This window comes from Sesamum indicum, linkage group LG4 (assembly GCF_026168435.1).
Source record: "Sesamum indicum cultivar Baizhima isolate 11 linkage group LG4, ASM2616843v1, whole genome shotgun sequence".
NCBI classification, from domain to species: Eukaryota; Viridiplantae; Streptophyta; class Magnoliopsida; order Lamiales; family Pedaliaceae; genus Sesamum; species Sesamum indicum.
In genome coordinates this window covers 842,051-911,299 of record NC_142660.1, presented here as the reverse complement: position 1 = coordinate 911,299, position 69,249 = coordinate 842,051, and the positions used below count along the sequence as shown (strand labels likewise).

The window sequence follows — 69,249 nt, the reverse complement described above, 5'->3', positions numbered from 1 at the left end:
TATGAAGTTAAGGTTAGACATTAGAGTATTGGACAGTTGGGAAATCTTATGTCATTTGTTAACTAATGTACAACAACAACACAACATTACATGCAACAACTGCTACCACTATGCTACTCTTTTCTCTAAATGCTTACTAATTAAAACAATATATCTACTTCTTTTTCGACGAATAATAATTTATAGTAAACTCTCTCGATAAAGCAATCTACAGTAGGTGGAGCAGAAGAATTTTCCATGGTCAGAGTCGAGATGTCAGAAAAGGGATTTTCACATTTACTTTTAGGTAACAAGACTACTGATTCAGCGTGGAAATACTAGGTTGATCATTGACAAATTATTACATGGTTAATTTAGGTAATTCGAGAATCACCAGATGTGTGGTATTTCTCTATTTCTTAATATTTTTAAATAATTATATCAGTATCAATTAGGGTTTGGATTTGGATTGAAGCCCTACGTAGTCCGACTAGCCCGTAAAATAATTGTGGAGGCCCAATATAGAGAAAGGGCTCTTCTTTTGGGTTTGGGAAAAGGCCCAAATTTAGTGAATCCATATTCTAAATGGGCTAGTAGATGAATAGGCCCAATAAATTTCTCTATATATGTTCTTATTTGGGTCCTAATTCAAGTCATTAAAAATTATGATCTCTGAAACCAAATTGAAAATTTAATATGAACTAAAACCAAATTAAAAAAAATCGACTATAATTGGTAGTAGTGATTAGAAGAAGAAAGTGTAACTATCCCTATAAATTATACATCAACACAATTTAGCCATCATTAAATTGAGAGTCGTCATTTATTATCAATTGAGTCAACAGATATTAGTCATAATAAAACGTGCCAATAAATTCTTGTATTTTCTTTTTTTAATTAAAATTATTCATTAAATTTCGGCACAAGTCCAAGTTTGGTATACATAAAAAAATAAAAAATAAAAAAACCATTTTATCCTACTATCATAGACATCTAACCAAATATTTATTGCTTCTTCATTTTTTTTTTTCCAAATTTTGAATCTAATTATAATTGACTATTGCCATTTTATGTAGCTACATGTACAAATTCCATGTTGCTCTCCAGCTATATTTTGGATTCTAGCCGCACTTAAAAGTCGAGTACTCTACCGTTGAGTTAACAACCCGGAGAAAAAAAGTAAAAAATAGATAAGAGTTAAATTGGGTAGTGATTGAAAAAAAAAATTACTTTCGAAATAAACTTTATTGATTAAAGATTATTTTATCCCCATTTGTTAAAAAGATAATATTTTTGCTTATATTTTCATTTGTTCTTTTGTCAATAATAATTAATTTTTTTCTTAAAAAGTAATAAATTTTATTTCAATTAGTATATTTTATATTTATTTTTTTTGAAATATTAATAGAAAAAGTGAATGTTTAATTTAATAGTGCTCCCGCCAATTAAGTAAATATAATTATTGATTCATATACAATAATTAAACTTGCACAAATAAAAAAAAAATGTTATTAATGAATCATAGCCAGTTAATTTATATTTTCTAATGATAAAAGAATAATATAATTAGATAATACAACAAATAAAATATTTAATATGTGAAAGTATAAATTAGATTATTGTTAAATTATTCGAATTATTTAAAAGTTTCAATATCAAAATTTAATATGAAATTTAAAAATAGATTAAAAATGATAAACTTGGATTAAGATTATTGTAATGACGGTAAAATAATAAAAAATAAAGTTGAATTTATTTACAAAAAAACTAAAACAGTTAGAAGCACTCCTTAAGATGCTTCTAACTTTTGTCCTAAAACCATTTTTTCAATAGTTTTAGAAGTAGAAGCTAATATCCCAAATACTTTAAAAATACTTTTTTTAAACTAGAAATTGAAAAGTACTTTTTTGAAGCTCGTACAAATACTCCCATTAATTTATTCGAGATTATTCTTCATATACATAAAAAAATAAAATGAATTATCATTAAAGACAAATAATTTAATGACTATTTGACAATAATTTTAAAATAATGGTGAGGTTTAGAAGGTTGATTTGAGATACGAGTTTTTGTAATATTTATAATTTTTTTAGTAATAATCTCTGTTATCTTATTTTATACAGTAGAATCTTTATAAATTAATAATTTTTTAAAATTATAATTTTTCTCGATTCCGACTTAAGCCCAAGTTCTGAATTAATAATTTTGATAATTAATAAGATAATATTTTTTTTTTCGAAAAAACCCTTATATAAATCTATAGTTCCTTCAATATTATAAATTAATAATTTTATAGAATTACAAATATAACTATTGTTGTCTTAAAATTAAAATCTAGTCGTATTTCATCTCTAATTTTTTTTATTGCATCCAAAAGCTCCGATGATCGTTCTCATACTGCAACAAAGAGATGTAAAGAGTTGTTGCCGTTATGAGTGCATAATTGGTAGCAAAAGCACTGTAGAGGATTTTCACCCTAATATATGTTTTATTCATGAAAAAATTTATAAGTTCGTTGAATCAGAAAAAAATATCTTTAAATTGATAATTTATTAATTTATCAATTACTTTTCAAATTAATAAAATTATATGGTCCGATATTATTAATTTATAGAGATTTTACTATATAATTAAACTTAATTCAACTGATCATGGAAATTAGTAATTAAATATCTTATACAGACAAGACCCATAAAAATTTAATAAAATAATTCTAATTTTTTCTCCTAAGAAATTAAAAATAATATTTGGAATATTACATCATTATTTAATTTTCGTAATAATATTTATTTAAATTTTTGGGGATGACAATAATCGTAAAAAAGTATTTTTGCAATAATCTAATTGGCTCAACCGTATTTTCTCTTTTCCCTTTCGATTTGACTCTGGACGTTTAACCAGAATACACTTCTTCCTCAAGTCCGCCACGCTCATTCGCGGAACTCAAACCCACATTTCAATACACTTTAATCTCCCACTCCTCCACCTGCCTACCGACTCCACCGGTTGCCTTTGCCGTCCCTTCCTGTTATTTTTTATATAGCCTTTTCGCCTTCTCGGCCGGTTGCCTTTAAGATCACCATTCTACATCTGTGAGGGGTATTTTAATCTACACCACTGCCCCATCCCTGCTTCATACGTGTCATTACAGCACTAGTTTTCTGACGCAGGGAGATGGACGTCATTTTCCAGCAATTGTAGGCCTTTTTTTGTCAATTCTTGAAGTTATAGGTTTATTGGTGGGCCAATGAATAATATGTCATCAAGTTTCTTAATCATATATTTTTATTTTACCATATTTTTCAAAAAGGTTTGTTAAATTTCTTATTATTTTTTTATAATTAAAATTTTGAATCTAAACTGTATTATTTAAAGTTCATCCACACTATTATAAAGAAAAGTTGTGTTATCGATACAAAGTGACGATTTTGACACTGCTGCACTAATTTTTTGTGATTCCACAAATACCCTTCAATCATAAGATAATAAATTTATTCAACTTTCTAAATTTTATATTAAATTAACTACTCAATTAATATACTTTAAAGCGTGAAATATTACTTCGTGTATGCATGTAGAGACGATTTGCCATATGATTAATAAAAATAAAAAATAATATTTGAATAATGATAAGATATATATAACAAATTATAAAATCAATAATTTCATGTAATTGGTGGAGATTGGGACAAAGTAATTTAGTCAAAAGCAATTATTCAACTTACATAGTTTCTTGTAAAGGAAAATTAGCCCAGTAATTTGATTGGTGCAGTCCCATGACAGTGAGTACACAAGGATGCAGGTGATTATCACTTCAAATCACAAACATTTACTCCACTAAAAGAAAAAAGAAGTAGGAAAAAAGGATGGTGACTACAAAAAATATTATTAAATTATTTCCAATTTCTGACAATATTAATTACTTTTTATGTGACACAAAAAAATAATAATATTTTAGAAAAATATATTTCTGGATTTATTACATAGAGAGAGAGAGAGAGAGAAGAGAGAGAGAGAGAGTAAACAAAAAACATAGCATAGGAAATGGCGAAGAAAAAAGAGGGAAGAAGAAGAAGAAGCTGCTCTCCGCTTCTTGTTGTCTCACAACTTTCTCATTCTCTCTCACTCACTTTCTCTCTCTAGATCTGTAAATACACCTGCCCGTATGAAATTGAACGCCTCCCTCCACCTACGTATTCGATTAACTGCAAGTGAGTGTTTGTGTGTGTATATATATATTCATAATCAAGAATGAAGCTATTGCTGCTGGTGCTGGAGGGCTAACTATTTTTTTTCATCTTGATATAAGCTGGTGAGAAAGACTGCGTTTTTCTACTTGGGTTTTGCTTGTGTATGTCAGAACCCTCTGTGCCTGTGTGTGTGTCTATATCTATACATGAATATCTGTATCTATGTATGTTGTATGTACTGTTGCGTATATATGTACAATGCTTTCTAGAGTTTCTTGATTGTTTCTTTGCTTGTTTACATGTGTAAGAATATGATTGAAGTATAAGATATTTGAGTTTGAGATTGTGGGCATGCATGGTACAAGGCTAACAGGGTATTGTCTTTTTTGCTATTTATTCATTTTTCATTTTCTGTTTTGGGTTTGGGGAAGATTTGGGTATTTGCTTTTCTTTTTCTAGTTTTAGTGTATGGATAATTACTGTTGATCGCATAGCTATATATTTGGAGTTCTTTCTTGATTTCCTATCCTATGGTGAGATTGAGTTTTGAAAGAGAGTTGTTCTGGTTATTCATTTACCTGTTATTATCTTTTCCCTGTCCTGATTGTCAAACTATAAATACTTGAGTTTCCAAATTGACAGTAAGATCACTGCTAAATTTACCATTTTAGTTCCTATACTTGTAACAATGTTTTTGTCATTGCTAGATTTTAAGGTTATTTGTTGTCCAAGTTTGGCCCTATCTAAAATTAATCTTTCAGTCACTCAGTAGACTTCATTTTTCTTTCTAATTCTGAAAAGAATGATCTTTCTTTTACATGTATTTATGGTTTGGGCACTCATAATCAGTTTTGTTGCATCGACCAGTGGATTTTACTTATGATGACAACTTTTTTTGTCATTTTTCATTATGTCTTTGAAGTTTTCTCCCCCCTTTCTGATTCTAATATTGGACTTGCTTGTTTTGTTTTGTTTCATCCAGTTAGATTCCAGAATGGAAGCATTTCCAAGTTTGATTTGTTAGAGCCTGGAAATAATCCGTGTATATGATTTCCCGATTCATTTGACTGGTAGAAGAACTGCAATCATGAATGTTAGTCTTTTGAATGTTGAAACTGAAGATGCTTTTTGGGGCTTGCTTGAATTTGCTGCCAATAATGATCTAGAAGGCTTTAAAAAGTATGTCGATCATGAACCGTCCAGTGTTGACGAGGTTGGGCTATGGTATGGACGACAAAAAGGGTCAAATAAAATGATTGTACAGCAAATGACTCCTTTGATGGTTGCTGCCACTTATGGTAGCACTGATGTTCTGAAACTGATTGTCTCTTTACCTGAAGTTGACGTGAACCGGAACTGTGGTATCGACAAGAGTACCGCTCTTCACTGTGCTGCATCCGGTGGATCAGTAAATGCTATTGACATCGTGCAACTACTCTTGGCAGCAGGCGCGGACCCAAATCTAGTTGATGCCAATGGCCGTCGCCCTCTTGATGTGCTTTTTGTGTCACCAAAGTTGCAGGGCATGAAATATTCCCTTCAGGTGCTGCTCGCAACAGACACTTCATTTGAGGAGGAGCACAATCTGAGAATATCAATAGCCCCTTCAAATTCAAATTCTCCACCACTTTCGCCATCTCATTTGAATGGATTGCCATGTTCTCCGGAGTTGGTGCCTTCTCCAAAGGGTGGAAAGTCCAATGATGTTCCAGCATCATCTGTACCAGAAAAGAAAGAATACCCTATTGACCCATCTTTACCAGACATCAAGAACAGCATCTACTCTACGGATGAATTTAGGATGTTTTCATTTAAGGTCCGACCCTGCTCTCGTGCCTACTCACATGATTGGACTGAGTGCCCCTTTGTACACCCGGGTGAAAATGCTCGAAGAAGGGATCCAAGGAAGTACCACTATAGCTGTGTACCGTGTCCAGATTTTCGTAAGGGGGCATGCCGAAGAGGGGACATGTGTGAATATGCTCATGGGGTTTTTGAGTGCTGGCTCCATCCTGCTCAATATAGGACTCGGCTGTGCAAAGATGGTACGAGTTGCAATAGAAGAGTTTGCTTCTTTGCCCACACAACAGAGGAACTGCGGCCCTTGTATGTCTCTACTGGTTCTGCTGTTCCATCTCCGCGTTCAAGCAACTCTGCTGCTAATGCCATGGATTTTGCGGCAGCAATGAGTCTTTTACCCGGTTCACCTTCTTCAGTCCCTCTGATGTCTCCATCTCCGTTCACTCCACCAATGTCTCCATCTACAAATGGCATTTCAAACACAGGCTGGCCATCTCAACCGAATGTTCCAGCATTGCATTTACCTGGAAGCAACTTCCAGTCCAGTCGGTTGCGTTCGTCTCTGAATGCTAGAGATATCCCCCACGAAGACTTGAGTTTATTTGCAGATATTGATGTCCAGCAGCAGCAGATCTTAGCTGAGCTATCCCTTATGTCTCAACCAAGCATTAATACCAATTTGTTGAATCGTTCCGTTCGTTCAAAAACACTTACTCCTTCAAATCTAGACGATATTTTTTCTGCAGAGAGCTCTTCTCCTAGATATTCTGAACAAGCATTGGCTTCAGCTGTTTTCTCGCCTACACACAAATCAGCAATACTTAATCAATTCCAGCAGCAGCAACAGACCATGCTATCTCCAATTAAAACGTCATTTTCACCGAGAAACGGTGATCACCCCATAATGCAGGCTCCTTATGGGGTTCCAACTTCTGGGAGAATGTCACCTCGCACAGTGGAGCCTATCTCGCCAATGAGTGCCCGGATCTCAATGCTAGCTCGACAAGAGAAGCAGCACCATCAATTTCGGAGCCTCAGCTCCCGTGACCTTGGCTCTAATGCTGCAGCTGCTGTTGCCTCATTGGAAGAGAATTGGTCAAAATGGGGATCACCTAATGGGCCAGCGGAATGGGCTGTTGGTGCTGATGACTTTGGTAAGCTCAAGAGATCATCGTCGTTTGAACTTCTCAACAATGGGGAGGAGCCTGATTTATCTTGGGTTCAGTCACTTGTCAAAGAATCTGCACAGGATGCAAAGGATAACTCAGCTCCCCATGTTGCTGGCGCTGTGAACACCGGCCCATCATCTGGTTAAGGTGCAAATATGAATGTTCAGATTGAACAAGTTGTCCAATCTGTTTTAGCTGCATTCCTCGAACAAATGCAGCTCGATCAGCTGATGGCTCAGTAAATCGGACTACTTCTAGTTCCAGTAAACAAGAGATTTTGGTAAAGTTACCAGCTTTAAATTTTGGGGTTTTTTTGTTCGAATGCTATAGAAAAGAAGGCTGCCTGGCGCCAGAAAAGGATGAGTTTCAAAAGATATGAAGAAAACACTAGTTTTTTGCTATTCTCCTTCATTCTTTAAACTAGATATTGCAGAGAATATTGGCTAGTCACTGGGATGATTGAAAAATAGGCCCAGTTTAGGAAACTACTCTCAATTACTGAAATACATATTGCTCTAGTCTCTAGGTCTTTATCTCTAGTTATTTCCCTTATCCAGTGAGTATAAATTTTCAAAACAAGGTAGTAACTTCTGTCCCTATACGAAAATTCATGCCATCAGGGTTGTAGTGGTATACCATTGGTGTATCTGTAATTTGAGCGGGGAAAATAGGTGGAGGAAGAAGGTCCTCTTTGTTGTAACGTGGAATAACATTCCGTTCCAGGATAAGGGAAAGAAAGACTAGAGAACATATTTGATCACTGATGTAACATGAAGATAAGTGCGATTCGCTTTCGCTATCCCTTTTTTTATTATAATCTTGGTGGGATTTCCTTCTTTTTGCTAAATTCTTGATTTTGCCTACTCGTTGTGTTGCTTTCTTGTTTGCCCTTTACGTTTCCTGTTGTTTCTAGTGCTGTTTTTGTGTGTGTTGGTTTTGGTAAGTGGATTGTCAACAAGGCATGGGAACCTCAGCAGTGGAATTCCATGTCCAAAAAGTTGGAGCTGAGAGTCCATGCATGATGTGGATGTGGATGTGGATGTAGATGGAAAGAAGCCTTTGCCTTTTGTATTCTCTTTTGGCTTTGGGAGATCAGATACCATGGCCAAAATCTACAGTACCTGAGGAATTATGAAAGCTTTCTTTGCAAGTGATGATGATGATGGAATTTGTATGGCATGAATGTTGATGATCATTTGATGCTGCCTACTTTATTTCACATGTGTATCTCAGTGGGAATAATTATACAAAATCTCATATTCTTTTGTCCTATATTAAAGTATTTAATTTCGAGTTTTAGATGAGAATTGAAAAAATTAGATAATTATCTAACTTTTTTATCATCTCCCTTTGAAATACTGGTCTGGAGTCAGTGGTATTAAACAATCTATACTATTATAAATAAAAGAGGTATTATAGACGCAAAGCAACGGTTTTGCTACCGGTCACCAATTTTTTGTGATCCAAAAAAGTATAATTTAACTGATAAGATAACTAATTTATTCAATTTTTTAAATTTTATATTATTTTTCTCATAAGTTAGTTTTTATTTGTTTATTTATCTAATTTTTAATATAAGGTGTTGGTTTATATATTTTTGATTATTTGTTTTAAATGAGAAGGTATTTTTCAAAAAAAAAAAAATTGATTTAGTAGTAACTAAAATATCATTTTGGGACGTCTTAAAAGATTTTCTTTTTGTCATTTCCGGGGAGGGTGACTTTGATTTTATATATTTTGTATTTTATTATTTTAATATTTCTATTGGTAGTGGTGTTTTTTTTTTTTTTGGTAGTGGTGGGTTGTGAGTGGGGATTATGAACAAGGTATTGGAACCTCAACTTCAGCATAATCTAATTGGAATCCCTAATCTTGGATTAGGGTTCAAAGAGGATGAGGACATACATGGGTTTTGGATTGGAATAAAGAATAATTAAAACAAAAAGGTACACATATATTCCCTAAACTTAGATCTATTTATATAAATATTTTTTAAAGAGATGTCGATATAATTTATTTCAGTGGATCACATTTGTGTAAGTGGTTTTTTTTCCGAGATGGGGTAATGTAAAATACAATTATAATTTTAAAAAGTGTATTTCTAATTTTGTAAAAGATGTAAATATTTGTGTAATTAGATCTCGAACCTCATAATTCATCCACATAGTTTCTCAATTTTTTTTTAAAAAAGGCCTATTATTTCTTTGAAAATTTACGAAGATCAGATGTCAATCGATAATTTTTAAGATTCTAGTGGGAGTTTATTATTTTCAGTGTCTCTCTATATAGGTATAACTATTATTAATTAAATCCAAAAAAAAAATTTTAAGTACAAAAATTAAGGTCAAATTGCATATTACCACCTGTTTTTAAAATCCAGTTAAAAGTTTCTCTGTATTTTAAAAATAGGCAAAATTATTCCTCTGTTTTCTTAACTATAGCGAACTTCCTCTCACCCGTTAGTTGAAGTTAACGGCGCTAAATGTTGTTAAAAGACCGTTATACCTTATTTATTTATATTATTTCTTATTTTCATGATCTTTGAATTTTTTTTTTTTGATTGCATGATAGGCATAGGCTTTAATCAATACATCTCAACAGTTAAATCTAAATTATTAAGGGTCAAAACTTAATCAATTTTGATATGTTTAATTATATGATATAAAATATAAATTATTATTTATAAAAATAAAAAATAACAAAATTAACCCCACCCCCCTCAACCCATCTGCCCTCCCCACCCCAACCCCCTTGTGCCGTCCAATGCCGTCCAAAACTATCATGCCCACTCTCACCACCTGCGAATGCACTCCACCTTCCGTTAATTTCTAACGAAAAATAGGTCTTGTTTTGGGTTTTAGAAATCTGAGGTAATTTTTCATTTATTTTTAAAATCGAGGAGTGTTTTTAATTATTTGTACAAAACATGGGAATAAAATGCAACTTGGCCAAAAATTAAATAATAAAACCTAGAGATTGAATGTATAAAAGGACAAGAGATGGGCATATGATGGCTTGTCTTTTCAGTGCTTAATTAGGTACCTTTTTCTCTTTGTCCAATCAATAACAATGCATGAGAAAAGGACTTCAACATTACAACCTTTTCATTTTCAAATTTTATTATAATTTCCCTTTCCAAAACATACAAGTAAGATAAAATAAAATAATTATTCACTGATGCTTTCATTGTTTAATGTTGTTAATATGATGTTGATCTTTTCTTTTTTTTTTTTAAGCTTTTGTTTTTCTTTTTGTTCTTTTTCTTGAAAAATTTTAACCTAAAATTATGATTATTATAATTTTAATAAATCCCACATAGGTATTTGGATTAATATCATTATTATTTATATTAGATTTTTTTTCTCCAAATTTTATATAGGGTTTTATTAAATTAAATAAATAGATAATTTGGTGTTTGTATATAACCTTGTATGTTTTTGATTTTAAAGCTCGACATTAGTATCTAATTTTAAATGAATTCTTGTTTATGTTCCTATATATTGGTTCTTGACTCTACAATTAATTCAAACATTATATTAGAGTTTAAAATATTGCTTAATTATTGAGTATCTATTGAGTCCAAGACACTAATTAAAGCTAAGTCAACCTAAATTAATTAAGAAGAATAAAATTAATACATATTGAGTGATGATGACATAAATTGAATATATATCTTATGCCTAAGTTTATTTTATTTTTCTTATTTAATAGTGATGCGTGTGGAAGCAGCACAGATCCAACAAGTTTGGATCTTTGTTTTCAGTTTGGGCCAAGAGATAAAAAAATTTGAGAAACGGAACCTGCAAAACAATACGTTAGCACTCCAATGCTCAAGTTAGTATTGAATTTAAGAGAAAATAAATAGAAGAAATAAATTACAATTAGGAATTATGATATGGTGATTAGTTGCAGGAGAGAAATTGTGTTAATAATGCAATTAGAGTGCAAGAGAAGAGTGTGATAGCAATATTCCAGTGTCTGAAAGGTGTCCCTCGCCTGGGGCCAAACTTGTATTTATAGGAGGTGTCCCCTTTAGGCAGGATTTTGCATGATTTCTTTAATCTCGAGATGAGTGGATAGAAGTTGTTAAGATAAGCCATTATCCGATCTTATCTTCTGCTAATTTAGTTGAGAGAAGTATGTTTTCGAGTTGAGGGAGATTCTTCGTTGTTAAGGACTCCTGAGGAGTCCTTCTGTTCTAGGAGTCTAGGGTTGTGAAGGGACCTTTCTTGACACGCGTCTCCCATGTTGGTTAAATGTCATGCGTGACAATATAGGTGGACGCCATGTGTTTAAGACTGGGTGCAAGCCTCAATTGATCATCATTATTGGGCCATGAATTTAGGCTAGATCCGTGAGTAGCTTGGGCCCTTCTCCTCGTATGGATTGTGGGCCTGATGGGGGAGGTTTGGAACCTCTCTTTCTCCCCCTAATGCCATAAATCCTATTGGGCTGTTAGAGAATTCTTTTTTTATTGGGCCATACACATCAAGTAGATTATAAAAAACTAATATTAAACATTATCATCTAGACATGACATATTATATATATATATATTATTTAATTTATTTTAATAAATATCATATAAATTAAAAAAGAGAGTTGTTGATAGGGTAGGGTCTAATAAGAAAAGTATCTAAATAACAAAATTACTCCCCATAGGATTAGGACAAAAAATTCACACTTTTGTTTTATGAGGATCCGATCTGACTGCACTCAATGATCGAGAATCACCACTGCTGATCATTTCAAATTCAGAGGATGGTGATTTTAACACTTAGATTTGTATTTGTACGGATATTTAACTTTATAAATAGTCCAAAGCCATTTGGAGTAAAAGAATATTTTTAACTTTTTCTTCGATCTCCATATAAACTAACTTAAGTATCAGAGGGTTTAATTGGGAATCTCCCGAGAAACCTAACATTTACTTGTGTTCTCATATGCTAACACTTATTCGAATTGGACTGCCCTCGAGGTCGTACCGATCTCGAACTCATATTAGTAGTTATATTTTTGTACATTCAATTTCGACATTATATTAATTGCAAACAAACTTTAGGTTTTAACATTAGTTACATGTAACAATCAAATAATTAGACTACTAAAATTTACCTAACATCAGCAAACAGAGTACAATAAAATCAAAAGGACACATAATTTAGCCTACACATAAAGTATTTGGAAGTTAGGAATCAAACAAAGTTGAATCACACTTTAGGTTAAGATATTGACCATAACAATGATATATTGGTCCTAAGTTTAGCCTTCATCTGCCACCATCATATTTCAATTTCATACATATATGTGGTTTAAAGAATTCTTATCCCAATAAAAATTTGATCCAACTCAAATTAATTATATTTTGATGATCTAAATTTTATTAAAATTTTCTTTTTTATTTAATATGTACATGCAAATTTTTTCTTAAATAAAATAAATTATATAATCTTTGGTCGGAATAAAAAAATACTAACATACCGACTCATTATGTTATCGTTCATAGTTCAAGAAAACTCGTTTGTCAAATTTAGGCTCCTAAACTTCTGAAATAATATTTTTACATAGAGATTTTTATGCACACAGCTACATACAAGTGAATGAAAATGAAACAAATAGGCCTGTGAAGTATTCAGGGGGAGTGATCAACCACGAAGGAAGCTCCACGGTCCTGTTCTTGTTCCTATCCTGCATGTACAGGTTGATCCAATGTTGAGAAAATGTCCAAACTATGTTTGGGACTCTCCGAATTTTGATATGTTACAATGGAGATGTGTAAAGGAATGCAATTGGAGAAATACAGGCCAACAACGTACCTCAAGAATCCAGCGACTGCTCGGAGACTCATAAAGATAGATAATGCAAGCCATATACCGACAAAAGCATTGCTCGAGTATAGCAGGAATAGGCATATGATCGTGAATACAGCGATCAAAACCTGCAACAAGATGATAAAATAGAGAAACTTATTGCCTGTGTGCCTCAAGATTCTATGATCTTGTAATATTTTACAGACGTTTGAGTTTATGTGTTCTTGTATTTGAATTTTTTTCGAGTTTTCTTCACGCATTCACAATCTGTCTAACAACTTTCAGCCTATCCTGAGTAGAAGACAATGAGAACATAAAACAATTGAAGGATGGTTCATATATAGACTTGCCATTGAGTAAGCAGAATATGTGAAATCAGATGCTCCATAGTTCAATCCATCAAAAACAAAAGCCAGCGAATTGATCGGTTGAGTCACTGCCACAAACTAACATGGTAAAATGAATCAGCAAACATATACCAAATGCAGGCAACAAAGATATTAAAACGGACGTCATTTTTCTCATAAATAAGTTACCGGGATGCCCAACTGTAGAAGGCGAAGGACATTTATATCATCTGTAAAGAGTCGCGATGAAAATTGTAGTATAATGGCAACAACAATACACAGAATCAGCCCAAGAGCCAAACTCAACTGCAGAGTAGATATACTATCAGTGCTGTATGTCAATACGTATAAAAGGCATGAGAAACAAAATAGAGAATAAGTAGAAATGCTTGAGTAAATTGGCCTGGAAAGATATGCATAACCTGTAAAACACGAGAAGCAGTAGCCATGACCTTCTCATAGTCATTTCTTGCAAATGCATTGGCCAGGATGGCCTGCACAAAGATTTAAGTTCTTTAGGACATTTTATAAGAATTTTATTGAAGTGACGACGAAATATGTTATTTAGTAATTGCAAATGACCCTTACTTGTCCGGCCACAGCCAAACCATCAGCAAGCAAGGAGGTCGCCAGCCAAACCTGCAAGCAGATTTGGAAAGCAGCCATGGACGTTGATCCAAGTTTTGCAGCCAAAGAAGCTGCCAGCGTCACACAGAAAGTTGCAGCTATCACTCTGAATAATAGCAGAAGTCCTGGCCCGTAGGTGCATGAGAAGTTATTACTACGTGAAAAATAGAAGAAATTCTTGCTGCAGTTTAGTGAAAGACAAAAAGGCTCGTTTTCAATATCGCAGAATCAAATATCAGGCTGAAGATATTAACTGATAAACTTGGATTTCTACAGAGTGAAGGAAAACCTGAGGTTGAAGTATTCATCTATTAACACTTTTCCATAATTTTCAAACTATAATGAAGTTCAGAATATTAAAGGTTTCAAGAACTGTGTTCCGACTGCTCATGTTTGCTACTTAGCTATTCCAATAATTTCCAAGTTTGCCGTTGTTTCTTTACGCGTTAGTGAGATCATGGGAAATCTATCTTTGCTTAGCTCCATATTTCAGAAAGATTTACCATTCCTGAGAAACCGAGACAGTTGAAGGTCTTCGATTGTCGGAGGTAAGAGATTGACTTGTTCCATCAATCTCCACATGAGTATCAATGAAATCAAGTACCTACAAAGCCAAATATTAAAGCATCTCCAAATGACTGAAGAAATCACAATATGTGAAATGTGGGTTCTTCCAGTAACAGAAGGAAAATACAATGTGTCTTATATGATGTTGTGAGCTTACTGAGATAAGACGTGGGCGATAGCAGCACCGCTTACTCCCAAACCGAACAAGAAGATGAAAATTGGATCCAATATGATATTTGCCACATCTCCAACCACTGTATTAAAGATTACATGTCAACAGAACATCGTATAATGCAGAATTTAAGTGAATCATCCTTCTATATGTTTTGCTGCTTCTGGAAAAAGAGTGTAAACTCCTCCAACGAAGTACGGTAACATGCATAAACAAACAACTAATGACGGTACGGAGAAGAAAAAAAAGATGACGAATTACCAAGAAAATTTGGAAAAACTCGAATATACTAAAAATGAAAGGTTTGCTTACTGGTAGCGTATAGAGGAGTTTTCGTGTCCTTAAAACCTCGAAAAACTCCTTGCATTGCCAATGAGAGAAGAACAGCTGGAGCTCCAAGCGACCTCACTGTTAAGTACCTCACTGCTGGTTTCAGCATAGGAGAATCCTACAAATATTTGAATAGTTATTATGGTGTTGCACCTCATGATAGTGGCCAATATGAGCCATGCAATGAGCAATATTTGGCATTTACCAGAGAACACCATTTGCATCGACAAGATATTTGACCATAGTGCCAAAATGTAACCCATCGAAGTAGGATAAAGAGAAACCAAGAGAACACTTACTGATTTCACACCCATGTAACTCAACAGTGGTTTTGCTGTACAAATGAGGATTACAGCTTGGATGAGGCCAAGAGCGCCACCAATAATCAATGCTGATGAAGCTGATGATATATGTCTTTTAGTAGCCATGCCACCTGTCATTTCTATATGATCCATAGCGAAAGACAGAAACTATTAGTTCAAACGCAAAATTAACAAAGTATTGTGTGTTAGAGCCAACATTATGTCTTGGACGAATATTTATGACACAATCACTTGCTTATTAACTTCAATAACATAAGAAAGGGCTCGTGAATACCCATTTTTGGCATCAACTGTTCCTTTTCATTATCTGATGCAGATTGTTTCTCTGCCATTTCAGTCTCCCGATATTCAGCTCTTGAACTTCCTTTAGCATCTTCTTCAGCAACAAAAGAAGTTGTCACACTAACAAGCGGAAATATTGCAACTTTTGATGCTTGATTAATAATAGCAATGGCAACTCCAACAGCAGCAAGCTCCACAGGACCTAGACAGGTAAATAAGCAATACTAAAACTGTTGAGACCACAGAACATTTTCCAACTTTTCAGTTATATCTTCTTAAATAATGTAGAAACATTTTGATAAAAACATGGTAAATTCATCTAATGCCATAAGTAAATCCAGTGTAAAGAATAAATATTTCCACGATAAGATGCATCCTACCCTCCTCGCGTATCATTAACAAATACTCCAGCAGAGTTGCCTGAATATTCTGGTGCAAGACTTTAATGGATTATACAATTATCACTTCTTGACCCTATCCAAAGGTCGGAAAAAAGTCTAGCCCACTGGCCCAAACATAATGGATAACCATTTTAAGCTCAGTTTGGGCATATTGAAGCGCTACTCCATTTATTTCTTCAACTTCTTGCTACTCTTAGCTCCAGCATAGCAATCTTTTGCAATTTTGATCATATTGTCCGTCCCAAACTAGAGGGAAATGTTTGTAATACGAAGACATAATAAAATCTTAAAAGAAGGGGTCCAATGGGCAGAGGAAAGGGTAAATCATTTTTCATCTGTATCCCAGTCAAGAAAAAGGAGAAAGTTCTCTGTTTATCACGATTTTAGTGAAAGAACAAAGTGAAGATTGTACATTTAGAGCAACATTGTAATATGCAAACCGAACTAAAACATTTGGAGAATCATCATTAACAAAACAAGTAGATTTAGATGAACAATAAAAACTAAAAACACATGCAAATATACATTATGAAAGGCATACCTATATGGCCGATAAATGCAGTATCAACAAGAGAAGCAATGGGGTCAGCAGTTAGAGCCAGCGCTGCTGGCAACGCAATCTGACCTATCTCAAGGCCTAATTCATCTTTCTTGAAAATTCCCCTACTCGAGCAAATGCACAAAATTTCAGGGATGAAGATGAGGAATGACAATAAATAAAATCTTTCAGCCGAACTAGTATATATCAGACAACTTCGAATGTTTGTGTACATAAGGTTTCTTCATTTCAATATTTCTAGCCCACTAATTGAACGATAAAAACATGATAAATAGCAAGTATGGCTGGGAAATGAATCGGAAACTAAACTCAAGCATATGAGTATAAAAATAAACATTTCACTAAATCAACGTTAAGATTTTGACTATAATAAGACTATACCTTGGGCTCTTGAATAAACCCCATATAGGACTGTTGCCCATATTCTTCCACAGAGGCAGAACACCACTTCTTATCATTGTTGAAGAAAGTTCCTTCCCCATGCAACAGCTAATTCCCAAAGTTCACTGCTTGATTTCCACCCCTTCAACTAAAATGATTGACCAGGGAAAATACACTAAAACATGAGGAATATCAGAAATCAAGAACAAAGAACAATGGAATGATCACTCTGATAGGATCAAGGAAAGGTAAAGAATATCGGAAAAACAAAGAAGACAAAATGAACCCAGAAAAAAACTTGTAAATAGAACCTTTATCTACCCTGAATGTGAGATCCCCAGAGCCAAGAATCTTAACAATCAAGAAAAATGGTATTTTGTGCTAGAAACTTGTATGTTAGAAGAAAAAAAAAAGTCTGATTGGGTGTACATGTCATCGACCATTTTGACCACTACGGTCACATAAGCCTCCCTCAGTTGTTTATACCCAGAATGATAAGTAAGCAAGTTGCGAACAGCACTTGATAAAACAACATTTAAAGGAAAACAGCCAAGAAGTGTCATAAGTTCCAGTTTCAAAAGATAACATAAGGTTTGATCAAGAAAAGAAAAGAGATAACATAAGGGAATGTGACTTGAATTAATTTTATTTAGAACTCTTGTAGCAGATGGATTTTGATGACTGATTTCAAGAATTGGCTGAAGCATTATAATGGGGTTTGTTTGTGTAATCCGGTATCAAGATTCATGCAACAGCTATATTAAATAATGAAACTGAATTTTGCATTAATGCCAAAGTAGTTCAAACTTCAACGCTTGTGGTTGGCCAATTCTCTCAGATTTGTCAGTTTTGCGATTCTTTCTCATAAATTAATATATTGAATGATTATTTTGTGTTTACGACGTAAGAATGTTTCTCACGATGAATGTTTTTAATAGCACTTATGCGTTAGTATTGTCATATTAATTTGAAAAGATTGCCATTCTAGAGATATGATATTATTTGAACTTAAAGACGTTTTGCTCATACATAAAGATAAAATGATTTGTTCTCATAAAATATTAGTTATCATTTCGAATTCTTATGATACTATGTTTCAATATTACATAGTTTTTGTTCACACATTGTGCATGTTTATATCACTGGAAACGGAAACGTTTACCAATATCTATTCTACCAACCTCTCCCATTTGCCATCAACCCACAAATTATAAACTGTGCTTGGTAGACTCTTTTGTTGTTGAATTGAAGAGAAAACAAAAGAAAAAGGTGGTATTCATGTCCCTTTCTTATGTGATCACTTGATGTCACAAGAAAGAAATCCTAATTACACTCAATTATGCAATCAGATTACTTAAATAACCGCTTATCTAATGGAGTATGGCTTTTGCAAGCGCAGAAGAAAGGGCTCCTCCGCTCCAGTGTGCACTAAAATCTTACACTTCCCATCCCTGGATCCATTTTACGATTTACAGACTGTAGCAGGCAGAAATGTAACAAGTGACCCCAATGACTGGACATTGACATGAAAGATCTGTGTTAATTTTCAGCAGAGAGATGACAAAGATCGGTCTTTCCCTTGATTCTTGTGTGTTTCCCCTTCTTCTCAGTTTAAATTGGCAAGTGGAGATGAGGGATAACGTTTGCAATCTTGTTTATCTGCTTGGCAATGTTACTCTTACCCACAAACTCTCCGAACATTGTCAAGGAGGTTACAGAAAATCGTACTGACGCTTGAGCGCACCAGTTCTGAGCTTCTTGATTTGTTCATGTGATTTAGCAGCAACATTAAGATACACTTTCTGAAGCAAGTTGATCAAAGCATACTTGGTGCTCTGGAAGAACATTTTCCATCTCTTCCTCAGGTCAAGCAGGAGTGCTTCTACAGGGAATAAGAAATTACAAAGCTTAAACCAGTTGAGCATTTGACATTTTACAGCAAATGTCAACCTGATGCCATATCATGTGAGCATTTCCCGCAGACTCTAGAAACCTTCCAGAGGAGCCATTAGGGGTCCAATCATTTTCTTGTGAATAAATCAAGCAAAGATCAAGTATTTGCTTTGCGGATATAAAGTTAGGCATGCCTCCATTCTTACAGCTCAATCACCAGTAATCACCACAAGAGCACTTCCCCTTCTCAAAGCGATGAAATCGATTGTTATCTCTCACGATGATAATCCTTCCAGTGCACTTAGACATAAACTTTATGGCCACATGACAATCACCACACACACGCAAGTTTTTCATAACTCTAATGGGTCGTTCGGGTGGAAATGTAATGAGTGCAAAAGCTATGGCTAACCTCTCACTGTGATACTTAATGGTCTGGCTCTTCTCTTCAGCACCAACTTCTTTCAGTACACAAGTTGTGTCTGCAACATAACCATCTCGCTCCATGTCCTCTCCTAACTCATCCAGCTTTCTATAAATCTCCTCAGAGAATTCATGTGTCCTATCCTCTGCAGCAAATGTGTGTATCCTATTACCTTCCTCCACCCAGCTCAAACCTGTTTCCTTTTTCTGTCCACTATCCCTGAGCATCTTCCTTGCTTTTGCAGCCTCTTGATATCTGCCAGCAGCTGCATAAGCATTGGATAGCAGCACATGTAGGCCTGGGCTTACAGGTCCCAATTCAAAGACCCTATCAGCCACAGAACTTGCCAACTCGGTATTTCCATGAATTCGACAGCCAGTCAATAAAGCTCCCCAGACAGACTCAGTTGGTTGCATTGGCATTTCCTCAATTAATTTCATGGCCTCCTGCAATTTACCCGCGCGGCCAAGCAAGTCCACCATTGAAGCATAATGCTGACTTCCTGGCTCTATCCCATATTCCTTCATCGTACCAAAATAATGTTTTCCTTCCTTCACTAAGCCTGCATGGCTACATGCATAGAGGATACACAAAAATGTGATAAAATTTGGTTTCATCCCTGTATTTTCCATTTTCTTGAATAACTCAAACACACTCTTAGTGTCCGCATGCTGAGCACAAGCAATCAGCATTGCATTCCACATTCCCAAATTTTTATCTGAAACCTCATTAAACACTCTATAAGCACCTTCAATCATTCCACTCTTCGAGTACATAGAGATCAAAGCACTCCCCACAAAGCTGGTTTCATCATAACTCAATTTCAAACACAAACCATGCATTTGCTTACCTAATTCAAACAGAGTAGAATACCCACAAACCCGAATTACACTCGAGAATGTAAAATCATTCACTTCCAAACCTTCCCACAAAGCATTCTTAAAAAGCTTCAACGCCTCTTCGTCCTCACCCATTTGTGCGTAACCGTATATCATCCCACTCCAGGTCACCACATTTTTTTCAGGCATCTCATCAAACACCTTTCTTGCATCCAATAAATTCCCACATTTTGCATACATATCCACGACAGAGCTCCCCACAAACACATTCACTTCAAACCCAATTTTCACCGCTAGACAATGCACCGATTGCCCGAAACAGTAATCATTAATCATCGCACACGCTTTGGTCGCACATGGAAAAATATAATCATCAGGAAACATTCCATCATTCCGCAGCAGTAACTTAAAATATTCAAGCCCACGAAGCGGGAGTTCATTCTGAACGAAACTTGATACGATAGAACTCCACGTGGTGGAAGATATGAACTGGGACTCGTGGAAAATCTGCTCCGAGCAATACGGGAGCTCAAGCTTAGCGTAGAAGTTCATCAGATGGTGGCAAATAAGCGGAACTATTTGCATCCCCGATTTGACAACATGGGCATGGAAAGATTGGCCTTTTAGAAGATTCTTTTCGCGGGTAAAGTCGACTAAGTGATTGCATATGATTCGATAGTTTAACTCAAAGCTTTGTTGATTGAGTGAATTTTGAGGTAATGCTGAAAGAATTGTGGGTTGTCTGCGGAACGGTAATGGCGTCTGCCGGAAGGGTTCTTTCAGTAGACGTTGAAGCATTTATGACGGTTTTGCGAATACTTCTCAGAGGGTGGCTAGGCGAGAATCCATACGGCGGCGGGACGGCGGTCGGGTGGGTTTAAATTGGCGGGTCTTGGGACCCTGTTCCAATTTCTTTTTGAGGAAAATTGTACGTCTAGTCCTATAAAATAAGATATATTGCACTTATTATCCTAAAGTTTATGATTAGTTCTAAGCGATAAATATTGTAGCATGTTTGATTTTATAAAACAAAATTATGTAATTTTCCTTTCTTTTAAATGTTGTAATTCTGCCATTTCATAAACTACAAATACGACGCCGTAATATTCTACGCCGATTTTCGGGAAACGACCAGGAGTTTCCGAGTGACCACCTTCTCGCTCTTGCACACAGAAGATGGCACAAGAAGAAGAGCTCCAACTACTCGGGCACGGTCTGGGCTCGGGTTCGGGTCCAATGGTTTCGGCGACCGTCGGCCGGGTCATGACTACGCTACTCCAAGCGAAGCCCAAGAAACTCCAGGACGCCATTTCTCGGCTCCAATCACCTCCCAAAATGGCACCCCTCACTGGTACAATTGCAGAGACGCTGTGTATATCAGATATGTCAGCTCTGTTTTAGTTCTTCCCAACAATTTGATTTTTATTTAGTTTCTCTTTGTTTCGTGTATGTCAAGTTTCTCTGGAACAGTCTCTGTGGTTTCTGCACAAGTACATAGGCGAAGCTGCGGAAAGAGGCGATCACTTGGATCAAGTTCTCGTTCCCATTATTCAACATGTATGCTGTTTTTCTCTTTTTGGTTGTCCTCCATTCTTATTTTTCTATTTTAAGTTTGTACGTGCATAGGCAGTTTATGTAAAGGATTTGCTGAATAAATAGACGACAGTTACACAGGGTTTTCAAGAACATAGGTCAAAGTAGAGGTGGGATGCAAGTTGATTCTGCGATCTTTTTTGCTTGATTTCTAGTTCATTCTTTTTGTATGTATAGGATAAGGGAAGGTGTTTATGTACAGCTTTAGCTGAAAGATGGGCTTTATGTACAGGATTTGCTAAGATATGAGCAATTAGGGCATAGGATTTGCTATATAGGCAGTTTTGCTTGTGGTTAAGTAGTATTTTGGAAAAAAGGCAGGCTTACCCTCAGGGTTTGGTGAAAATAGGCAGTTCATAAAGTGTTATTCAAAATCAATACAAAAAAGTGGTTGATAATCTGAAAAAACGTAGGCTATTTATATATGATTTGTTTACATATTGCTTGCTTATTCAAAAATTAGTGCTATTCTTATGGAGAAGGAATTAATTGCATTTTTATAATTCCTTGAAACTTTTGTTGATCATGGTCTTTGTTGTCAGTCATTGAAAATGAGAGTACAGAAACAAGGAAACCAGGCGATGATAATTCTGAACTGGCTGTTTCAAGATGAGATTTTGTTCCAATACATTGTGAGAAATTTGGCGGGCATTATATCCAGAAGGGATGATCACTATGTGGCTCTTGGATGGTGTATTCTGGGACGCAGTCTTATTGAATATGAGAATGTTATGAACAATGTACCAACCTATGGTATTTACTTGAATATTTCCTCTTCTTGTTTGGTTGTAAAATGACCTTTTCCTCTTCTGATTTGCTTCCTTCATATGATGTTATTGTTGTTACAGTTTCTTGTTTTCTCCTTGTCATAAACTAATAAGGTTGAAAATTAGATTAAGGATTTATGTAGCAGACATGTTGGATATTTGTTGTGAACATTAATTTTTGTTGCTCGGTTGTTTTAACAGTATGAGGTTGATTGAACTATTCCTCATATATTGGATGGTGCTCCCAGCTGCTATAGAACATTTTTAGAAAAAGTTGAACATGTTAAATTTTTCATTCAATATTCTGTTAGTTTTGTTTGTGTCCTTTTCTTGTTCTGCACTTTGGAGGTTAATTCTTGATGGAGATTCTTAATACTGGTGACGACCTGCCTTTGCTTTTCTGATAACATAAAGATTAGTCAGAAGTTGTTAACAACTCAACTTTTTGGTACTTATGCAGCTGTAAGGGAGAAGTATGATGCGATACTGAAGATATTTTGTTCTTGTGTCACCCATCTCTTATCTATAATGTGCAACAGAAGGTACATTAGCCTTGTACTTATTTTATGATAACGAATTTTACTTGTCAGCAAACCTTTGTTTCGTGGAAGAAAGTGCAAAAACTTGGCTTCTGAATTCAACATTATGCTGAAGAAAATCTGCCCAGGCTCTATCTCATATCTTGTCTTTAGATTCTTTAGTATTCTGTTCTTCCACTGTGCCCAGATTAATAAGACTGTTGCCCTGTAGGTAGACGGCATCTGAATTTCATAAGCTATAACCTTGCATTTGTTCATATTGATTCTGGTGGCTGCATTTATAGTTGCCTGCACTGGTTTAAAGAGTTTTATTTATGTCTCCTTCCTTCAGATGACACTTGTGAGACTAGCTGATTTGCTTAACTTTTCCTGATAGTTAACTAGTCTGTAATTAGGAGATTGTGCTAATCAACTATTTCAGGGCTTGATATTATGAATGATTCAGTGGTGGCCTGAAATACTTGCATAGATATATTTGGGCATTTGACTGGATGTTTGATCATTTGAAAATGTAGCAATATGCAGGAGGGATTTGAGTTGCCAACTCGCCTTGCAGTAGCTGCTGCTGATTTCATTTTATCTCTTACAGTATCATTGACCAGAAAGGATCTAGCTTCCGATAATATGACTAAAAAGCAAAAATCATCTTCTGTTGTTGCCAAAAGTCAGCCTATCAGTTTACTGCCAGGTGGTACTAATGATAGAGGCAATGATACATCAAGGAAAACATCAGAATTGCCGTCCAGCTTGGAATTGAAGTTGCTTCTCTGGGATAATCTGAATCAGCTTATACCTCTTGTGGAGAAACTCACAGCTGTATAATCTTAAACTTTAACTTTATTTCAGCTTGTTGGTGCAGATTTTGTTTGGATTTGCTGTTCTATTCACCATAAGGCTTTCATTATATTATGTTGCTGCACATCTGGATTATATTCTATTTCGTTTTGTTTTCCTTTATTCACGTTGGTTTCTATTAACCAAATTGTATCTTTTGGTAATCTTTTGATATTTTTGCAACTGAATCTTGAAAATATAGTTTGCAGAAAAATGGTTTTGCTATGCTTGAACTGCAATTTATTATGTTCTTCTTGGATGTTGCTTCTGATGGATGTTCGTCTCTTGCATAACAAACATGGCTGGCAAATGTTTGCGGTACATGAATTCTCTGAGCAAAATTGCAGTCTTGTTTGCTGCATGGAGTTAATTATTAGTTAAAACTGAGTTTGGTTTACTGTGCTCTTTGGTTTCATTTATGTGAAATAGAATAGAACTAATTATCCAAAAAAAAAAAAAGAGGAAATAGTATAGAACCCTTTCTCCTCCTTTCATCCACTACCCTAAACTTTGAGAACTCTTATGATGTCAGTTACTCTCCTAGATTCCTTTAATTGTACGGAAGCATGAATTGGTACAGTAGTTAAAAGACCGTCCCGTCTAAAGGAGAGAGAGTTAGTTATTTCTGTTCTATGGTTGCGTAAGAGGATTTTTAAGTTTTAAAGGGCAAAGTTGCTTGTTTCGTATATCAAGCAGAGAGTTGCCTTTGAGTTTCTTTTCCCTCCTGAAATCTCAAGTATGAGAAGAAAATAGCAAAGCCTCGTAAGAAGTTCCCTCCATTTACGTTCTTGATCATTTTTATCGCTAACATTGATGGGATTATTCTGTTGGTTCCCTCTCTTCACTCAGCTTGGGTATCTTATCAATGGTTGGACTAGGCTTCTCACTCAAGACCCTTTGTAGTGATAAAATTCTTGATTCAGTTTCTTGAAAGTTTATGATGTTGTTTATGGAGAGCTAGCTAAACTCTTTGATGTGGTTTTGATTCATCAAAAGGAGAATTTATACCCTAAAGTCATTGAACTAAATATTATTTCTTTTTTAAATTGCAAGTCAAAATTTATTTTCATATTAAGTGATGCTTGATCGGATAATTCTAGACAAGTATTGGTTATATAATTCCCGTCTTACAGAATCTAGAAAAATATCATACCTTATAAAATGTTTTTTACTTTTCTGAACTTATTTTGACTTTTTCCTTCAAACTGTTAAGAAGTTGGTTTATTTGCTTGACTTTTATTTTCATTTTTCAATTTCTATAAACATGCAGTGGAGCAGGAAAAGCCGTTCTTTGCATGCTAAAGGACTGGAGAGGGTATTTAAGTGGCTCCAGGAAGTCAAACAGCTTTATGGATGCTTTCAAGATGAGGCAGGTCTTACTGATACTGAATGCTTGTCAAATGTTGCCCCTTTTTGTGTGTTCTGCTCAACTTTCAAGTTCTTATGTTCTTATCTTGGTTACTGAAAGACAGAAATCCAATTGCTGAAGAATGGTTCTTTGCTTCTTTCTTCTTGTTGGAAACATTACGGCATGCTCATGCACTTAGAAGACCACAAATTCTCTCAGCAATATAAAGAACTGCTGGACCAATATTTGTCTGGTATTCAGGTATCACTATTGCTTAGAACTGTGCTTACATTGTTAATGTCGAGAGTGCGGTGTCCGAAATTTGTGCTAATCCTAACACTCCCTCAGTTGTAGTACATGCTTGGTCAGACGATTAGCACCAAGTTGTTGCATAGGTTTTTTGGAGTTGATCTGCCTCATATTTTGTGCTGAAGACTGAAACATTCATCTTTTTTACAGAACAGCATGTTCTGGGAGATGGAAATTTGCATGTGGTTTCTTTTCATAAAAAGCGGGAAAGTGTTTATACAAGAAAATAATCCATATGAAGATTCCGAACTTATATTGGCGAGTTGGACGTTTGACCTCTTGATCTCGCTATTACCTTTAGATTTAAAGTTGAGTTCATAAGACATATATGTGAACTTGTGTGCATTTGAATGTGTTGCAATGCAGCCTGTTGCTTTTTATTCTTCCTGTCTTTTCAGACTCTTATAAGAAAATTTGCAGTTTTATGCAGACAACCAATCTGAAGAACCTAACATGAGCAAAGACAGCCAATCAGATACCATAAACTTTTTCCTGAACTGCCTTTTGCTTTTATTGGGTCGACTAGATAATCAGCAATTTGGAAATGCCATAATAGAATTTGGATCGCAAATTTCTCAAGTTCTCATGGCTCAGGTATTATTATGAACATCTAAAGTCTCAGCTATTTATGTGTTTTACTTGTGGGTTTTTTTTTTGTTATCTTTCTTGAATTCTAATCCTTCTTTTTTTTGGTTTTAATAATTTCTGGATGTAATGGTACTTCACATCAGCAGTTACTTATGAAGTAATATGCAAGTTAGTGGATATCTAACATATTCTCTGCGTACTCACAGAAAGAACTTTTTATCTGGGTTTTGTTGTCTAAGTATATTTGAGCTTGATTGCCTGTTCGTTTTTCTAGTTTTTGTTGATAGCTTGGGCTTGAAACATAAAAATGGAAATGAGCATCTGCTTTTCTGTTTTAAGTAGGTGATTTCATCCATTGTGGGTGTACTGCATTTTGAGTTCGGATGAGTCAGGTTCAATTTGAATCGTCTACTTTATTAAGTGCTAATGATGTTTCTACAGCTACGATGTGCTGATGAAGAAGTGATTGATGGAGCTATTAACATATTTAAAGCTGTCATCTTGAGAACGAATCACGCATCATCCAAACGAAGTGTTGCTGACCCTAGACAAATGGATGCTTTACTGGCAACACTGCTAGATCTTTTGGATGAGCGAGATGCAGCAGCAAAAGCTATTGTTAAGCTTGTAGCAGAATATTGCTCGATGTATGATCAACTAATGACATGTTAGGTTGTTTTGTGGCTTAAGCTCATTTTTGTATTCATCAGTAAAATGTTTGTTTATGTGACAGATGCTCAGATAGTAAGTGTCTTTATGAAGTTCTAAACCGCATTGACTCTAAAAGTGTAGCACAGAGGAGGAATGCTGTTGATATTGTAGCTGATCTTATCCGTATATCTTCTGGGTCGGTTAACGCACTTTCACAAGCGGCATGGTATATGACTACGTTTGTGGCATTACATCTTATGATTATTCCCCACTTTTTGTGATTTTGCATTTTTCTGAATCTCAGGCAAGATGTTGCAAACCACTTGTTAAAATTTCTTGGAGATGAAGATCAAGACATTCACAATCAGGCAGCAAATTCAATTCCCATGATTGGTTAGTTTGCAATTTGGCTAAGTGATTCATTGCTTGTCAGGATATACTTTATGCAAGATCTGGCAGAAATGTTTGACAATTGACTTCAGAAACATTGCACTATAGTTCGATAATCATTTCTTCCGTTGGATAAACAGCACATGTCAAAGTCTTCTTGGTCACAAACGCAATCAGGTTTCTAGAAATGAAAAAAGCTTTTATGTCTATCAATGTGCCCTGGTCTGTGTGGTTGTGTGATGTGATGTCCCAGTAAGTTACTATAATGTGTTTAGTTCCAATCCTCTTTTTCGATGAACTGGCCAAATAATGGGATCACATATCATCTCTCTCTCTCCCACCATTAATTGTGCAAGCACACAGCTACATGCTCCATTCAAGCAGAAGAATGGTTTCCTTTTCACTCTTACAATGGACATCATTTGCATGTGAAAAGTCTTCTTTGCACCTAGTGTGTTTAGAAATTGATCCTAATTGAACACTTGGATTTACTATTGCAGACCCAGCATTTGTTTTGCCTGAGCTTGTTGGCCTAATTTATTCAGCAAATGAAAGAGCACAGATGTCAGCGAGCCATGCACTCATAGCCTTGCTGGTCAATCATAAACAAAAACCTGAAATTTTATGCATGCTTCTGGACTGTCTCAGGTACTCAGACAAATGGATTTTTTATTTTCCATATCTTATACTTGTGAGATCAAGGATTTTGTGCAAAATGTGGCTCAACTCCTTTCTAGACTTTGAAAGACATGAAAGAATGAAAATAATGTCTTTTCTTTCAACTACAACTCCTTGTCTCTGCTTTAATATTGTGGCTCGTATTTGTAACTTAATAACGTCTGTATTGTGTTTCTGCAGCAAACTCTCTCAAAATCTAGATTCAGGTGCTGCCGCTCATGGCAAAGAAGGTATGCCTGAGAAATCTGAAGCTCATAATCTAATCATTATGCAAATGTCACTGGGTTCTGTCTTCATTCTTTCTTCAAAATGGACATAGAGTTTTTTCCGCTGAAAGTTGCTTCCTCTGTGGACTCTTCACCAAAAATAGAAAGAGCAAAGAAATGAAGAACTGCCTTTTCCAAATATCAAATATTACCTGTTTAACATGGTTCACTTTTAACCTTTCTATTGCAGGATCAACATTGGACGCTGATAGGCTCCTGAAGTTGCTTCCAGAGTGGGCAAAACATGTAAGCTAAAGTGTATTACATTACACCCTAACTGTGTCCATATTAAAATAAATATCTATTCTTGTGGCCCACTCCAATGTGTCATGTGCATCAACACTGCGACTTTATAGACTAAACTATTCTGCAATCTGATACCTCGGTGCTGTAGCCCACTGACTTGCTTGGATTGTATTTGATTTTTTAATGTCCATACTTCATCAGCTCTTTCTACAGTAAATAACATCCATCTTTCTTGTCTTCTTTGCTAGATTGCCCTATGTAATCGGCATCTTTTCTTAATCAATCAGCGGAAAAACTGTTCTTTTGTTTCTTCTTTTGGTTACACTAACAAGATTTGCAATATGAGAACAAAGGAGTGAGTAAATTCTGAGACTGATTTCTTCCAGACAGCGGCCTACCTCTGCTTGGCTGTAAACAGAGAAAAGACATTCTACAGAATGCTTCCAATTCTCTCTGTCATTAATTTATTCATCATATTTATGAAACAGATTTGAATGGTCAATCATATTTTGCTATCTTCTATGTGTATGGAAAAACATGTAAGAAGTTTCAGTGTGAGAAATCTTGATTAGCCGAAGATCACTTTCTAAATTTTGGCTACATTACATTCAGTACAAAGTGATAATGAATCCCGAATTGCTTTATATGATTTGGCTATATTTGGTAAACAATGATGCTGTTTCAGTTGGTTGTGTTTCTGTTTGATTTGACTACAGTGGTTGCATGGAACTTTCAGGTTGAAGATTGGCGCGTTATGGTTGGTCCCTTCATAGACAAGATGTTAGCTGAACCATCAAATGCTGTTATTGTCAGGTTCCTTAGTCATATAAGTGACTACTTGGCTGAAGCTGTGGATTTAGTCTTCCATCGACTTATATTGTATATGAGAGAACAAAAAGAGTGAGTAACCTTGGCCTCTGATATAACCATATTCTTTGATTTGGTCTCAATTTTACCTGTGTCAATTACTGTCACATCCAATGTGTCAGTTACCTATTCTCCCAGTTGGAAATAGCTTATGAATCTGACTTTTCCGCACTGCATAGAAGTTACTTTAATGCTGTTTTTCGTGTATATTTCAGCCTGGTTAAGTCTCTTCCTTGAACCTATTTGAATAAAGGGTGAGACAGGAGGTATTTTGGCTGAGTTGAGAAGTTAGATAAATTAATATAACCTTTTCATTTTTCACCCTGAAGTTAATAGCAAAAAGTTTAATTGATTTTTAAGTACTTATTGTGCTCCAAGTAAGACATGTCCAAACTACTGTTTTAGGAAGGAAAATTATTTACTTGGCATCGCAAAGGGGAAAATGAGCACTCAGTCAGAAGTCTGAAGTATAATACATAGGTATTTTGTTTATTGACTGATAAGAAAAGTGTGCACCTCAGTCTGATTCCTTCCAATTGCTGCGTGTGTTGGCTTTTATAATATTTAGCCTTAACAAATGTATGTTTCTGATCAGTTTGGTAGTACCAGGAAATTAAATTTTCTTGGAATGATATTATATCTTATATATATTTCTGAATCTGTCTTTTCTTTTCCCCTACATTTTATTTGTTTTGATCCTGAGCAGGACCAATGAGTATTTTTATAAATCGAGGGAAAGAAAAGAATCAGAGAGTGAGGCTATGGAATATGAGAATTGTCTCTTTACTCGCCTTTGCCCATTGCTTGTGATCAGACTACTTCCTTTGAGAGTTTTTGATGACCTTGATTCTCCTCTAGTATATGGTGAATTTCCGAGAAATTCTGCTGTGCATGGTATGCTTCTTGTATTTGTTTTGGTACCCTGAATTTTATTCTTACTGATTTTGATCAATATGAGTATCATGTTCTGATATTTTTATTGCTTCAGCAGATGGACATTTCAGCATTGAGGGCACTGGTTGCGTAGCTGCCTTGATGATTAACAGGTTTGCTAGGAAAAATGGGACACTTTCAGGTCTCTGTGTTTCGGAGAATTCATATTTTTATTTTAATATCTTATTAGGGCGTTGAATAAGTCTGAATTTGAAGATGTCCGGAAGCTTGCTTCAGAGCTCTGTGGGAGAATTCATCCCAAGGTAGTGACAAGTTAGATAAACAGCCTGATCATGAGCTTTTTCAATTTCATGATAGGTTTACTGATCAAGTTCCCCGACTCTTTAGATCTTCCTTCACATACTAACATGTTGATGCAAAGTGATATACTTCAGTAAGAAAATAATTGATTCAGTATTGAAAAGATAAGTTCATATGATCAACTCTTGTGGCGTAAACGTTTTATCTAACTTAAACTAGTGTCTGTTTAGCATGCACATAACAAGACTAGTAATTTTATGATCATTAGGACCACACCTCTGTGGGATATAATGATATCCAAAAGGATTTTCCTTAGCATGCTTGTAAGCATAAGATCCACTTTGTGCTGCTTGGAGGGCGGAATTTTTTTATTGATTTCTTGGTCATTATCTCAGATATTGTTTGATTAGTTGACACGGCATGCTAATTCTTTTTGTCCATTGTGAGAGTTGCTTTTTATGAAAGGATAATTTCTTAAAACGCCTACAAACGAAATAGATCTTACTGCCTTAGACAACTTAGAAGGAGGATTGTGTTAATTAATGGATCCAAACTTTGTATGTTGATTGGAAAAAGGTGTACTATACAAGGAGAGGCAGATTGAACTCTTTTCCATTATTCTTGTCTGGTTTCTGCATCTTCTAATTGAGTTGTATTAGCCAGCGTGATCTTCGTGATTATGCAGGTTCTCGTGCCTGTTTTGTCCTCTCAGTTGGAATCTGCTGCTAATGCTAAGGATACATTGAAGATTAGAGTTTGCCTGTTTTCCCTGTGTACTTCTCTTATGGTAAGATCATCAGGGCATCCACCTTGATATGTTACTGCAAGTATTCAACTTGACAGAAATGTGCTTGGTATCTACTAATCCGAATTTCTCACTCCCTTTTCGAGGTTAGATTAGAGGCAATAATGCTTATAGGCATCCTGATTTGTTCAGAATAAGGAAAACGATACAGAAAGTTCTGTCATGGACATCATCTGACAGAGATGAAAGTAAGTAATCATTTGCCTATGCTGCTGAGTTCATTCCTCATTCTGATTATGGCTGCACTATTTGTTTTCAGTTTCCAAAGCACAACATGGATGCATAGACTGTCTGGCTTTGATTTTGTGCACAGAACTACAAGCTCCGGAATCCTTGAAAGGTCTGAGAATGGGAAATGGACATTAGGACCTAGAATTTACATTGTCCAAGTTTTTCGTAGTTCCATCTGAAAATTAAAGGTCCTGTTGTAAAAAATTACAGGTGGAGCTATTTCAGAAGATTCTGTACTTGCGCATGTGATCAATCAGTTGACAGATGACGAGAAGGATGTTTCTGTTGAATCTGATGAAGATGATTGTACGGCTGAGACAACCGCACACCTCTCATTTCGAATCTGCATGGCTAACGTCCTTATAAGTGCCTGTCAGAAGATACCAGACACCGGAAAGAAATCATTTGTCCGGAAAATTCTTCCACGTGTTATCTGTTCTGTTGGGGTATGTTATTTTGTTATACTTGTAGTCCGGTTGTGTCGTACGATTAAAAGAAAAAGATTATTTGCTGCTCCTTTTCCTGCATTTTACGCTATCATCCATCTTCAGGTGACGGTGTATCCACAGATTAGGGCTGCTTGCATCCACGTTCTCTTTGCAGTAGCATACCATTTGAAGTCGTCAATATTTCCATATTCAAATGACCTTCTAACCGTTGCTCTAAAATCACTTAGAGAAGGATCCCACAAGGTACTTTTAATTGGGAATAATTTTCATTGTACTTGTTGAAGTATTCCTCGCAAGTTGCTGACAGTTTAAGATGGACCACAGACTTGTTGCTCACTTTGTAGCTTGATCGTTGTTGACAGGAGAAAATGGGGGGTGCCAAATTGCTCGCATGCCTAATGGCAAGTGAAGAAGAGGTGGTAGAAAGCATATCGGGCGGACTAATAGAAGCAAGATCATTGCTCCACCACCTATCCTCAACAGATCCTTCGCCAGATGTTAGGCAAATGTGCCAGCAACTCCTCCTATGTCTGACTTCTTATTAGTTCTCTTCTTGTCAAGTAGTAATTACAAACAGCTTATATGTCAAACATGATATGATAACCTAACTGTATTTTTGTATATACATATATGAAATTTGCAAGAATGAGGCAGCAGCAGCAGATTGGTCCTAAAATGTCTGCTCATCCATTTGAATGGGGCAAACTTTGAAGTTAAGATTGTTGCTCGCCCATAATTTGTTTGTTATGATTGTGTTGTAATAGTGGTTGGATGATGCTGACAAGCAAATATTCAAAAATAAAATGTGAAAAGGGCAATTTTGTTGTTTTCTTGATTTTTGTCCCCGTGGCCGTGTTAAAATTAGAGTAGAAGTTAAAAGAAGAGGGGGTGTGGTTTTGATGGCAAAATTTTAAGGAGCAATACTACCTTGTTGTTTTGCAAACACTTTCTCCACATGTTTGTTGGGGTTTTGCATGTGAATGAAACCAACTTCCATTTCCCTGTTCTTTCTTCTTTTAATTGTCACCATCCCCCCCACCCTCTTTCTCTACCACTAATGTCTATATCCCCCACCCCACCCTTATCCCCTCTCCAATTTAATGTTTGTTTTTTTTTTTTTTTATAAGATTTAAATTCAGAATTTATTGTCTTTGTTAGTCCAATTAAGTAGACATACATGAATCATCTACCTTTCAGATTATTTATAAATTATAATATATATTGCATTTTTTTATTATATTTTTCTTATATATATACCCCCATTCTAAAGAATAAAAGTCAACTATACCCTCCGTAGCGCCCACTATATAAAGCCGACTCTCCATGTTCCGCATCCTCAATTCCTGTCCTGTTTGCTTTAACTACGGCAGCAACAGCCTCCTTAAACCCCATCGCCATCCCGATGCTGCCGCTGCTGGTAACCCTGGCTTTCTCGGCCGCCCCTCTCATGCTCTACATTCCCCCCGTCCGCACTCTCAATCACTTCCTCCAGGCTACCCGCTTTCTCCTTCGCGGTGCCGTTTCCTACGCCTGCATCTTCTTCCCCGACCTCCGCCTCGACATTTCCCGTTTCCTCTCCCTCCGCCTCACCCCTGCCACAAGGTAGACATTTTCAATCCCCTTCCTACGCACCGCTTTGCTTCCGTTTCCATTATAGATTCTCTATCTGTTTTTTTTTGTATCTCTTTTCTTTTAATTTTCCGGTTTTGGTATATGGAGGGCGGGGAAACACAAGTTTCGTTCGTGGATGTGGTTTTGATGCTTGTACTCTGACCATAGACTGATTGTACATGGAGGAATATTACAGAAATTTTATTAGTGTACTATTGTTATTATTTTTGGTTTGTTTCTTTTGTTTCCGGCTGGAAATTACTTACTCAGAATTGGTTTGAGTTGATAGCTGAACTGAGACGCGTCGTTTTCCTCGTTTTGTCGTCTCCGTTGTATTTTGACGGCTTTTCAACAAACTCGCTCGCTGGCATATCACATATGCAGTTCATATATGAGCTGTCCTACTCCACTTATCACGTGACTCTTACCAATCATTTCTTTATTCACTCTCCTTCCATCGTTTAAGCTTTTTTCTTAAATTATTATTTATATTTAATGAGATTCAAACTTATAGTATAATAATAATTCATATCTATTTTCTGAAAATTGAAGACTAAGTGCAAACTGGAAACAAGATGCCCATACTTTATGCATCCATATTCAGATATGCCGTTAAGGGTAATAGCTATCATCGTCAACAAGTTTGTAAGAATTTTAGCAATATAAGCATCACAACTTTGACGTTAAAATTCCTATATGCTTAGCATGTAGCCACTTTTTTGTGAAAAGTTCTATTAAAAAGTGGCTTGAGATGGTTACATGCAAAATTGTTTAATTTGGATGGTAAATTGTAATAATAATAATTAAAAAAAAAAAAGTTCAAGAGATGATTATGTAAAAAATCATGTAGTTTGAATAGTAAAGTGTAGCAAAGAAAAAAAAAATAGAGACGGTTTTGTGAAATAGTCGTGTACTTTGAATAGCAAAGTGAAGCAAAAAAAAAAAAAATTAAGTGATAAATTACAAAAACTGTTATAGTTCAAATGATAAAATATAATTTGTTCGAAAAAGATAAAAAAAAAAAAAACAAAATTGGACGAATTAATTTTCTTCTTTGTGATTAAAGATAATTTCCTTTTGTAGTTTGCGAGTCTAATTTCTAATTGAAGCGATAATTATATCACTAGTTGTATACAAATTCAATACTTTCCATAATAATTAAAATATTAGTATGAAGTAGTTGTCGATAAATTTAGGACCTCAATCTTTGAATGCTAAGCTAAAAAAAGAACACGTACAATGATATTAGTGGTGTTTATGGTGCGGTTTCAATTTTTTTAAATTGAAGTGTCATTGGTGGTTGTATAAAATAATTTTTTAAATTATCACTTTTAAAATCAAAATCAAAGGTGCAGTTGCGGGCAGTTTGGCGATTTTAATACTTATAACAAAAATAAGATATTGAAACTAACAAAAATCAATAAATAAAACAAGTGTTTGTATGTAGCATAAAATAAAAACCAACATTATGCACTATATACTACCAACACTCTCCACAACTTTAAGTAGATAAAATAGAAGATCATATATATTAATCCAACAAAGGCTAATAGTCGATTTTAAAGAAAAACTAAGATAAAAGAAAAAAATATAGAAAAAAGAAAGTGGTAAGAGAGAAAAAAGGGGAGAAAATTGAATGAAAAATTGAGACAATCATTAGATGGGTTCAATACTGCATGTGCTTAAAGAATTAAATATTAAGTCCAAATATAAATTTTATAAAAATAAGCTTTCTAATGTGCATTCTTTATAACATATGAATTTTGAAATTATATAATTCGAATATGATATTCTTTTAAAAAACTAATTATTTTATCAAATTATTATATATATATATATAATATTTAAAAAATTAATTATAGATTTAGCGTGCGGTTTGATTTTTGACGAATTTTTTAAGTTCTAAATTAAAACTAAATCAACAGTGCAATATGATTTTACTCTAAATTTAAAATTGTGATTTAAAAAATAAATTATAAAAAAAATAAAGGTTTTAAAATTTATTGATCACCCACTCAACTCAAAATTAGAACCACAAAACCCACACCCACTACACAATAGTTATTAGTTATTATGAATAAATGTGATGTCCTCTTTTTAAGTTTTCAATCGTTTTCAAGCATTTAAAGCTTTCTTCACTTTTTCTTCATTTCTTGAATTTATGGCTAAACAACAAAACATTTGGTAAAATTAGTGTTAGATTGATTGGGTGTCAGTCAATAATCAGTAGTGTGACTCAACATTTTCTGTCCCCCGAAACTGTGGCATAATAATGCATTATTATTATTATTATTTTTCCGAATGCCTATATTTAATATTCACAATGTTTGTTTTCGTTTAAAAATAAATTTCTTAATTAATCAAACTGCACTGTATTTGTTGATATCATTAAACTTATTGAATCAAAATTCGTATTTACTCTAAATTGACGTATTATTGACTTATTACAGATTAAATAAACCTTATTTTAATCAAACTATCCTTATATATATTAGTCATAGTTCAGATTCCTGAAAAGTTATTGAATTATACTAAAATTACTAATTTGCCTAAAGCCACTAATCCCATTAGTTTACTTTTATATAATTGGTTATTAATGTTGCACGTCGTTCATAAGATTTTTTTATTTTTTTTAATTTTATTGATCTCCTCATTGGTCCTAAAGTCCAAGAGGATCTTTAGGTGGTATCCTTTGGGAGATCTTACAAACTATTTTATTTTGCATGAGATCAATATGGAGCACTAGTTCATATTGATCGGTCCATGATGTCTTAATCTATTAATTTAAATTAAGATTGAGATATTATGATTTGGGATTCGGGATTATGAATTCTCTAAAACGTATGAGTATTTATCTCATTTATATGAGTTATTATAATTTATCTATAGTTATATTAATATACTAATTAAGTCAAGAATTATCTAATTTATTGTTTACTATTTTTAATATATTAATGTATTGATTAAATCGATGTAATGCTGATCCGTCTTGAACAAGGCTTGATATTTATTTGGAATTAGTTAACACTTCACATCAAAATGTTGATGTAATAGAAAATTCAATTTCATCAAATCTTATGATACAAATTTGATTTGCAATGGTGAGTCATTGTTTGAAGTAGTCAACTGAGTTTTATATTTGGCACGAGGGAACTTGTCATGGATCCCACTTTATTTAAATTTTAAATTAAATGATAGAACAGGAATTCAAACTCTTAATTAAAAACAGTTTAGTAGTTGGGAAGTGAGATTTTTCTGCATGAAAATCGAGGTTTGTAGAAAAGTAGGACATATCGGGGATATAATTAACAAAAGAATCCTTATAGAAATTAAAGTTAATATTTATATTATAAACTGCTTAACGTCAAAAATAATGCTCTATTTTATTCAACGTAATTTATTCATAGTGTATAGTTTGTGTCATGTTGAATGTACAGAATTAATCGCATTTTTGGACGTTCCAAAAAAATAAATAAATAAAAGCATTCAACCAAGAATGTCGGAATTATGAAATAATCATACAAGTTGGTATAAAAAAATTCTGACCCAGATCGGGTTTGACAGGATCTGATCCAATTATATGATAAATGTAATATACTTGTCGTATGATTAGCTTTATGATTGATCTGATTCGGCCGTACTTGATTTGTATACAATGCAGAAAAGGGAACAGTTTCAAGATCATAACATGATCTGCGTGAATATATATTGACAGGCAAATCTTGATCATACCTGTAAAATCTTGCATTTAAAGAGTTGGGAAATAGCTAAAGGGAAGCAGAAAGAATGTATGAAGCAAGGGTCAGGGTCCATCATCACCATCTCCAATCAAGTTACAGATATCAGAACACTCTGACAAACTGTACAACAAAATTGGGACGGAATTGTTGACTACAATATAATCCAAAACATAACCAAATTTAGATTTCAGTGAACTGTCAATTAGGAAAAAGGAAAGGGATTTACCAATATTTACGGCTCCGAAACCCATCCTTGAAGACAACTAGAGGCCTGTAGGTAAGGAAAACGATACGAATTACTACTGAAAACAAGGTAATAACCAGGAAACTGATGTGCATTTAGCATGGCTCGTTTCAGATAAACAATGAAAGCCATTTCAGGAAGAAGTTTTAGCTCAGCAGATGACATGAGTGTAATACCATGATAGAGGAGTTGATCCCCTAACTTCAGAGAAAGATAAGAAGCAAAATCAATCAGTATCTGTGGAGTTGATCTCCTAGTATGATGAAACTGAGCAACCATCTACCAGATTAGATTTTCTATTCCAAACCCTGTTGCATCTTTTTATTTTATTTAACATATACATATCACGTGTATAAAATCTTTCCTAAATAAAATAAATGAGGATAATCTTTATACATGTGGTGTGGCATGTATATATTAATTGGAATAGAAGATGCAACAGGGCTGCGAATAGAAAATACAATCTGGTCTTCTACGGCCGAGAAAACAAATATTCATCAGCCGCTAACACAGGTGTGAAGCACGATACTAGAATGCAAGAGCCAAGAATAAAATCAAGCATAGACTCGACGGTGTCCTTGCAAGCATAGCTTGCCATAGTCCATTCGGTTCAAATATAATAATCTTTTATTAGTTTGAATGGCTATCCACGATGAAAGTCGAAACTGTAACCTCGCACGCAAGGCTAAATTTCTTCCCCTTTAATGGTTAACTTAGGGTTGGTGAAGGTAAAAAGCAGCCTGACAAACATTAAGCAGCATGAATATTGATCAATATGCCAACAACCTCCCTAAGCCTTACTAATAGGAGCATTAGTTTTGGGCATTGGCATCCCTCGCATTCCTCTGCCACGTAAACCATTCTTGCTGTCTGCAATGAGACATTAGCAATAAATTGCCACAGTACCTCCCTTTCTAAATGCAGATGCACCATGGATATCAGAATAAAACCATCTCTACAGATTTTTCGATGCTACTCAAGGAATAATACCCACATTCAAAGATCCTTAACAGAATGTACGTTAATAGCATCGAAGAATAGGGGGCGAATGTTGCATGTTTTAGGATGTGAATAAGTATTATGAATACGGGAAATTCTAGCCCAAATGCAGCATACATATATATATATATATATATATATATATATAACAACCTCTCACTTCTGTAATGATTGTTAAATAAAAATATGAGTACTAATCTTGGAGAATATCATATTCTCCATTACCTTCTCATACTGAAAGGGCCGTCGCCGGGAGAACCGAAGCCACCCTGCATGCAAGTGGCTGTGCATTTACTGGTACATCCCTCAGCTTTTCTCGATTTGGGCCGCTGGATTTTGTACCTTTTCTTGCAGTCCTGCTGTCCGGGAGCGCACACACTCGATAACGACTGCGGTATGTTTGAGAGAGTCTCCTCCGGCTCTTGTGGGGCTGCCACCTCAATGGCGGCTGCAGACAACACCAATGCAGTGGCTCCGGCTGCCGCTAGCACAGCAGCGAATTTCGGGCCTGCAGTAAGTCGAGTGGAAGAAAGAGTAACAGCCCTTTTTGTCAGCAATTGAGTTTGGGCATCGTTGAGGCATATCGTCGAGCAGGGTGTGGGAGTTGTTCCATGGAATAGCAGCATCCTCTGTTTCAGTTGTTCCGGTTAACTGTTTTATCCTAAAGTTTTGTTTGCTTCAATTTCAGCCCCACATTTTTGGCAAAATATTTGTTAGAAAGTACTCTTCTAACATTCAATTTCATTTACTCATAACATTTTCTTTTAATGAATTAACTCTTGCAATAATTTTCTATTAATGCCTATGTAACATTAATTTATTTTATTATTTGTAACTTTCTTTTTAATTTATAACGAGCTCCTATGAGGTTTGGTATAAATTACAAATATTTTTTTTATTTGAAAAATTATAAATGTTTCTCTTATTTCTTATGAAATTATATGATCCTTGAATGAAGATTTGAAATTATCAACTTTGTTATTACTGTAAGGTAAATTAAAAAATTTTAAAAAAAATTATCCACTTAGTCCATAGAAATAAGTAAAAAAATTATAATTCACACAAAAAAATAAATGCAAGTCTAACGGATTGAGCTACTGTCTAAACAACTAGAGATATTTATAATTATGCTAAACTTTAAGGGGCTCATTGCAATTTATCTTTTATTTTATCTTCAAATATCTAAATTAAAAAATATTATAAAACTTTCAATTATGCACACATCTAATGAACTTCAACTGCTGGTATTATTCTATTGTTAATTTCAAAATTAAATTTGAGTAAATTTCACTTTACCCCCTCAAGTGATGCTTGTTGTAACTTTATCCCTCAAATTTTGAAAAATAATTTATTGTTCCCTTTTTTGGTAGCACACTTATGATTATCAAAAACGAAATTCCTTCATCATCGGGAGCACAATGCATCCAATAGTATGGTGCTTAAACAAATCCTATCACACGAACCAATTGAGTACTTACAGTCAAATCTGGTATCCTTACCAGATTAGCTTGTAAGACATGTTGTAGTGACAGCAAGAGGTACCATGGCTGGAACCTGCCGAAACCTGCCTAACCAGTCGGAAAACAGTGTCTTATAAAGGAACGATCCACCTACATCACTGATGGTGACAAACAAGAAATTCGATGCTCGACTTTCTTTGTTTGTGACAGTGTGGAGAATCCTTTGAACTTGACTTGTGTAACAAAAAGTTTCTTGCATAATGTATAGGCTATCACAACAAGAACAGAGTTTGTTAACCATCCAATGTGTATATGCATCACAGGGGGCATATCTGATCGAATTAAAGCACAAAGATTTTATGCATTTCGGCTATACATAAAACATAGTAGCTTTTTCAACAAAATTTAGAGCAAACATATAGCAAATTGCATGAAGATTCAGCATATTTAGTCATTATAGCGGTTTCTAGTCACTTCCAGTAAATGCTACGAATTTCAGCAGAAACCTGAGGCTTACCACCAAATACTGTACCTTTCAGATAATCCAGAGCAATGTATTATGTATAGAATATTCAGGTACTTGCACAAAATTCCAGATTTGAACCTGGATTTACAGTAACTTCGAGTATTTTCAGTTAATATCAGCATATTACAGAAAAAGGAGAAAAAGGAGGAGGATAGAAAAGTGAAAAAACTAACTTGCATTTCCTTTAATCAACAGAAATACCACTGATCCACGCCTCCGTTTACCTTGCTAATAAACTATACTTTCTGGAGGAGTGATACCAGTTGAATTGTTGATGACACTTTATCGGTTAGGGAGTGTTAAGTTCCTGGCCTTCGTTACAGACCGAAATGCGCTGCCCTGCTAATTGCTGACTTAGCGACCATCACATAATATATGCATTTTTACAGCATAGAGTAAATATGCCAAATGAAAGTTACCAAGCAAGTTAGCTCTACAATTTATATTGAGAATTTTAAACACGAGATGAAAACATATCAAAAAAATTCAAGATGTGGACGATCACCTGCCAAGCTTGTAAGGTGGTGGCTGTGCTATCAACTGCAATAACCTCTATTTTATCGTTCATAAGGATTGCAGTTGATGTAGTTTCCGCTCCCAGGGGCTACAGACATGTCTTAATAAATCCAAGTATATTTCTCTATGAGTGCCAATGCTGAGTAACATCATTCTACATTTAACATATCAGATAAACGCCAGAAATTCCATTGGAAGTTATCCGAATGGCTCTTGTTAGAACTACTTTAACTCGAACGAAGCTTCAATTTTCTTACTCCATCATTTAGAGCTCCGCATGCATGATAACATTTGATAATCAATGTGGGGTTTAAGGTACTTGTCCTGAAATTGCCCCGCAACAATGACTAATTTCAATTCTCACTTCCTGTTCATAGCAGATATACATTGAGGAGCATTTGAGAGATAGCAATAATCATTACAAATATTATCATTATTGGTTCTGCCAGGCTATTTTATGTGTTATCCCTTCATACATACAGATTTATGGGGAATCCAGTTAAGGATATATCGATTATCTTGTTTCATATGAGTACCTACCACATTACAAAGCCTGCTCAGGGGTAACATTAAGAACATAAGAGGGACTAAAAGTACATACAAAGAGTAACGGTTATATGTTTAGGATTATGGAATTGGTAACAAAGCAAAATCTTTTATTTCTTACAGCATAAGTGCGAAAGAATAATGAATCTTCTCTATTGCATAAAGAAAGTGAAAATTGTAATGGCATCTAATCTTTATGATCAGATATTACGTCTAGATTGAAGCTCCATACATGTTGGCAAAAGTCAGACATAGCTTATGGTCTCTGATATCTCCCCAGCCTCCCCAACCCTTAAAGCCAGCTCTATAACCTTCTTGGCGCTTGTGTTGATATACTTTCCATACTGATTTAACATTGGGAACTCTATCAATGTCTTCCAATTCTAAACTCAGACCACCCTCATCGATACATGCCTCCTCCTCATCCTGACCTTGATGCAAACCACACTTGCCAAAGTGAACAGCACTTGTTCTAGGTGCTCGTAATGTGTAAACAGGTTCCCCAAATGAAGGATAAACTGTGGCCCACATTGTTATGTCCCAGTTGTAATCATCAAACAAACAAAATTGTCTAGCATTCCTATGTATCATTCTCCACACAGTACGATTAAACGCATATCCCACATTTCCTATCCTCTCCGCTACCAGAGCCTCCCACCCTTCTCCCTTTGATTTCACATCAGATGGTGCCAGGTTTGCAGCATAGCATTCTGGACATTTTTCAGGCTTCAGCTCCGTAAGTGACTGCAGGTTACGATATGCATTAGGATAGATGAAGTGGTCCTCTTCTATGAAGAGAATATGACCAGAGTGCTGCCTCGTCTCCTTCAACCCATCCCACACCGTATTCATCATCCACCACCAATGATGCTTCAACGACGCAATCTTTGGCGACCGGTTGTTCCCATACTGATCTCGAGTTCCTTCACATTTCACCTTAGTAGGATCATCTTTATCCTTGCAATCAAATGGTGAAATTCCAGGAAAGCTATTACTAAATATATGAGGGGAATAAGGTGCAAATATTTGTTTCACTTGGCAGAACTTGATGCTCTCTACAATCTTATTCATCCGTTCAAAGTAACCATCATGACTAACGATAAGTAGAGTTTCGTTTATTCCAGCTACAAGGGAAAGGCTATCCAAAGCCACTCGAAGGTACTGGGGCCGGTTATGAACATACAACACAATGACTATATGATCCTCTGCTAGATTGGGATACAAATCTAAGTTCCTTGGAGACATCCTATTACGTTTCTCTAACCAAACCGAAAGCTCATTCTGTTTGGGAAGCTTCAAGTTCTTGACATCAAAACTGTAGTTATAATGTCTAACTCCAGGCCTTTCACCAGTCTCACTTGAAATACTGGTAAGTGATTCTATGAGGGCATTTATACTCAGCAGTAACACCAATAAAACAACTCCCAACGCAACACTCAGAATTAAACGGCGTAAAGCCGCATCTTTTCCTCGGGCTTTCCTGTAAGAAGCCGCCATATGCTACTGATGCTACCACCAGTTAAATTCAAAGCGGAAAAAGATTGATTCTTTTCCCCCAACCTCTTGGACAAGAATAGGAAATGATGAACCAAATATAAGAAGTGAGCTTCAAGAACCTTAAAAAATGGATCTTTTCCCGAATGACGATAAGGCAATGAAGCAATACCAACAGCTGACTTCTTCTGAGAATCCGAGGAATTCAACAATGGGGTGATCAGTAGGGAAAACCCGTCAAGAGATCGGCTCCAAATTGTGAAATAGTGAAGAAAAAGAGATCAAAAGAGAGCCCCACAGTGCGGGACAAACTTGGGATTCCAAGAATTACAAGCAATACATCTAGATTTTGGAACTGAAACACGGCGTTCAGTGTTGTACAGATTGTGGCATCCGAATAATCGACTGTCAGTTGGAGAAAAACTCAAGATTCATAAGGGATGAGACAAAATTTTCGAATTTGGTAAAAAGACGCTTCTATTATAAATACAGTCTCCACCAAGAGATGCTCAAGAAATATCAAATGGTTGATATAAACCAAAAATTTGAAGTCCTAGCTAGAAAGACAATTATACATTTTTTAGTTTATTTCAAGCTTTATAATTATTTTGGGGTGGGTCAATATAGTATAAGTAGGCAAAATATATCTTGTCACGTCTTAGGCCTTGGGCTAACTAGCCTCTTGGTCGCAAGAATTAACTCCAAACTTGATCCCAAGGCCGGAAGCCATCAAATACGAGAATTGCCTCCAATCTCATCCAATGTATCTTAAAGTTCGACTATAAACAAGTTTTCAAAAAAAATATCTAATGATGTATTTGTAATTTTTAATTAAAATTTACACGATACTTATATAATTACCATATTGGTTATTGATCGACATAGGATGGAGTATCGTATATTTAATTTGAGTGTGAAAAGAAATTAATAAAAAAAATTGGTAGGCATGCATACAAGTTTTGAAAGGGATATATAACTAGTCTAGATTAATAAGTAATGATTACCATCACATGCATGCATGGTGGTGAATATTAGTTTAAGATTTGCATGGTTTACGTACTAAGTGCATGAGATATAAATATACGTACTAAGGATAGTTTGTAGCAGTGGAAATATATATATATATATATATATATATGTTAGAGAGAGAGAAAGAGAGAGAGGGAGAGATGTGTAATTGTGTAGATGGATATATGCATGGGATAAAGGTGAGGGGGGGCGCGTGAAATTCTTGTGTAGAAAAACATGTGAATATTGACTCGTGAACACTCACTACTACTTGAAGAATTATTGTGAGAGAGGTGATGCTCATGTTCATGTTCATGTTCATGTTCATGTTCATGTTCTCTCTAGTACTACAGTACTACTACTGGAGAGTGGAGACATACATATATTTTGTATTTCATTTTCACCACCACTGCAAACAGATAAAAAAGAAAAAAACTCCTCGGATTCTTACACTACACATCCGAATTCTTCTATCACTCAATTGTTGCACTCCTCCAAATTCATACTTGTCTCGTGCTTTCATGCCTGCATATATTTTGTGCTCCCTTATCGCCATATTTCCTCCCATATAAGACAAAACAACCCTATATATATATATGTATATATATATCCCCCAATCCCAATTAAATTCTAAATTCAAATCAAGAGAATGATTTCACTTGTTATGTGATTAGTTTGGTTCAATCTAATTTTCCACATATCTTTTATCATCCAAGAGATAGAGAGAGCAAATAAAACGTCAAGAAAGTACCGGACCATAAAAACATTCCTTATGTACCAATTAAGACCAAAAATTTCTAAATAATTTCTCTTTTCCAAATAAAAAAGAAGGAAAGAAAAGATGAGAAATGGGCAAAATTTAGAGTGTGAAATTAGAAATATTCCACTGGAAAATATAGAAACATGTGACTTCTTGCAACCAGAGTGCATATATCACTACTACATCATAGTAGCAGTAGTAGTAGTATAACTTAACGGTCACATGGAGGCTTCAAAAACTAATTTTGTCCAAACGTGAACACATTTAAACCAAACAAGACTCACACACACACACTCCTCTTATACATATCCCGCGCCATTCTTTACCATGACCCCTACAAAACTTCTACCCCCACCCTAGCAAACCTGATCCCCACATCTTTCCCTCATGGAAAACTGCAGGAGATCTCCCCTCAAGCCCTGGAAAAAAGGACCCGCTAGGGGCAAAGGCGGCCCCCAGAATGCCATGTGCGAGTACCGTGGCGTTCGCCAAAGAACGTGGGGCAAGTGGGTGGCTGAGATCAGAGAACCCAACAAGAGGACCAGACTCTGGCTCGGCTCCTTTGCCACTGCGGAAGAGGCTGCCATGGCCTACGACGAAGCAGCAAGAAGATTATACGGCCCAGAGGCTTACCTCAATCTGCCTCATCTCAGGTCCACATTCAACCCTTTGAACAAATCACACAAGTTCAAGTGGTTCCCCTCGAACAATGTGGTTTCCATGTTTCCCAGCACTGGGCTGCTGAATTTGAATGCTCAGCCTAGTGTGCGTGTGATTCACCAGAGGCTGCAAGAACTCAAGAAAACAGGGGTTCTTGGCCAGGATTCTTCGTCTAGCTCATCGTCTAGTGATCCCAAAACTGACATGCACAATGTCAGGGAGCAACCCCAACTAGAAATTCCTGAAGCTAATGAAAAAGAGAGCACTGAATTCTCATCTGAAAATAAAGTAATTACCTCTGAAGAGAAGCCGCAGCTTGATCTGAATGAATTCCTCCAGCAGATGGGGGTACTGAAAAGAGATGATAAGCCTTCTTCTAGTCATGATATGTCTAAAAGTTTCACGGAGATAGAATCATTATCATTCAAGGATGATGAAGATGGATTTGGCAACTTGGCAGAGAAAAACTTTAACTGGGACACATTGAGTGAAATAGCTGGGGCAGATATGACTCTAGGAGCAGAAGCCAGTACCTTCAATGCACATGACAGCAATGAAGAGCTGATATTTCCTCCATCCATCTGGAATTTTTAGAAGAGTAGGGAAATTTTTGTAATCACAGGGGTCAATACCATAGGAATATATCACCCTATAATATATACTAGTTAAGTCATCCTTTTTGATGTACTATAGTGTTAAACACTGAGCCAATAAACAAACAAGAATCATTACCTGGGAGCGAGGAATCTTAGCAGCTAAGTATTAGATTTATAACAACTTAAAGGGACTACGATAAAGATTGCAGAGAACCAAGACTAAACTGGACAGAATTTAAACAACCCTTCACTTTTTTTTTCCTTCTAGTTTCTGTTATTTGTTTGTTTTAAATCTAGTTTCCTGTCGACGACAGGAAAACACTTCATATTAAACAACAGCTTTACATGTCAAAAGGGAACTTCCAAATCCGCATTCATCTGGAGAAGAAAAACTTAAACTGATATATTCCCTCCTCCTGAGGTAACAATTCCACTTGTTTTCCCATGTTCACAAACTAAGAAAAAGACTTAACTGCAGCCATTGCTGGCTGGTTAGGTAAAACCAGCTATTATAAATAGAAGGTAAGATATAGCAATCCCTCTGAATTAATTTGAAGTACATAAATGATTATAGATGTTACAGTTACAAATGAATGTTATCTTCAGTAATAGAACATCTATTACATTTGCACCAAATATTAGGGACTGTCAAATCACAGTATCTACTCATGGCATGAGCATCCTCAAGAAGATCCTTCAGTTCACAGAATATGATCTTCTTGCAGGGAATTTTTCTGATTCATTCAGTACCATACTCTGAAGCGCTCAAATATTCACCATGTTCCTCAAAGTACTCAATTAAACGCTTCAAGAATTTATCGCCGCTGACAGTCTCAGTGTCACAAATAATGCAACATTGTCTCCTAGCTCGTGTCACTGCAACATTCATTCTCCTCCGATCACTTAAAAAGCCAACCTGAAAACAGACCACTCCCAACATTAGAACCTCTATCACAAGAGGAAGTTTCCTTATCATTTGGCAGTATTAGTACCTCTTTCTTTGAGTTTGACCGGACCATTGAAATGATAATTGCTTCCTTCTCGCGACCTTGGAAACCATCAACTGTAGATATTTCCATATCTTTTAGCTTGTCTTCTTTGCTTTTCAACATCTTGAGTTGCACCACCTGAAAGAGCATAGACATCTTGAATCGACATCCCCTTAAATCCTTAAGTAGACACAGTTTTACAATTTCTCCATACCTGTGCTGCGTAAGGTGTAATAATTCCTATGTTGGCAGCTTGAACTCCACTTTCCACTAGTCTCCTGGCATGTGCTATAGCGACAGCAGCTTCCCCCTCATTGAGGGTACTGTCTTCTTCATCCTTCTTCTCTTCCATGTCACAACTGGAGAGAGTCTTACAACATTAATAAAAGGGGACCAACTTACAGCAGAACAGCACAAGTAAGAATTTATCAAATGTTCATAAGCTTCTTGAACTCCTCAGCTATACATTTAGCTATAGGGCCAAATACATGCCAGAGCACATAATAAATGGGAATAAAATAGCATACCCAGCTATGTCTACGAGAAGAAGGGTTGGTTCCGCTGAAGATGACTTCTTGACATCTTCAAGCTCGTATAAAGTATGGGCAGCAACACTTGAATGGGCTTTAATCTGTTATGCAAGTTTCACAGTCAACAAGAAAGTGCATAATCCAGATGTCTGAATTAACTAAGTGTTTGGTGACAGTCTTTCAGGAGCATAAAAATAATATTTACTAGGTCTTCAGCAAGGATCTTGGCAGAATTCATGGATCTCAGAAGAAATTCTCTTGAAAGTAAGAAGTGACCATCGAACAGCTCTGGAAGCCCATCCACAAAGATTACTTACTTGTGGGTGTCGATCTTAGAATTAAAATTAGTTCTTCTTAGAGTTCCAAAGACCATTTGCTCCACAAAGAACTCATGTTCGGATCAACTAAAATTAAGAACAGAGAGAAAGAGAGAGTGCACTTAGCTGCAATAGGAACAATACGAGTGCAATTTCTATCATCAACCTATTTCAGTGACAAGCTAGTCGTAAATTTAGGCATAAGGAAGACTCAAGCTAGCCTAGGTGCATACACCCTACAACATAGACAAGGAAAAGATAGAAATCAATTACAAAGAAGAAGAGGAAGAAGAAGATAATAGGTTAACAAATCTGGGCACCTTGCCATCATAGAGCTCTTCGGATGACCAGTTCATTATAAGTTCATGCATGCGGTACTGAACTGTGAGCATAGATGTGACATCATCTCCATATAAATCTGTGAGGCGTTCAAAGAGGGTTCTTCCTAATCCTTTCTTCTCAGCTTCAACACTTTGAATAGTTGGGGGAAGCTGGAGATGGTCACCTGCCAATATACATCTTGGACCCTAGTAAAGCAAAATCAGATATTTCACTGGTGGTCTCAGAGGAAAAAATGTTTTGATGACATACAGGAAGTTAAAACTTGTGTATTCAGCTTACAGCCTCTTTCATTTCATCCCAATTATGAATAAGAAAGAAAAAGAAAGATGCAATTTCTCTGCCGGCAAATTGCTTACTAGACATGAACAGTTAAGATGTCCTTTCCACTATTTTTGTCATGGTTAGTCTCGCTATATGACACATGGGTTGCCAGCTCTCAGGCTGCAACCAGGGCTTATTCAAAACTAATGTCATAGAAATCTCAGGGTGTCAAAGCGATTCTTGCTGAGAGAATACTGGATCTTCTAGAGTTACTTCAATAAGAAATTAAGAATGCTGAACGGCTAATCTCATTAATGAGAATTGCATTAGCTATATATGGTAGACACTCCCATCTCCTCTCACCCGACAACCAGAAAAGAAGAGAAATGAAAAATATAGTCAAACTTTCTTTACCCTTGAAATATACGGGGTCCTTCCTTCATGAAGTCACCACAGATTAACTTGACTGTTCTTAGAGGTGTATTGCCAAAAGATATCTTAGTATAACCCCCACCCCAAAAACAAAAAAAATAACAATTTGGCCAGTACAATTCAGGACCTCCAGTTCTATAATTACCTTCAGCAGAGCAATCCAGCATGCTATTTCTAATGCCTGGGCAGCTTCATCAATAATAACCAAATCGAATGAAAATCCATCCAACTTCTTGGAAAGCGCACCGGTCAAGGTTGTTAATACCACATCTGCATTCTTAATCACATCGGTCACTGCCAGCTGCTGCCTTTTCCGCTCTTCTTTGGATAGAGTCTTCAGCTCCCTTCTAATATCTCTCTTAGTATTTTTATCTTTGGCTTTTAAAAGCTTGCCATTCAAAGCCTGCAGAAATTCATCAGAAATATGAAAAAGCACCATGAAATTGTGTTCAATAATATAAAATATTACTTGGGTTTTATATTGGGTGAAGATGAAATGTGTCAAAATTTAGACTCACCAAACAGAGTAGTTCTGCACATAAATGGGAATGACGCTAAAGCATGAGTGTTCAGTATAAAGTCTTTCATTTCCGATCGACCAATATAACCAACCAAAAAGTTCCCAATATTACATTGCTTGCAAACAAATTGTTCCAACAATAAATTTCCCAAAAACACTGTAGGCAGCTGAAAGTTTATTACAAAAGAGTAAGTAGAAGTTCATCAGAGGGTATGTTACTATGGAAAGTGCTCCGACCAGGGTTACAATTTATATAACCAGCTTCACAAATTTTAGGAAAATAATTTGAGCTCTCAGACTTTATGGACTCACCTTCATTTTCCTTATTCTCTTTTGATCATTTTACTGAAATTGATTCAACAAAATACTAAATAAAGCTTAAACAAGCTTTGGTAAATGTTAAACTGATCTTCATGGGGGTGCAAAACTTAAATCGAACATCATATGCGTCTACTGGAAATTAGTATATACTTTAAGCGGAAGTATTCCTGATAATAAAAAAATTTAAGCCCCAATGATTTCTGAATGTAGGGGTAGTATATGTCAAAAATGTTTCTATATTCAGAGGTAGTATTAAAAAGGGGCAACTTGAAGTGAGAAATGTTTTTTCTGACAATAAATATAGAGGAAAAAAAATGCTTAAAATTGTCATATCAACACTTTCCACAACAGCTGAAAGTCTACTCTCCAGGTCAAAGCAATAAATGGTACCAATACCATTAACCTGATGTCTTGTACGTCAATTTTAGAACTTTCAAGAGAATTTTGGTTACTTGAGGAAAGAGCCTGTATGTGCAGTCGGACTTTGAACAAAGACAGGGAATATAAGTGAACAAAAATTATGGTAACATGACATGCCAGAGAGAGTTAATATTCCATTCCCAGGGGTTGCCACTTTATTCTTTGATTCTTTTCATTTCTGAATTAGCTCTCATCTCAAAATAATATTGAATCTGCAGTTAATTGAAAGTCCAATTACCATTATGACCTTGTCTTCAGCCACAAGGATAATATTTTTATATGGCCCTTATATAAAGCATATCAACAAATTAATACAACAGTTGGAAATAAAATCTAGATCAATGCGAGGCTCTGTCAATAGGGCAAGATGATTTTAGAAGTTGTTTGTATCATGTACCTTCATCTCCTTGCGAATGTCATTTGCAAGCGCACTATTATCTCCACGTAGAACCTGCAGGAAACTAAAGTAATTGTAACTGGGAATCTTCAACTCAATAAAATGAAGGAATGTCATGAATTTATGAACAACCATTGATGAAACTTGAGTGACATTAGCCAAAATGTCTAAGTGAAGTACTAATTACTATTATAGACTTGTACTAAAGAGAAAGATTTGAAACATGTGTGGATACAGGACCAAATACATCTGAGAAAAGATCATGTGGAGAAAGGAAGCAGTAGCAATGGTCAGAACAAATGAATATAAACAATCAGCTGAACTTTAAGGATGCCACCTCCATATCATGGTTTCAAGTAGAGAAAAAGGAAGAAAACAGCGAAAAATGAGTGAAAGAGGAACAAGAAAGATAACTACAAACAGCATCTTGAATCAAGGCATCACCTAAATCTGATCAAGTTGTAATAATATGCATAAATGCAAGATGAAAGAATAATACTCCGGAACCCAGTTTTAACTGCGAAGCAGTAGAGAACATTACCTGTGCATCCAAAGCACTCTCCAATACTTGAGGAAGTAAGCGCGCAGGATGCCCCACTCTTACCAACTTGACTCTGTTACAGTCCAAGAGAGAGTAAGTAACTTTGACAAATAGGACCTTCACTGAGAACAGGAATGCAGCTTGATTATTCTATGCACAAAGCCAGCTCATAAAGCCAATGGATAATCCTAAGTACCTAACAGTAATTTCAAAATGATGTGCTGAAACATAGTGAGCGATCAGAGAAATCATCACTAGTATCTCACGACAATATAGAAGAGAAGGCAACATTATTTCAAGGAAGATGTATGATGTCATAAAATTTCATGGGAACTGATCAATGAAATTATTACTAGAAAAAGAAAACTTCACAAGGTCAATTCAAAACCTAGCTTTAAAGAGTACGTAACTTCTCAGAAGTACTAAATATGATAATAAAACAGAACGAACGCTCATACACAAAATAGTTGGATCTATTAACATGCAATAGAGTTGTCACATTGAACAAGAAATTTTCTTTTCTTCAAGCGCAAGATATAATGCAACATATCATGTTAGTATTTTAGTAAAATATTATGATGAGCACAGACAAAGCGGAAGCAAGGAGAACTTGAAAACTATGACAGAATTTTCAAACTCATAGAAAAAACTCCAACCTTTACAGTGTTTTTTTTCCCAGTGGTTATTTTTTAGGTATCAGTTAAACATGTAACTAGGGAATTATCTGTACCTATGAGGTACAAGTCTCTCCACAATGTTATCAACTGCAATATTGGAAGCAGCGCAAGCAAGAATTTTTGTTCCCCGCTTGACTTCTTGTAAGATAATTTCAACCACTGTTGTAGTCTTCCCAGTTCCTGGCGGCCCATGGAGCAAAAAGAGGTCCTTGGACGACAGAGCCTTGGATATAGCATCTTTCTTAAATATCAAGGTAAATGATTTAGTTTGGAAAGGATCATAAATGTAGTGCAGCAAAGAAACATGAAAATGAGAGAAGTGACCCTAATCTATTAATGTAGATAATTTCATTGGTGAGAGTAATATAACTAGCAAGTAATAATATCAACACAAAATAAATCATATAGATAATCAAGGTAAAGCAGACCATGTTTCAAAGACAAATCATTACTGCACACTAGATGCTAATTTTAAAGACTTGACCGGAAAGAGATGTATTCCAAGAAAAAGTTGATGCTATACCTAGTTAGAATTACAAGACAGCATCCAGTCCCAGAAAATTTATCAGACAAGAAACCAAAAATTGAGAACAGGATTGGTAAATATACTGCTTCTGGTCAAAATTTCTCTAACTGTACTTGCCTATGGCTTTTTAAATTTCTTACATTTATAAGAAAAAAGCAGAAATACTAAGAACTTTCACCTCATACAATATATTGTATATAATCATGTGACATACAAGGTTCCAGCAGCTAAGGTCTTATCATGTCCATATAATAAAGCACGCTTCAGATTGACAGAAGAAGCACACAGATGCGATCTGCTCTAGAGGAAGACGTTATAGAATTTATTTGGGAGACCTGTGAATTATCAAGGTTCGAGTTTACGGGAGTGAACTTGATATCCTTCTTGGACACTGTCGGTGGCCTCTCCCCAAATAACACAGGAACCAGATCGGCAGCAGGACCCTTCTGCACGCTTTTACTTAGCTGAATCAATGTTTCCTTCATCCGACGATATGTTACCTACAAATTAATCACAATTCAGAAATGTTTTGCCATGGTCCAAATATTGAAGGTTGTTTTCTTGGATTTAATAGTACCTGGATGGGAATTCATTATCCTGATGTTAAATAAATACTTCCTTCATTTAAACCCCATAGCATGTGAGATTCAATGTGAGATCTTTTATCAAGAATATCACCATATATCCAAGATCTTATAAATCCTTGAAAAAAGTCCATCAAGCTATAACACTTTCAGAATATTTGGAGTCTATTTTGGGCTCCTGGTAACTAGGTCGTTAATTCTTAGAAAGGAGATTCAGAAAGCTCAAGTTACTCTGGATTGAATTGCAAAAGCAAAAGTAACCAGGATACTCCAGGCTTTATGGCTAATATAGATTAAGAAGCTAGAAAGAGAGTTGACCATGTCTAGAATCAAAATTCGACTATCCTCATAGAGTTTTTGGGACAGGGTTTTCCTATATATCCCCTAGACCATAAGGAAACAACAACTCTCTATATATACCTTTGTAGTAGAAATGCTTTTTCCATGCATAATATGACATACTTCTCTTGTGACCATCTCAACAAGACCAGTCAAACAGTTCAATTTGGTAAGAAGCAAAATAATGTAATTCTGCATTTCAAAAACTTTACCTATCCTCTTAGTAGTAGCAAAAACCAAATCATAATAATCTAATCAAACAGACAATGTACCTCATTTGCCACTTTTTCAAGGCGTAAAGGACTATTCAAACCCTCTTCTGGTATATCATCAAAAGCAACAGTAATAGACGAGTCCTGCTCATTGAAAATGTAATTACATTCAATTATAAGAACGTGCTACATAATTTTAGTTAAAACAAACTTTAAAGTACCTTTATTCTGTAAACAACACCCTGCCCGAGAGGAGGAGAGCCCAAATCAGATTTGTTTGGTTTCAAAACCACAACATCATGATTTCCAAACTGGAAAGCATAAAAAATGTGAGCCATTAAGCATTAAAGAGGAGGGAGCGAATATTAAAGATTTCAAAGACAAGGACGTTATTCACAATGCTGCCACTGGACGGTACTTCTGCAAGTCTTAAATTGAGTCTTCCACACACCTTAGGAGTTCAGTGTTTCTTGTATATGATCTCAGGAATGGGTATAAAGAGCTTGTAACGAGAACAAAAACAGCATTCCTTACACGAATAGTAAACTTGCATATGTATTGAGTGAGCTAGAGAAACAATAAGAGAAGGACGTCATTTCATCTTGGCTGAGTAGTATAGAACTCTCAACTGCAAATACCAGAAAGACCCCTTAACCCGACTCCAAAAATCACTAGATTGCCAAATACCATACTGCAATAACATCTCAAAGCCCATTCCGAACTAGTTCAATGTGCTTGAAAAAACTTAAATGAGGGCATTACTATCAGCGAAATTATTAAGAAAAAGAAACAAACAAGCCCACTTGTCTCTCACCGATAGTAACATAAGTTACCAGCATATACTACAGAAATGCATAATTCTAAGGGAAGTAACGCACTACATGGATGGTTTACCTTGTGAGGAGGGAGGACATCCCCTTTATTAGACTGAAACTCAAGAAGACTTTTGCCCATTAATCCTGTCTACAAAATACAGATTTAGAAGGCCATACAAACAATAATATGCAAGAACACATCTGAAATTTATATCACCTGAGCATCCACACACTTCAAATTAAGAATAGTGGACCCCTTTTTTTGTGCACTGTCCAAACTCCTAGTCGCCCCCGAATTCATTGAGAGTGATATCTCTGCTTCCTGAAACAACCACATCACACACATTTTACATTTATCCTATTAAGAGGATCAAAAGAGTAAATCTTCCAACCAATTATGATAAATTTCAACTTATCGGAATAATTCAATTTTCATACTTTCCCTTATTTTTAAGTAATTGAGGAACAAAAGGTTATAGCAATGTGTGAACACATAATATGCAAGATATTCAGTACATAATTAGAAGTCCAATTTGTAGATTAAAACAAACAGTTAACAAACAAATCGGAGCTTACATTAACCATTTCATTTTCAGAAGATTGGCGAAAGTGATACACACACATACATATATATATACACACACACATCTAGAGAGAGTATGAGTTTAATACTTTTTCCATGTCAATAAGAGGGGCCATTCTGGAGACAAACTGTTCGAGGGTAATTTTATCATTTGAAGATTTGTTGTTGATGCTCTTTCCCTTCGCTTTCTCCATTGCCGCAGTTGCTGATTTCCAACTTCCCACTCTTTTCCTGTGTGTGTGTTGCGGAGCGACTTGAAATAAAGACGGCGTCTTTATACGAGGACGGCAGCCTGAAGTCGCGTTTAAACATCCGTAGATTTAAGATTCACAAATTACGACTTTCAAACTATATTCTTTGCCTTTTTCTCCTCTAATTTAAGTAATAGAGTCAATAAAAACGCGACTATGATACTTAATTTATATCTATACTGTATAAAAAGGAAAAAAATAATTCTTATAAATAATGGTTATAACACCGTAATACCAATTTTAGTATTATATGAATAATACCCTTTAGTGTAATAGAGTCAATAAAAACGCGAGTATGATACTTAATTTATATCTATACTGTATAAAAAGAAAAAAAAAATTCTTACAAATGATGGTTATGACACTGTAATACCAGTTTTATTATTATATGAATAATACTCTTTAGTTGATTTTCTTTTTTTTTTCTTTATTGCTATCTTTCTTTCTTTTCTTTTTTTTTTTTTAGAAATATGATGATGTATTGATTTATATATTTTTTATTTATAATATATTTTAAAATATAAAATATTATTATTATATGCACACAGGGACAGCGTGCCATGACGGCTAGTTATATAAACAAATACTAGTGAAACACTAATAACATGAGGTTGGTTGAAAACCCCAAGAAGGGTGGTACAAACTGAATATAGATGGAGCGTCCAAAGGAAATACAGACATTTCCCACGCTGGGGCATTCTCAGAGATCACCTCAATCAAAGTCATCTTTGCCTTTCAAGAACCTCTTGAAATTATCTCTAACACCCAGGTTGAACTTCGAGCCATCCAAAAAAGATTGAAACTATGCATTGAAAAGGATGTCCATAATATTTGGATTGAAACTGATGAAATGACTATCATCAAGCTCATCTCCATACCACCACAAGGGGCTTGGAATCACCATAACATCCTTCAAAACATCCGAAATCTTCTGAGTCAAATTGAATAAAAAATCTCTTATATTTTTAGAGAAGGCAACTAAGTGGCGGATTTTCTAGCTAATCAAGCATGCATATCTCAACAACTTATCATCCTTTCCAAGGAACATCTCACAAGTACATTCGACTTAAAATTATTGGTGATCCCCCTTAATTGGCTTGACTCATACCTATTGTCATAAGTTTCTCGTGAAGTTGGATGATTTTTTTACTGCCTCTTTTTGTTGTTTCTGCGACTGTGTCGCTATTGCTATTTCCTGCTGCATATTATCCTGTTGCATACTGTCTGTAGTTGTTTTCGACTGCATACATTTTGCCTGCAACTGCATATCTTCTGTTTGTTGGTCATGTATGGCTGCATTTTTGGAGCACTCTTGTCCACTTTTTGTCTTGTGAGCATGCTTGGGCCATGCCCACTTTTATACATACATATTTATTGCTTCGATGCTAATCTCTTGGCTTAGTTTGTCCCATTATTTTGTTGAGAGTACTGTGGTTTCTTATGAAGAACGTATAGTAAGCTCCCCTCTCTTTTTGGCTTACTTTCATTTCATTGTTGGAGGTGCCCTCCATACTTTGCATAGCTTGATTTGTAGGTGTTAGTTGAAATCGATGATTCGAGTGTAGTGGCAAAAACTTTTTGACACAATGGATTGTCGTCTCCAACTACTTCTGCCAACCTTGTGCTTCGCGTCTCACTTTTGTAAGGAAGTAGTACTTCTCATTTATGCTTTTGTCAATTGTTGTAAGGGAGTAGTAATCCATATTGATGCATTTGGTGAATATTTTGTAGTGGAGTAGTACTCCTTGTTTACAGTTTCTAGGCATGATAGAGAGTCGGTACTCCCCCGTGTAAATTTGCTCGCCTCCTGGCTTCCCCATCCCGAATGGTTTATTTAGAAAAAAAAAAACATGAGACTGGTTGAAGTTTTCAACCTTTTTTTTTTTTCTCTTATATGTACAAATCACTGAGTTATTCACTAAGGATGAAATTGGTTGATGTTGAAATCATTCTGTTCTAATTATATAATTTTTCATGATATCTCATAAATATAAAAAGTTTTCATCGTCATTTGATCTAATGTCAATCCAATTTGAATTGGTGAGGTCCCAGTATAAAATTCAAATACTTCATGATATAAATCCAGAATAAATAATATCTGAATACATCTATTTTTAATCGCAAGTATACATTGGTAATTTAAAAAATCTATACCAAAATTGAACTTGCTAAGAATTCATTTTCTTGACACAATTTGTTATGCAATTTTAACAGTTTGATCTAGGAAACAACATAGGCTGTACCAGGTCGTTTACAAGGATTTACGTCAAGAAATGGTAATCCGGCAGTAACCATTAGCCTTTTATTAAACCATCATAAGATAATTTATCCTGCCCTCATATAACCCAACTCTTATCCCACATTTTATCCAACCAGGCAAACACAAAAAGATTATATCCCATATTTTGTCCATGGGAGCTATCAAGCATTTATCCCACACACACAATTAACCGGCCCCTGTGCATCAATATATTCTACATGTATCATACGAGTTTTCACTACTTGCCCCATAATGGGTTGCACCTCTATGTATCAGTTACATATTCTGCAGTGCAATCAAAGCATACAAACGTTCACACTTTGATAAAAAATCAAAATCAGCTGTAGAGATCAAAAATGATAAATTTTACACTAATTTCTTGTCACCAAATTGAATTTCTGAGGTTTTATTCAATAAAACAACCAGCGCAAACCTGGGCATAAAATCCTGCAGCACGAGAAGCACATTCTCAGCCAAGAATATCCTCAAAAAATTACTAAGGAAGTGCTAAAAGCTTTTTATTTGTATATAAGGGCATCACGTCCTGGTCCAACGCCAATGTAGTGAATGGGTACCCCAACGAGTTCTTCAATCCGTTCTACATAGTTACGTGCAGCCTTTGGCAGGTCAGAGTACTCTCTGATGGACGAAATGTCACACTGCCACCCAGGCATAGTTTCGTATTCAACCTAAACAAAATTGAGAAAAGCACATTAATAACTTCAAACATACGTGTATGTATATGAGAGAGGATGTAATACAAAATTGAGAAAAGCACATTAATATCATCAAACTGATATATTATGAGAGCATGGTAAAATGGAGTTCTTAGGAAGTTAGAAATGCAACATGCGTAATAAAAGGAAGTCTTTAGGAATTTTAAACTTCGACCATGAGATAAAATCAAGAATTAGGAATTCAGAATTGCAATGCACATGATGGGACAAGTCTTAAGGGATTGATCACCTCATATTCGACATGCACATATGGGTTGCGTATTAGTGCAAGTGCAGTGCGATGCCAATTATACATTAATCCATCTCCACAGTTTTGCCATATGTCAAGCAGTTCTTGATGAGTGGAGGTAGGAGGGTAAGAGGGGATGGCTTCATCCAGATAGCATGAACGAACATCAAAGGTAAAAGATGAATCGAATAGATCTAGAAGATCATTGAGTTTAAGACACAATTGGATAATAAATTGAGTTCTCTCAACCAAGTCCAAGTGGAGATAAAGATTAAGCAGTGGGACCTCGATAAAGAACAAAATTAAAACTTGCCTGAATCTGCTCCAGAACAGAAAGGTCCGCAGGGAATGACTGAATTCGAGTACCATCATTCTGTTTGTATGAAACGCCCAATTGAATTTCTGGTAGCTCAGACAACACATCAAGTTTGGTAAGATTTAAAGATGAGAATCCATTTATCATACAGCAATATCTCAATGCAACAATGTCGAGCCAGCCACAACGACGAGGGCGACCAGTTGTTGTACCAAACTCCTGTCCAGCAGTCCTGAGTAGCTCACCACCTTCCCCCAAGATTTCTGTAGGAAAAGGACCCGAACCAACTCGTGTAGTGTATGCTTTGACCTGCATAATTGCCAATCGATGAATTAAGACAGAAATGCAATTCCCATTAACACCTTTGGAGAAGTACAGATATTTCTTCTAACCAAGATGAATTTAATGAAGAAAAAGATCTCTCGAACATTCACATAAACAGCATCAAATACATGATTTTTCAACAACTCGTAAAGAAAGAATAATGTTTGCACTTACCACCCCTATAAGATCACCAACAACTCTAGGAGCAATACCAAGACCTGTACAGATTCCCCCCGCAGATGGACTAGAAGAAGTCACAAAGGGGTAAGTTCCAAAGTCAATATCTAACATGGTTGCCTGACCGCCTTCTACCAAAATTCTTTTCTTCTGAGATATAGCATCATTTATGTAGCGCACAGTATCGGTAATGAAAGGTTCCAACCGCTTAGCATATTGTCTGTAATCTTCAAATACTTGCCTGGGAACATCAGGCTGATGCTTATAAAGTTCGAATCTTGCAGCAGCATCAGATATTAAAACCTCAAGCTTCTCCCTAAGTTTATCCATATGCCTCAAATCACCTACTCTTATGCCATTCCGGAGAACCTTGCTTGAATAGGCAGGTCCAATGCCTCTCCCGGTGGTTCCAATGAACGACTTAGCAAGCTCGGCTTCCCTAAGCCCATCTACGACTTGATGTATATCAAATAACAAATGAGCACGGTCAGAAACCAAGATCCTTCCTTCACAAGAGACACCCTTGGATTGCAGACCATCAATTTCTTCAAAGAATGATGGTAGATGCACCACAACCCCGTTACCAATTACACAGACAGTTTCCTCATTAAGAATTCCTGAGGGAACAAGGTGAAGCGCAAACTTCTTGCCTTCTGCATTGTAAATAGTGTGCCCAGCGTTAGCTCCACCCTGACAGTAATAAGTTTTCAGAATAAGCAAGCCAAGAAAATGAAACGACACATCTGTTCATGCAATGCAACCAATGGAAGTAATTTAGCATAACAAAGTCAAAGCCATTCCATTACATAATAGATGTTTCCTGTCTTTCCCAATCGGTGACACAATCTAAATGTTCCTTCAATGGACACCATTTATCGTGTGTTAAAATCAGGGCACAGGAGAAATGAAAGCATTACTTACTATAGCATATTTAACTTTAATTTACATCTGAAGTTACAAACTAACCATACATCACCCAGGAATAGTCTCTATGTCAATTTAAAAATAAGTACACCTAAAAGGCCCATAAAGCTTATCTTTATCATGAGTTAATCTATGGGGCTATATTTAACCAAAATCAGCCTCTGCAACTGTGACGTCCTCATTTTATAGAAGAAAAAAGGTATTAATCTCGTAACATACAAGTCTTGACATACTTCATCAAGGAGAACTGTTTTTTCCCACATAAGCATAAAAGGATCTGTTTTCAAGCACTCATTCAACAACCTCTCATCGCCCGCTTAATGTCAGTAATTATGAATCTTACCCCTGAACTTAATTGCAACATTTTATTGATTTGGACGAAGGAATCTATACAGTGCTATGAAGAAAAATCGCAAGTAAGAAGTTCAGCGATTTATACAGACTCCTAAGAAAAATTCTGTGAATTGGACTGTAAATGAAAACACGTACTTCTTCTCAGAGCTAGAATAAGTTCTAATAGCAGAAGTCGAGGAAAAACCCACCAAATAGAAAAAGTTTTTTTCTGATTTTATACTGTTCTACAAAGGAAATAACTAGAAAAAAGAAAATCGCAAAGAACGAAATTTAAAGCTCATACGTTGTCGTAAAAGTAACATTCAATTCTACCACAAAAGACTTAGCCAAGTATTTCATCCACAGCTAAGACAACTTTTTCAATTTACAGATGTCGAGGAAAACTCAGTCAGAAACGCGCAGGAAGAAACACGAAAAAGATAGTCTCTATATACAGTAAAATACATGCCTGACACCGCGCGACGACGTCGAAGTGCTTGGCAAGAATATCAACGAGCTTTCCCTTGCCCTCGTCCCCCCACTGACATCCAAGAACGCCGGTGACCTGACCCAGCGAAGCGATCCGACTCGGCACCGAAGCCGAGTAGCTAACCCCTTGCTCTATCACCGTCGCTCCTCTATTCGCATCGGCTGAGCAAATAACCGTCCTCAGCTGCTTGCTGTTGGGAAAGGAGAAATGGACGCTGACGCGGGTCCCATAGAGCTTGGTGGAGTAGCTCCCATTGCAGATGGATGAGGCGGAGGAGATGGAGGCAGATGAGGAGAGGCTCATGGCGGCGGCGGGAGCGCAGGCGAAAACAGAGAGAGATAGTGAGCGAGAGTGATGGGGTAGTGTCAAGGGTTTAAGGATATTATGGTGACAGTTTGTACAGCGATTGCAACTCTGCAAATTACTTTTTAAATCTCAATTCTAATTACATATATTAAATTTAAAATTTATTGGTCAATTCTATCTTTTCTTTTTTCGAAAACTTCTACTTTTATAAAATTATTTTTTATTGAAAAAATGAAAAATGGAAGTATTTATAAAAAATATATAAAAATTAAATCGAATAGTATTTGAGAAAAAAATACTTTTAAAATTAGTTTATTTTATACCCATATATTAAAAACTATATATTTTTTACTTAATATTTGTACTTGTCTTTTGTTAATAATAATATATTTTGTTTTAATTAGTATATTTTATATTTATTTTAAAATATTTGTTATTTATATTATAAAATTTTAAATATTAATAAATTATTTGAATTTAATTAAAAATGGTAAAGTTGAATTAAGATTATTTTAATAAGGGTAAAGTAGCAAAAAATAAAGTTGAATTTATTTACAAAAAAGTCAAAGCAGCTAAAAACACCCCCCAATACATTTCTAGCTTTTGGCCTAAAAGCGCTTTTTTTAGCCGTTTCAGAAGTAGAAGCTACTATCTCAAACAATTCAAAATTATTTGACTTCAAAAGTAATTTCTTTAAGTCAGAAGCTTGAAAAGTACTTCTTTAAATGCGCACAAACACTCGCTAAGGAGATCGCGAATATAAATTCTAGTTAAAATATTTAACTACTTTAATAAAAAAATATTAATCGATTATAACATATTGTAATTCTTACATAACTGATTCACTGAGACTTAAAATTACTCAAAAGATAGAGGAATATTTCTTATTATAGGAACTACGTTTGAAAATACAACAAACGGTGTGAATCATTCGACATGAACACGATATAAACTTTATTGTTGAGATCAATTCAACGAGTCCCATCAGAACATGAGGATATTTATTTCATTTTATGTGAATTATTTTATTTATTTATAATTAATTTTATTGATGTATTGATTAATTTGAGATCGAGGTGTTATATTCTAATTTATTTACCATTAACAATAAAAAAAAATATAGAACTTTGAAGAAATTGCTGTTCTAATTGCCAATATGAACACAACTCCTCTTTCTTTTCAAAGGAATGGCAAGAAATCTATGACAAAATTCTCATGAACCACTATATAAACACCTTATTCTCTTGAGTTGTTTGTGTACAAAACAGACAAATGAATCAAGAATCTTCCGATTCTTCAGTGGTAGTTTCTCAAGAAGCAAGAAAATTGTGTGGCTCCATATGGGCTGATCATCGGTAAGTTTATGTAACGTTCTGGCTCTAAGCTCGTCTGCTTGATAAGTCGGTATGGTGGATCTCACAAAGAAGTTCACTTTTAGCTACAGAAACAGCCCTCTAGTTAGTTGCATTTTCTTGAAATTTGTCTTTTGATGTATTCAAACTCTTTGGCTATGGACTATGGTTGTATCAAGCATTCTCTAGGCAAACCGAAGTCTTTTTTAGCAGGAAAGAACTCTCTTCTCCAAGGGTCATTATGCAACTTGTAATGCAAAACCTGGTTGAAAAGAGTGACAGTACATTCAATGTTTCTACTTCTGTGATATCGCTGCAGACGTGATGGCAAGAAGAGAAGTTTCAGTAGTTCCACTCTGTCTAAATTACTAGAGGGTCGAAAATACCTGGACGAGTGTGGTGAAGGCGTCGTCTTCCTTGAGTTCTGAGAATTTAATTGCCCAACTTTCAACATGACCAACTGTAGTGTTTTGCCTCTCGGCTTCTAGCATGATGGAATCGCGATACAAGAATCTCTGCCAGATGTTCCTCACGTTTGCCAGTTTGGATTCTACTTCAGTCTCGTTGATACTCTAGTAACAGGAAAACTCAACATTAGTCAAATGAGTTTTGTGTGTCATCAATGAGAAAATGGAACCACATATGGATCCCTGGTTGCATTAAACAATATCAAGCAGTAAGCTCATACCCTCAGAATATTTATCAAATTTGGTATTTCATCTTCACGTATCCGAACAGCAAAACTATCATAGTCGAGAACATTCTCATAGGGTAGGTAGATTCCATCCTAGAAACGCAAACAACAGAACTTCAGCAATAAGAACATGTTCCAAGAATGTAGCAATTCTCAAGTCGTAATATTAAAATCACAATTCAGGAGCCACAAGCTACAAAATGCTTTTGCAATCCATGAGCTGATTTAGTAACTCGATCTCATGTTACAATGATGGTTTGCTTGATCTCATTGTTTAACAAAAAGAGTCAAAATTCTACCTGAATGACGACAGGGATGCACCCTTGCAGTATACTATCTTCCATTCGACCGCTCCACCCGTCTCCAGGCATAACCCCACAGAAGACAGAACTGGCTAATTCTTCATGATAATCAACTGCGCGTATTGGTGTTACGACCACATCTTCTGCATGCTGCTTTCCAAGTTTTCCTTCCTTGTTAGGGACTGATCCAAACTCCTCCGCCACTTTCTGCCTTATGCCCATGCTATACCTGTATGCATCACCAATTCACCATCTATCCCATCAAATATACTATACTACCAGATGGCTGTTTGAAAACTGATACTTCATTGCCTGATAATATCATGCACCCTCCAAAACCATCGTGTTTTTTAGATACGTGACAATAGAATCTATTTCCTCAAGTTGTTTGAGATGAATATAACTTACGTAGCCTCAGGCCTTCCGTGTTCATAAGCTGGTCCTAAATTTCCATTAAAATAGAATAGTGTCTTCCTTTGCTCAAGAGGCCTGCACAAACATCAGAAACTTATGTCTAAATATCAAAGAATGAGAGGGGTGAAAGTTACAGGACAAACAAAACTTGGATCATCCAAGTACACCTAGCCCAGAGTTTGGCAGTTACAGAACGTTCATCAGGAACTTTCCACGCAGGAAGTACAAGATCTTTCTCTGGGTCAAAACATGGATGATTTCCTCTTCTATCAGCTGAAATGGTATTCCAGTTATCAGCCCAATATGCTGTTGTTGAATAGTTATGCTTTGAGTTTTTGTTGCCCCAGTGGACTAACATCATACTGTTCCATATTTCCTTTGGGGCATAGCAGGCACCTTCATCCCATGAAAAGAACTGCCTTCAGAAACAGAGAGAACATCATTAGCCTCAAGGATAAAGGTTTTTTTATAGTATGAGGGGGAGAGAGTCGATCTCTGCAGGTCCTCAGGAACAATATTCGAGTTATACGTTAGTGGTGACAGCATACCCATATGTGATCTTTTCCAGATGATTGATTCCAGTACGGATATTGCAGCATAATGTGCTCATATGCCCTCTTGTAGAAGTCCAGAGTGAATGAGCTCCTCATTCCATGGTGATCCTGAATTTCCATGAAACATTAGAAATAACAAAAAAAGCACGTTTGTTGTTTCTAACAAAGAAATGATTGCTCGAATAAGAAAATGTCAAATGACTCAAATCTCCAGTTGAAGGAGGCATATGATATCACATGCTTTACCTTCATGCATGATATCAAGAACATAACAGTGGCATCTTTACCTTCATGCTTAAGTGAGGAGCATCGTCGGCACGAGTTATAATACATGAATCAAGCACCGGGACAAAGAAATAATCTGCTTCATCACCGTTTAATGTCCTGTAAGGGCTAGCTAACATACTTTCATAGATTGCCATCTGTGGATGGGGCACATTAAGTTAACTCATGCATCTAATAACAGAAATTATCAATTTTTATCAGATGGAATGTTAATACCTGTGCGCCATATAGTTGGTCAGTCCACAATGTTGCATTTCTGCCATCATATATTCTGTTTATGCACTCCAACTTGAAATGACGTCCCTAGAATGATGAGCAAGTAACAAAAATAACATATTAATTGTAAAATTAAAAGAAAAAACAGGGTGTGCTGATAAATATTACTTACCTCCAGGAGAAGGCTGTTGAAGTCAGGGGGCAAATCGTAGACATATATAAGAGGTCTTTTCTTCTGAACTACAGCATTGAGATTGACAAGATTTCCAGTGAGCCGTGCATCATCTGGAATATCGATATGTGCTGGTCTCAGCCACTTGGGCCAGTCCACAATGGACGACAAAACAGAAGGAATACTACAATCTACTCCATACCAGCCGTTTTCACACTGCAGCCACATCATTAAATGTATATAAAGAGTTAAAGGAGTACAATTTGGTGTCAAGAAATTCCAATTGTACAAAAAAGACACATATCTAACATTTCTGTGATGAGTCAAAATACAGATGCTACATGCATATTTAAATATCTGCCTATTTGAAAATCAGACATGATATCATGTGTGTTTGGGTTATAACACATAGAATCCATCAGATATTCCTTGCGCGTTATGATAATCCTTTCAAATTCTGAAAGTTGAGGAGAAAGTTAGGCAAGAACTTAAAACTTCTCAGGAACTAAAAGACGTGTTAAGTTCCAAATTTTATTGAGTTCATTAAAGTATTTGAAATTGGTGAACATAGATAAATAAATATCATTTGAGAATTGTATGCTTCGCTTGCAAACTTCCAACTAATAATAACCAGAACCCGAAAAACTTGGTTCCTTAATGTCTGAGAGCTTTCCCAGAAATTTGAAAATTTTAAGAGGACCCATATAATTTCTCTTACTTTTCATTCTGCTCTCAAACGAGGGTACAAATGTAATGCTTGCAATCAAGTGATCAACCATGAGACGAAAATGGGTGATGATAGATCATACCCGGCAAAAACCACCATGGCAAAGTCCATGACCGGAGCATTGATTGATGCACACACTTAAAACCGGATCCTCACAGAACCGGCCCCAAAGTCCATCATACTTGCAATCACATTCTTCTTTGATGTGGACCTTAGAAGAATATGCTTCAGCAGGATCCACATTGCACCATCCTGGCTTACTACCATTCGTAGTGAAAATATCCTGATCGGCTACTGCCCAATCAGTCAGACGTGGAGCACCAGGTTCAGAAGGTGAGCTAGAATATTTGCAATGCAGTTATGAGAAATAACAGTAATCGGGTGATTAAAAGTAATACAACTGAAATATTAAGAATCTATGGAGCTTACTTTATTTTAAATCCACATGACTCAGGAACAGGGCGATTCGGATACTTTGTACCTTCTCCACAAAAGCACATGGCTCTGGATGTATCGCAATAAGCAGGACAAATGGACACAACCCAGCGCCCGTATGGTTGCTTTTCTGATCCAGGATAGTTGCAGTTCAACTGCAGTCTTTGGGAACATCCTTCCCCTGTCTCCAAGAAGAAGAATTGGCAGAAAGATTGAACAAAACCTCTTGTGCATATCTTTTGGAAAAGAGAAGTCATGGGATACAATAGTTTTAGTAAGCGAAAAAGCTCTTTGAAGAAAATCGGAGAACTACTTCCTTTGAGACAAGCAAGTTCAAATAACATATGGACAATTTATTAGAACAAAAACTACCCAGAGAAAACAGGTGTTGACATGAATAAGGTCAAGAAAGTCTCACCACTAAATCCATGAAAGCAGCGGCATTGCCCCAAATCACGATTACAAATGCCTTGACCACTACATTCATTTTTGCAGCTCTTCCCACCAATTTTCTGGTATAAATGTATGTACTGTAAGCAGATAAACCTCCGAAAACTGGAACTCAAAATAAACATACAATTCTTTTGAGTGCAAAATCCGGTTTACTTACCTGATCAAATATATAGGTGGATGAAATTAGAGCGGATATGAATTAGTATGTTTCTTCAAAATTATATTATATACATCTAATCACGAAGAAGAGGCCAGAACAAGTCTAACAAAATCATATTAGATCGTCATACAATTGAGTACCTCGACAATTACAACAGTCGTTGTGTTTGAGTCACAGCCAGATAACCATCTGCCAATCTCAGCCTTCCATGGAGCACCACGGTAAGTCACAGCATTATGCAAGTCAGCTGGAAAAAGAACCTTTAAGTCAACCATTGGCTTCTGTTTAGAATAGTTCTTGATTCCTTCATTTAATCCGAGGCCTGGTTCGACTTCAACAGATCCATTAACTGGGAGACAAGAACTCTGGGCTTGCCTAAGCCTCAAGTAATCTAAAGAAGGAACAACTGGATACAAAAAAAGATGAACAACCGAGACCAACGCCAAAATTGAAGCAATAGAAGCAACCAGGGACCATGAGCAATTCCATTTCTGGAGAGAGAACATGATCCCCACAAAACCTTCACCCCAATCTACTCAAGAAACCAATTTACCAAAACAATGTTCTCCTCTTTCACTCAACCAGTTCTTGACAGACTAGCAACAGATTAGACCTTCTACTCCTCCTTCCAAATATCACAGTCCTACAAAAGTCCAACACAGCCATAAATGTCATCCCTTAACAGGTGAAAACGACGAAGCAGATTAGCAAATCATAAATGCTTTCTAGTATAAGGCCAGAGATTTAAAATCCCATTTCATCAAAAAGAAGTCATGTAGTTCTAAGCTCAACGTATCAGCTGAACAAATACAATAAAAACATAACACTCAATATTCTAACATAGCATTCAGAAGAAAAGACGGAACCTCCGTACAAAGTCAACATGGAGAAAAGTCCAACCCAAGAACATCCAGCTATAGTTTTTCTCCTAAAAGATGACTAAAAACACAGCCATTTCAACGGAAATCAATGAATTCCAATACGAAAACGCTTTAACTCAAGTAATAACACAAGAATTCAAGACAGCCCATACTACCCTGATCCGCAAGAACCATAAATTTAAACGCTGAAGAATCCAAAACAAGAACCCAGTCAACAAGAACATACATGGAAGAACAAGACTCAGGAGCAAAATCAAAGACTCTCATAGACCCTTCCGCCAATTCATGCCATGTGCACAGACAGAGAGAGATTACCGACTGATAATGCAGCTAATTCTTAGTTTTCAGCTGAACCCAGATGTATAATCTACTAAAATACTCGTATAAATTACTCTCTCTCTCTCTATTTCTCTCTCATACAAGCCGCCAAGGTTTTTGGCTGGAAAGTTTGAACAAAAATTACTATAATAATAATAACATTAATGAACAGTGAGATAAAACGATATTGACCAAGAATAGATTAGAGTGGATTTTGGAGTCTGAAGCAGCCAAATTGCCTTAAATTTCGGATTATTGCATATGTTCCCTTTTTCCCATTAAATAATTTGGAAGCTCAGTTGTTTTCCAATTTAATGTTTATAGCAAATGATAATTATATATTCCTAAGTCATATATACAAAACCTCTTTTATTTTTTTTAGTGATAAAAAAGTTTTGTTACTTTACAAAATAGGGAAAATAAGAAGATTCTCTCCTTCATATAATTGCGAAATTAGTTCTTGCATTTATTTTTATTTTCATAATTACATCGTTCTGATGTTTGATGTAATTATAATTAATTTTTTTATAATTTTAAAAATAATAAAATACACTTTGACCTCTTAAACTATCTCTACTACAATATTTATTCCCTTAAATTAATAATTAATACTTACCTCTTTGGTTGGATAAAAATATTCCTCATACTTTGAATAATTATCTTGTTTTTAATATATTTTTTAGTATTTTGTATATTAAATCATCCCAAAATTATTTTTTAATAAGGAATGAATTTAAATTATAGGTGAAGTATAAATTAATATATATAGCAGATATACAACAAATATAAAATAATCGGCAGTTCATATATGCTTAGAAATTGGCAAATATATATGCTTAACCAAAAGATAAATATTTTTTAAAAAAATAAATAAATATAAATATTTTATAATATTTTTTTAAAGAAAATATATTCAAAAAACCATTTAAATACTCATTTTTGTCTAAAAGAATAAATAGTTAATAACTTAATTGTATTATCAAATTAATAAAAAAGAATTATGAACTAGATTTTGTATTTTTTGTATTCGTTCATTACTTAACTTTGAGTCTGTAAAATATAAAAACATTCAAACTATTTAATTTACTAAATTTCTATTATTTTATTATAACTAAGAGATATTTT

At 35.5% G+C, this 69,249-nt stretch overlaps 9 protein-coding genes and 1 pseudogene across 15 annotated transcripts; 3 read left to right on the top strand and 7 right to left on the bottom strand.

The window, feature by feature from the left end:
* Positions 1-3,962: 3,962 nt before the first annotated feature.
* On the top strand, positions 3,963-7,985 carry LOC105159739 (zinc finger CCCH domain-containing protein 30). Its single transcript, XM_011076918.3, has 2 exons — positions 3,963-4,291; positions 5,152-7,985. The coding sequence occupies exon 2, from the start codon at positions 5,257-5,259 to the stop codon at positions 7,282-7,284; it is 2,028 nt and encodes a 675-aa protein (XP_011075220.2). The 5' UTR covers positions 3,963-4,291; positions 5,152-5,256; the 3' UTR covers positions 7,285-7,985.
* Positions 7,986-12,605: 4,620 nt separating this feature from the next.
* Positions 12,606-17,595, bottom strand: LOC105159736 (protein DETOXIFICATION 42). The gene is made up of 13 exons (XM_088879379.1): positions 16,938-17,595; positions 16,539-16,660; positions 15,589-15,798; positions 15,291-15,433; positions 14,974-15,109; positions 14,647-14,743; positions 14,426-14,526; positions 13,884-14,047; positions 13,718-13,789; positions 13,485-13,601; positions 13,299-13,394; positions 12,955-13,076; positions 12,606-12,826 (listed from the first exon to the last, which is right to left on the bottom strand). The coding sequence occupies exons 1-13, from the start codon at positions 17,036-17,038 to the stop codon at positions 12,784-12,786; spliced, it is 1,524 nt and encodes a 507-aa protein (XP_088735505.1). The 5' UTR covers positions 17,039-17,595; the 3' UTR covers positions 12,606-12,783.
* Positions 17,596-18,182: 587 nt separating this feature from the next.
* On the bottom strand, positions 18,183-21,069 carry MEF1 (mitochondrial RNAediting factor 1). The gene has a single exon (XM_011076917.3). The coding sequence runs from the start codon at positions 20,889-20,891 to the stop codon at positions 19,044-19,046; it is 1,848 nt and encodes a 615-aa protein (XP_011075219.1). The 5' UTR covers positions 20,892-21,069; the 3' UTR covers positions 18,183-19,043.
* A 71-nt stretch (positions 21,070-21,140) lies between these two features.
* Positions 21,141-32,683, top strand: LOC105159735 (ARM repeat superfamily protein). Of its 2 annotated transcripts, none has more exons than XM_011076914.3 (24): positions 21,141-21,444; positions 21,550-21,650; positions 22,229-22,439; positions 22,914-22,995; positions 23,508-23,808; positions 25,097-25,199; positions 25,299-25,435; positions 25,904-26,077; positions 26,513-26,718; positions 26,805-26,948; positions 27,027-27,115; positions 27,613-27,760; positions 27,971-28,020; positions 28,247-28,302; positions 29,039-29,202; positions 29,876-30,063; positions 30,161-30,215; positions 30,293-30,365; positions 31,049-31,150; positions 31,260-31,356; positions 31,428-31,508; positions 31,610-31,845; positions 31,951-32,091; positions 32,211-32,683. In XM_011076914.3, the coding sequence occupies exons 1-24, from the start codon at positions 21,270-21,272 to the stop codon at positions 32,391-32,393; spliced, it is 3,297 nt and encodes a 1,098-aa protein (XP_011075216.1). In that variant the 5' UTR covers positions 21,141-21,269; the 3' UTR covers positions 32,394-32,683. The 2 variants fall into 2 exon arrangements, with proteins under 2 accessions (XP_011075216.1, XP_011075214.1); XM_011076912.3 differs by having other exon boundaries at positions 30,158-30,215.
* A 4,390-nt stretch (positions 32,684-37,073) lies between these two features.
* On the bottom strand, positions 37,074-39,190 carry LOC105159786 (uncharacterized). Its single transcript, XM_011076972.2, has 3 exons — positions 38,668-39,190; positions 37,426-37,470; positions 37,074-37,319 (listed from the first exon to the last, which is right to left on the bottom strand). The coding sequence occupies exons 1-3, from the start codon at positions 39,066-39,068 to the stop codon at positions 37,262-37,264; spliced, it is 504 nt and encodes a 167-aa protein (XP_011075274.2). The 5' UTR covers positions 39,069-39,190; the 3' UTR covers positions 37,074-37,261.
* A 2,348-nt stretch (positions 39,191-41,538) lies between these two features.
* On the bottom strand, positions 41,539-43,830 carry LOC105159785 (alpha-1,6-mannosyl-glycoprotein 2-beta-N-acetylglucosaminyltransferase pseudogene; annotated as a pseudogene).
* Positions 43,831-43,904: 74 nt separating this feature from the next.
* Positions 43,905-46,113, top strand: LOC105159734 (Integrase-type DNA-binding superfamily protein). The gene has a single exon (XM_011076911.3). The coding sequence runs from the start codon at positions 45,140-45,142 to the stop codon at positions 46,004-46,006; it is 867 nt and encodes a 288-aa protein (XP_011075213.1). The 5' UTR covers positions 43,905-45,139; the 3' UTR covers positions 46,007-46,113.
* A 423-nt stretch (positions 46,114-46,536) lies between these two features.
* On the bottom strand, positions 46,537-55,073 carry LOC105159733 (DNA-binding protein). 2 transcript variants are annotated; one of them, XM_011076910.3, is made up of 15 exons: positions 54,904-55,073; positions 54,449-54,553; positions 54,311-54,379; positions 53,638-53,727; positions 53,477-53,560; positions 52,617-52,781; positions 51,809-51,996; positions 51,079-51,151; positions 50,538-50,591; positions 49,025-49,282; positions 48,165-48,371; positions 47,525-47,628; positions 47,212-47,356; positions 47,001-47,135; positions 46,537-46,924 (listed from the first exon to the last, which is right to left on the bottom strand). In XM_011076910.3, exons 1-15 carry the CDS (start codon positions 55,006-55,008, stop codon positions 46,748-46,750), a joined length of 1,959 nt encoding a protein of 652 aa, XP_011075212.3. In that variant the 5' UTR covers positions 55,009-55,073; the 3' UTR covers positions 46,537-46,747. The 2 variants fall into 2 exon arrangements, with proteins under 2 accessions (XP_011075212.3, XP_088736008.1); XM_088879882.1 differs by having other exon boundaries at positions 54,311-54,375; positions 54,904-54,918.
* Positions 55,074-57,644: 2,571 nt separating this feature from the next.
* On the bottom strand, positions 57,645-61,263 carry ADSS (adenylosuccinate synthase). The gene is made up of 4 exons (XM_011076909.3): positions 60,835-61,263; positions 59,106-59,798; positions 58,605-58,916; positions 57,645-58,014 (listed from the first exon to the last, which is right to left on the bottom strand). The coding sequence occupies exons 1-4, from the start codon at positions 61,156-61,158 to the stop codon at positions 57,844-57,846; spliced, it is 1,500 nt and encodes a 499-aa protein (XP_011075211.2). The 5' UTR covers positions 61,159-61,263; the 3' UTR covers positions 57,645-57,843.
* A 1,046-nt stretch (positions 61,264-62,309) lies between these two features.
* Positions 62,310-68,275, bottom strand: LOC105159731 (exostosin family protein). 5 transcript variants are annotated; one of them, XM_011076907.3, is made up of 15 exons: positions 68,122-68,275; positions 67,066-67,568; positions 66,731-66,824; positions 66,307-66,493; positions 65,960-66,215; positions 65,151-65,366; positions 64,979-65,065; positions 64,765-64,899; positions 64,472-64,585; positions 64,091-64,338; positions 63,918-63,998; positions 63,507-63,738; positions 63,202-63,300; positions 62,900-63,085; positions 62,310-62,775 (listed from the first exon to the last, which is right to left on the bottom strand). In XM_011076907.3, exons 2-15 carry the CDS (start codon positions 67,429-67,431, stop codon positions 62,677-62,679), a joined length of 2,400 nt encoding a protein of 799 aa, XP_011075209.2. In that variant the 5' UTR covers positions 67,432-67,568; positions 68,122-68,275; the 3' UTR covers positions 62,310-62,676. The 5 variants fall into 5 exon arrangements, with proteins under 5 accessions (XP_011075209.2, XP_011075208.2, XP_088735542.1 ...); XM_011076906.3 differs by having other exon boundaries at positions 68,033-68,252; XM_088879416.1 differs by lacking the exon at positions 68,122-68,275 and adding an exon at positions 67,962-67,978.
* Between the last annotated feature and the right edge of the window lie 974 nt (positions 68,276-69,249).

Bases quoted from the DNA above. Each gene is read 5' to 3' on its own strand.
- LOC105159739 (XM_011076918.3), top strand. From the start codon at position 5,257: ATGAATGTTAGTCTTTTGAATGTTGAAACTGAAGATGCTTTTTGGGGC.
- LOC105159736 (XM_088879379.1), bottom strand. From the start codon at position 17,038: ATGGGGAAGGAACTTTCTTCAACAATGATAAGAAGTGGTGTTCTGCCT. The intron at 15,434-15,588 runs GTATTCACGAGC...TGGATCATATAG, and splicing joins ACAGTTGATGCCAAAAATGG to AAATGACAGGTGGCATGGCT. The intron at 13,602-13,717 runs GTTATGCATATC...TCTACTCTGCAG, and splicing joins CTGCTTCTCGTGTTTTACAG to TTGAGTTTGGCTCTTGGGCT.
- MEF1 (XM_011076917.3), bottom strand. From the start codon at position 20,891: ATGCTTCAACGTCTACTGAAAGAACCCTTCCGGCAGACGCCATTACCG.
- LOC105159735 (XM_011076912.3), top strand. From the start codon at position 21,270: ATGGCACAAGAAGAAGAGCTCCAACTACTCGGGCACGGTCTGGGCTCG. The intron at 29,203-29,875 runs GTGAGTAACCTT...GATCCTGAGCAG, and splicing joins TATATGAGAGAACAAAAAGA to GACCAATGAGTATTTTTATA. The intron at 30,216-30,292 runs GTTTGCTAGGAA...ATATCTTATTAG, and splicing joins GCTGCCTTGATGATTAACAG to GGCGTTGAATAAGTCTGAAT.
- LOC105159786 (XM_011076972.2), bottom strand. From the start codon at position 39,068: ATGCTGCTATTCCATGGAACAACTCCCACACCCTGCTCGACGATATGC. The intron at 37,471-38,667 runs GTAATGGAGAAT...CCTTACCTACAG, and splicing joins GGCCCTTTCAGTATGAGAAG to GCCTCTAGTTGTCTTCAAGG. The intron at 37,320-37,425 runs GTAAATCCCTTT...TTTGTTGTACAG, and splicing joins TTTCGGAGCCGTAAATATTG to TTTGTCAGAGTGTTCTGATA.
- LOC105159734 (XM_011076911.3), top strand. From the start codon at position 45,140: ATGGAAAACTGCAGGAGATCTCCCCTCAAGCCCTGGAAAAAAGGACCC.
- LOC105159733 (XM_011076910.3), bottom strand. From the start codon at position 55,008: ATGGAGAAAGCGAAGGGAAAGAGCATCAACAACAAATCTTCAAATGAT. The intron at 54,380-54,448 runs GTGATATAAATT...TGTATTTTGTAG, and splicing joins TGAAGTGTGTGGATGCTCAG to ACAGGATTAATGGGCAAAAG. The intron at 47,136-47,211 runs GTATGGAGAAAT...ATGCTCTTTCAG, and splicing joins TTACACCTTACGCAGCACAG to GTGGTGCAACTCAAGATGTT.
- ADSS (XM_011076909.3), bottom strand. From the start codon at position 61,158: ATGAGCCTCTCCTCATCTGCCTCCATCTCCTCCGCCTCATCCATCTGC. The intron at 59,799-60,834 runs GCATGTATTTTA...TATTACTGTCAG, and splicing joins ACGTCGTCGCGCGGTGTCAG to GGTGGAGCTAACGCTGGGCA. The intron at 58,015-58,604 runs GCAAGTTTTAAT...AATTTTGTTTAG, and splicing joins CTGTTCTGGAGCAGATTCAG to GTTGAATACGAAACTATGCC.
- LOC105159731 (XM_011076907.3), bottom strand. From the start codon at position 67,431: ATGTTCTCTCTCCAGAAATGGAATTGCTCATGGTCCCTGGTTGCTTCT. The intron at 65,066-65,150 runs GTAAGTAATATT...TCATCATTCTAG, and splicing joins TCAACAGCCTTCTCCTGGAG to GGACGTCATTTCAAGTTGGA. The intron at 64,339-64,471 runs GTATGCTGTCAC...TTCTGAAGGCAG, and splicing joins CTGGAAAAGATCACATATGG to TTCTTTTCATGGGATGAAGG.